The sequence below is a fragment of the Canis lupus genome, chromosome 35, assembly GCF_003254725.2.
Source record: "Canis lupus dingo isolate Sandy chromosome 35, ASM325472v2, whole genome shotgun sequence".
NCBI classification, from domain to species: Eukaryota; Metazoa; Chordata; class Mammalia; order Carnivora; family Canidae; genus Canis; species Canis lupus.
The window spans coordinates 25333581-25405669 of NC_064277.1; the positions used below are offsets into that span (position 1 = coordinate 25333581).

General features: G+C 38.6%; 2 protein-coding genes and 3 pseudogenes across 2 annotated transcripts; 4 read left to right on the forward strand and 1 right to left on the reverse strand.

The window, feature by feature from the left end:
• Positions 1-23800: 23800 nt before the first annotated feature.
• Positions 23801-24710, forward strand: LOC112656139 (olfactory receptor 2W3-like; annotated as a pseudogene).
• Positions 24711-36794: 12084 nt separating this feature from the next.
• On the forward strand, positions 36795-37772 carry LOC112656135 (putative olfactory receptor 2B8). Its single transcript, XM_025441341.2, has one exon. It carries the CDS (start codon positions 36795-36797, stop codon positions 37770-37772), a length of 978 nt encoding a protein of 325 aa, XP_025297126.1.
• Positions 37773-41146: 3374 nt separating this feature from the next.
• LOC112674490 (small nucleolar RNA U3) lies at positions 41147-41264 on the forward strand (annotated as a pseudogene).
• A 9402-nt stretch (positions 41265-50666) lies between these two features.
• On the forward strand, positions 50667-57200 carry LOC112674433 (4-hydroxybenzoate polyprenyltransferase, mitochondrial-like; annotated as a pseudogene).
• Positions 57201-57838: 638 nt separating this feature from the next.
• Positions 57839-58814, reverse strand: LOC112674434 (putative olfactory receptor 2B8). The gene is given in 2 exon segments (XM_025470898.3): positions 57839-58375; positions 58377-58814. Coding segments are annotated over 2 exon segments (975 nt in total).
• Between the last annotated feature and the right edge of the window lie 13275 nt (positions 58815-72089).

The following is a 72089-nucleotide window of genomic DNA, read 5'->3' on the forward strand; positions in this document are numbered from 1 at the left end:
AATAACTGGAAATTGAATAAAAGAGGAAAGACTAGAAAAAAGAAGACTGATGGAGAAATTGGTGAAATAAGGTGAAAATGAAAAATAGTCCATATAACTAATATTTTCTGTTCAAAGGATGCATGAAATAGATAATTGGTTAGTATGATCTTGAAAAAGGATTAACAAAGTAACACGAATGAAAATCAGAAGCATGAAAAAAGGTTCACAAAGGTTATAAAACAAGTATTAGAGAATGTTGTTCAACTCCCTATCAATCAGAGAGGTACTAGAATTATCTAGTATATGAGCAATATGAGCAATATTCTATGAAATATATTTACCAAAATTGACTCCCAATGTGAAAACATTAATACTCAGTACATAATTCCATAAAAGTAATTGGAAATGTAATACATATCTATTTCTCAAAGACACACAGGTGATTTTATGAATGACTTTATCAAACTTTCAAAGAACAGATAATTTCCACAATCATTTCAAACCATCAAAAACTGACAAAGTTGCCCAAGTCATTTATAAGGCTGGAATCATCCTGTTATTATTATCAGACCAAGATAGTAAAAGAAAAAAAAAATAGGTTCAGCTATGAGCATAGATGGAATTTAATTATTTTATTTATATTCCAAATAAAATTTTAATAAATGGAATCTGTATAAAGAAAAATAAATTTACAAAATGAATAAATAGAGTTTATTCCAACAAAGCAAAGAAGTCTTACTTTTATGAAATCTAGGAACACCTGGATGGCTCAGGGGTTGAGCAGCTGCCTTTGGTTCAGGTCATGACCTTGGGGTCTTTGGATCAAGTCCCGCATCAGGATCCCCCCAGGGAGCCTGCTTCTCCCTCTGCCTATGTCTCTGCCTCTCTCTGTATCTCTCATAAATAAATAAATAAATAAACAAACAAATAAATAAATAAATAAAATTTACCACATCTACAACTTAAAGTGAAAAAAAAAAGTCTTGGAATAGATACATCTCACCAACAGAATACTTTCCACATAAATATGAAAAGATTTACCTTCCCGACCCCTCTCTCCTCCGTCTATATATTTCGCATTTGGTATATAATTCAAAAGACTTGGGCAGCACGGATGGCTCAGCGGTTTAACGCTGCCTTCAGCCCAGGGTGTGATACTGAAGACCCGGGATCAAGTCTCATGTCGGGCTTCCTGCATGGAGCCTGCTTCTCCCTCTGCCTGTGTCTCTGCCTCTCTCTCTCTGTTTCTCTCATGAATAAATAAATAAAATCTTTAAAAAAGCAATTCAAAAGGCTTAAAAGGATATAAAGTAAAAGTGTTGATACCAAAAAATATTCTGTTAAATTTATTATTCAGTAATGATCGGCACCTTGAGCCGCCCAAGCTGCCCTGTCTTTCAATTTTAAATAGATTGCCACTTCAATTTTTATTTTCAATAGACATTTCCCCAAAAGTGTACTTTCAATTCCTTTAGGTACATAGTTCGCTCAATGCTGGTGAGAGGGAACCCTTACTGGGCCCAAGCATGGTGCATTATTTATTGCCTCCTCTATAGTTGAAGATTTCTTGGCTGATCCATCACCATGTAATACAGAGATGCATACACTGTGTGGCCATTCTTACAGATCCACTCAGATATTTATTTACTTCTCAGACCTTCTTGTCCTCAAATTTCCAATTTTATTTCTTCCGGGTCCCTGAGAAACCAGCCAAACCCACTCACCTCTGCCCAGGAATAGAGCAGATCCGTACCTCAGACATATGTTTTCTTAATATGAAGTGGATGACTAGGTGGTTGGCCTGAAGCTCTGCCCATTGGGAGGATTTTCTCTCACCAGTGCCTTCCTGAGACACCCTGGGAGGGGGTTGGTTATAAATCAGCAGCACTCTATTTTTGACTCTCACTGGCATACCAGACTGACTCATCTGTTAACCAGGTCTGTGCTTTCCTTTCTGTTTCAGACGGTCCTAGTGAACCCCACATTAATGTATTGGTCTAAGTTGAGAGAGAGGCATTGGTAAAGCTAAAGAAAATGGCATAGGAATCTGGACTATCTATTTTCCCCCAATCACTTAAAAATGTTATTGATGAATTCTAAATCTTGTAGGATTTATCTCCCACTCTCTGCAGTACATGTATCCTAAAAAGCATTTAGAGTACTTGTCACTTCCTGATTACCTGACCAGTTATAATAATGTCATCAGTATGGTGAAGATTACGATGTTCTTCAAAATGTCCAGAAAATCAAGCTCCCTTCAGGCTCTACTATCAATGAGGACATAATAGGTTACATATCTCTGAAACATATTGTAAGTGTATGGTGTTGTCCACACCAAATGAAACCAAACTGCCTCTACTTGTCTGTATTGTTGGATGTTGATAAGAATGCATTCTTATCAAGATCAATGAGTGTGTAAAAATGACCAATGTGTGTGCCAATCTGTTTCATTTTTTACACCACAGCTGCAATGGTGCTGCCATTTGGTGAACCTGCAGTAGGTCACTGTCACCCACCACAGTCCATGTGATGTTTGCAGGAGGCAGACTGGTGAATGGAATAGGAATATGATGGAAACCTGGGATCCCTGGGTGGCGCAGCGGTTTGGCGCCTGCCTTTGGCCCAGGGCGCGATCCCGGAGATCCGGGATCGAATCCCACGTCAGGCTCCCGGTGCATGGAGCCTGCTTCTCCTTCTGCCTATGTCTCTGCCTCTCTCTCTCTCACTGTGTGCCTATCATGAATAAAAAAAAATAAAAAAAAAAATAAAAAAAAAAAGGAATATGATGGAAACCACTATCTCTATACCTTTAAGTCCTTGATGGTGGCATTAATCTTCCACTTCAGTTGTAATGTGGTATTGATTCTGATATACTATTGTGACTGGGGGTTGGGGAAGTTTTATGGGCCTCCTTTTAGCCTTTTATACCACAATGGACCCCAGGAAACAAGTTAAGGACCAATGGGTTAATGAATATGTGGAGATTTGAGGACAGGGGTGCCCTTGGAGAGGATGTGGAAACTCCACATCCTTTTCTCATACTCTGTCCTATGCATCTCTCCCATCTGACCTTTCCTAAGTTATGTCCTTTTTTAATCAACTGATAATCTAGTAAGAAAAAAAAAAAGAACCAGTGTGAACCAGTTCATCCCAGTTATGCTCTGGAGCATGGGAAATGACCACCATTTGTCCCATGGATCCATTGAACTCTGGCAGGCACAGTAATAGCTCCCCAAAGATATCACTAGAATCTGTGAATGCTGCCATATGTGACAAAAGGGATTTTGCAGACATGATTAGGGATATGGAGTTTGAAACGGAGAGATTATCCTGATTTATCTAGATTGGACCCAATCTAACCACATGACTTCTTAAAAGCAGACTCTTTCCCAGCTGTGATCAGAAAGAGTGCAATGAGAAAACTTAGACAGACAAAATGAGAAAAACTCAATCAAATGGTGGCTTTGAAGATGGAGCAACAGAACACAAGCCAAAGAGCATAGGCGGTCTCTAGAAGCTGGAAACAGTAGGTTCTCCCCTGGAGCCCCCAGAAAGGAATGCAGTCCCCCTGACACCTTGATTTTAGCCCAGTGACTCCCACGCTGGACTTCTGACCTATAAAACTCTCAGTTAATTAACCTGTGGTGTTTTGGGCCACTGAGTTTGTGATGATTTGTTAAAGCCACAATATAAAACTAATACAGACCCATTTTGAGATGGACTTGGGCCACAACTCCATTCATCAATTGGTTAACATGTGTCTCCACTCTAACAGGGGGCCCACGATGGCATTTTATGTCTCCTGGTGTCAATGTTATATCGGCTCCCATAACCAAAAATCCTTGAAAACTCTGAGCATTTCCCTTTCCCCATATGTAGTCAACCTGGTAAGCTGCCACAGTACCATTCAAGGAAGAACTGGGGAGATAGCTGCTAAAGACCAGCCAAAGCCTCAATTCATATAAACGCTGTGACAGTGTACATCCTTCTTCAATGGGAACCAATCTCTTTCTAGTTCTGTGATCTCTAATTCTGTGTGCTAGTCATATCTGGAAACTGGCAAAAGATTGATTTCACAAAGTGGAGACAAATTGCCACCAATCCTTGTGGGTTAGGACCCTTAATAGAAATGGCTGAGTCCAGAGTTGGGACAAGAGAAGAATAAGAAAGGGGCACCTCGGTGGCTCAGTCGGTAAAGTATCTGCCTTTGGCTCAGGCCATGACCACAGGGTCCTGGGATCTAGTCTCACATCTGGCTCCTTTCTCAATGAGGAGTCTGCTTCTCCCTCTGCCCCTGCCCCCTGCTCATGCACTCTCTCTGTCTCATAAACAAATAAATAAATAAGAGAAGGATAAGATGATTTTGGAATAGCTTGCATTAAGAAGCAAGAAAGTGGGGGATCCCTGGGTGGCTCAATGGTTTAGCGCCTGCCTTCAACCCACCATGTGATCCTGGAGACCCAGGATCAAGTCCCGAGTCAGGTTCCCTGCATGGAGCCTGCTTCTCCCTCTGCCTGTGTCTCTGCCTCTGTGTGTGTGTGTGTCTCTCTCTCATGAATAAATAAATAAAATCTTTTTTAAAAAGGAAGAAGCAAAAAAAAAAAAAAGGAAGAAGCAAGAAATTTTTCAAAGAATGATGGGGACAGGCCAAAAGGATAGAAACCCATGGTTACATAAAGTTTTAACCATAGTAGAAGACAGGGGAAGAGCATACAAGCTCTATACTGTGCTGCAGCCCTTCTGTAAATCTAAAATTACTTCAAAGTAAATGTTTCTTTAAAATGGACGTAGACTTTATCCAAAGGATACAAACAGTGTGATTTGTAGGGGACATGCACCCCAATGTTTATAGCAGCAATGGCCATAATAGCCAAAATATGGAAAGAACCCAGATGTCCATCAACAGATGAATGGATAAAGAAGATGTATGTATATATATATATATATATATATAGATATAAAGATATTACATCTTTATATATATAAATATTACTCAGCCACCAAAAAGAATTAAATCTTGCCATTTGCAATGACATGGGTGGAACTAGAGGGTATTAGGCTAAGTGAAATAAGCCAGTCAGAAAAAGACAAATGTCATATGATTTCACTCATCTGTGGAATTTAAGAAATAAAACAGAATCATAGGGGAAGGGAAGGAAAAATAAGAAGAAAACAGAGTGAGACAAATCATAAGAGACTCTTAACTCTAGGAAAAAAAATGAGGTTTGCTGGAGGGGGTGGAGAGATGGGGTAACTGGATGATGGGCATTAAGGAGGGCACTGGATGGAATGAGCACTGATGCAACTGATGAATCACTGAATTCTACCTCTGAAACTAATAATATACTATATGTTAGTTAAATTGAATTTAAATTAAAAAGATTTTTAAATAAATAAAATATGCATAGAAGCCAAGCTGGAGGAGTTCATACAGTACAAATCTGGTATAACTTCAGCATATAAATAAATAATGATATTAATATATTGTAACCAATTGAATCCATACTGAATATAAGAGAGAAAGAGGGAAGGAGGGCAAGGGAGGGTGGAAAGGAAAGAAGAAAGAGAGAAAGGAAGAAAGAGTGTTTTTTTTTTCCTTAAGTAAAATGCCAACTAATAACTGTAGAAAGAAAAGTGGAATTAGAAAATCATTACTGGGCAGCCCCGGTGGCTTAGCGGTTTAGCCGGGGTGTGATCCTGGAGACCTGGGATCGAGTCCCACGTCGGGCTCCCTACATGGAGCCTGCTTCTCTCTCTCTCTCTGTCTCTAATAAATAAATAAAAAAATCTTTAAAAAAAGAAAACCAGGGATCCCTGGGTGGCGCAGTGGTTTAGCGCCTGCCTTTGGCCCAGGGCGCGATCCTGGAGACCCGGGATCGAATCCCACGTTGAGCTCCCGGTGCATGGAGCCTGCCTCTCCCTCTGCCTGTGTCTCTGCCTCTCTCTCTCTCTGTGTGTGACTATCATAAATAAAAAAAAAAAAAAATTTTTAAAAAGAAAACCAGTTACAATTAATTTAGCAAGAAACATTAATAAGTACTAGAGCAAGTACAGAAAGTAATAAGGAATGGGATATTTACATTTACTGCCTCTGTAAAATACTTCTTAATTACAATAGGAAAGAAGAGGAACTTTAAGTGGAGAAACCGAGAACATGCTACCTTAATCAAGTGATCAAAGTACATTACCACCTGTAATGAGCCAAACTGACATCTTGTGCCTTCCTGATAAGGTGCAATGAGGACACAGCACCATCTCTCTATTTCTGCCGAAGATGTGTTACCTACCTAATCATAAGGAAAGATCAGATAAGCCCATGTTAAGGAATTTGGGTTATTTTATAAAATATTCTGTATTCCTCAAAGGTATCAAAGTCATAGAAGTCAAGTAAAGACTGAGGAACTTTTCTGGATTGAGGAGACTAAAAAGATACAAGAAATCAATGCCATACATGATCCCAGATTGGCTCCTTTTGCTGTAAGCAAGATCACTGGGACAACAATTACAACTTGAATGGAAAGTGTGAATTAGGTCATAGTACAGTGTAAATGCAAGCTTCATAATATTGACAGTTGTATTATGGTCATATAGGAGAATGACCTTGTTTGTAGGAAGTACACTAAGGTACTTGGGTATGATGGCACAAACTGCTCTCAAATAATGCAGGATATAAAGTTATTTGTACAAAACTACAATTCTTCTGGAAGTTTGAAATCATGACAAAAGTAAAAACAAACTTCTGGCACCTAAAAGAACACTAATCCTTTGGGATGGTCTCAGGCTTGGCTAAGTCTCCTTAGCCTCAGAAGTAAGCTAAAGGAAATAGGGATCTTACTCAAAGTGAACACAAGGGCTCCCCACGCCCCACCCCATGCTCAGACTCTGAAGGAAGTACACATGTGACCTTTCTTACAAGCATCCTACTGGTCTTTCTTTCTGTACAACAGCAAACTTACCTAATTGCTTCAATGGAATGTACATTCCCAAAGGCTTCAGTGAACAGAAGAAAGCATTTTTAGTTCTCCAATCTGAGACATTCAGTAAGAATTTAAAGGGTAAATGGTTTGTATTACCTCAGAGTAGTCCTTTAGGAGCCTGAAGATCTGATCTCAGACTCCTGGTGTGGGATGTGCTGAAGCTACAACACGGCTTCACAAATGGAATTGTTTCGGCTCAACCTAATTTGAGGGTCAAAGTGACTGAGGTCAGGGCTGTAGATAGGAATTGTACACTTATCTAGTGAACAATTGTTCTCCACACAGATGTCCTTATAGAGTTTATTTGCAAGCTCAGAATCCAGTTACAAGGGCAGTTACTAAAGTGGAAATATCTTCAAGAACAGAGACCACTAACCAACTTCCTAGAACTAAAGCTGATTTTCAGAGGAGAGAAAAGAATAAGAAAACAAGAATGAGAACAGAGGTAAATCCTGACAATATTTCCTCATGGATACTTTAAAAGGAGGCAGGTAATATTGAAATTATTTAATTATTTATTTTCTAACAATAAATTACTATTTTTTTACCCTGATCTACTTTTCCGTTAACCATAAAAATATGGCAGTCACACTTAATGATATTAATGGTTGTATTTTCCTTTAAACAGATCTAGGAAAAAAAGAGGACCATAGGGATAATTACACAAGGACGAAAATGCTGGAATGAAACATGACTTTTCATATAATTGATAATGGCAAAAAGCTAATCATAAAAGTAAAATTCATGTAGACAGACTAACTACTAAAAATTCATGCTTATACAGTTCCAGAAAAAGTTCAGATTCCTGGATTCTGACACAAAACTTCTAGCCAAACTTCAGGAATCTACGTATTCATCAGTTGTGCTTTATGATGTCACAGATGTATAGGTATACTACATTCATTTTTTTGGCCATGTTTAGATATTCTAATAATTTGTAAAGTTGTATCATTTTTATATAACTTGTGTAGATAAAATACTCTTCAAAATGTTTGCTTTAGCTTGGAATGAAAAAACTTCCTATAAAAAGATAAAATCTAAAAAAAATCTATCAGACATTTGAAAAATCCATCAATAATAACTGACATATCACATTGGATTAAGTTTCTCTCAGTCTAAGATTTCACTAATTCAAGCTAAAATGGAATCAGTTTTCTCTTTCGCTGTTGGGAAATTCTATTAATTTTATTAGATGTCATTATTCTTACCTCTAAACATGAACTGTAGGGATCCCTGGGTGGCGCAGCGGTTTGGCGCCTGCCTTTGGCCCAGGGCGTGATCCTGGAGACCTGGGATCGAGTCCCACGTCGGGCTCCCGGTGCATGGAGCCTGCTTCTCCCTCTGCCTGTGTCTCTGCCTCTCTCTCTCTGTGTCTCTCATGAATAAATAAGTAAAATCTTTAAAAAAATAAATAAAAAATAAATAAATAAACATGAACTGTAAAAATATCTTCAGACCAGTCTCAGTTTTGAGAACAAGCTATCTTAAACTTCTTAAATAGATTGATAATTCATGTACCTCATGTGAACAGTGACTCTAATTATAAATGAATGAATGCAAAACAAAATGAATTGTTTCCCAAATCCTTACAACATTCTAGGTATCATATAGCCTTAATTTGTGCCTAGATGGATTAGTCACTGTAATTTTTTTTTAAAAAACTGAAAATTTCCTGAAAGTTCTTTTTGTTTTCCAGATTTAAAAAATTGCATACATTTGTATTTGGCAGCAATTGACTATGAGTGATTCAATAAGGTGTGAAGTTTGCAGAAGTCCATCTGCCTAACAGACCTGTATACTATGAGGTCCTGTAGAAACTTCTCACTTGGTCCCCAAATTAAATGGTGGACTGTCTCCACCAACCCAGAAGTGCTTCCTTCTGTATTTCCATTTTGTGAAGTGTCTGTGCAAACAGGGAGACACAAACTTGAAGACTCTGCTTCACCCTCCCATCACTCATCTGGTAGATCACCCAGGGCTATGGATTATCTCTCTGAGGCCTGGACACTGTACACTCTTGTTACCGCAGCTCTCAGTCCAGAGCAGTTCAGTTGCAGCATCTTTGACAGAATCCCTCTCTTCCAATCCACTGCAGTCAGAGTAAGGCTGAAATCCCCAATTCCATAATACTTCTACTTTGAATCACTCAGTGATTCTCAATTATTGTTTTGTTTTATTTTTGTTTTTTAACATAAAGACCAACTCCTGAGCATGAGCTACAAGACCACTCCTACTAGTCTAGCCTTTATTGCCTCTCCAGTCTGAGTGAATGCTGCTCCCTCATCACATTCACAATACGGAGGTTTTTCAACTTCCCCCATATACACTTTTTCTCCTACTTCTAGTCCTCTTCTGTTAAAGCTCTTATTTGAGGTACCACTTTTTCTAAGAACACATCCCTCTTCTCCTGGGTTTCAAGAAAGCACCCCGTCGGTGTCTAGACACCTTCCAATCATATGATATATTGCCCTTCATTATAGTTGACTTATTATTCTCCAAATCCCACACTAGACTATAATCGGTGTGAGGCAAGAATCGTCTACACATTATCTGGCATCTTACCCCCAGAATGTACCACAGCATCAATTTTAAGGTAAACACTCATATTTTGTTTTTTCCCAAATATCCTCCACATTTTCATTCTGTGTGAGTAGGATGCCAGCAGTTGGTTAACTTATTAGGAGCTTCTGAATAAAGACTAGACTGGAAAAAGTGACTGAATTATAAAAATAAGGGTCAGGTTATTGATGAAAAATAAAATTTTAAATTTATTTTTAAAAAACAGGCAGTATTGTTTGTTGTGGTGGGATAGACAATAATAGGGAAAGGACTTTGAAATATTCTTTTATGTCTCTACTCCCAAAAACTACAGGCACAAACTCACTCACTCTGTGTATAGGACACTGTGGACTATACAACTCTCTTTCCTTCCAGAATGGCACCTTGATGAAAGAAATTAAACCCACAAGTGCCACACAAAGACACCACAAAGCAACCCACCTTTAAAGCTCAGCAGTTGGGAGGAAGGGGCAAGATGACGGAAGAGTAGGGTCCCCAAATCACCTGTCCCCACCAAATTACCTAGATAACCTTCAAATCATCCTGAAAATCTACGAATTCGGCCTGAGGTTTAAAGAGAGACCAGCTGGAATGCTACAGTGAGAAGAGTTCGCGCTTCTATCAAAGTAGGAAGACGGGGAAAAAGACATAAAGAAACAAAGGCCTCCACGGGGGAGGGGCCCCGCGAGGAGTCGGGCTGAGGCCGGGGCGAGTGTCCCCAGGACAGGAGAGCCCCGTCCCGGAGACGCAGGAGCTGCACCGACCTTCCCGGGGGAAAGGGGCTCGCAGGGAGTTAGAGCAGGACCCAGGAGGGCGGGGATGCCCTCGGGCTCCCCGGGACAGTAACAGACACCTGCGCCCCGGGAGAGTGCGCCGAGCTCCCTAAGGGCTGCAGCGTGCAGGGGGGACCCGGAGCAGCTCGGGGGGGCTCGGGGGCGGCTCCGCGGAGGGGGCTGCGGGGCGGGAGCAGCTCGGAGGGGCTCGGGGGCGGCTCCGCGGAGGGGGCTGCGGGGCGGGAGCAGCTCGGAGGGGCTCGGGGGCGGCTCCACGGAGGGGCTGGGGGGCGGGAGCAGCTCGGGGGCCTCGGGGGCGGCTCCGCGGAGGGGGCTGCGGGGCGGGAGCAGCTCGGGGGGGCTCGGGGGCGGATCCGCGGAGGGGGCTGGGGGGCGGGAGCGCGAATCCAACAGCACAGACCGGGAGCACTGGGCGCCGGGACACAGCCCAGGATCCGGCCTCCCCCGGGACAGGCAGAGGCCGGGAGGGCCCAGGACAGCGAGGACGCTCCTGCCCCGAGCTGAGCAGATCAGCGGCCTCGCCCCGGAGCCTCCAGGCCCTGCAGACGGAGAGCCCCGGAGTTACTGCGGGGGCTGAATCCAGGGCTCCAGAGCTGGCCCCGCCACTGCGGTTGTTCCTCCTGAGGCCTCACGGGGTAAACAACCCCCACTGAGCCCTGCACCAGGCTGGGGCAGAGCAGCTCCCCCAAGTGCTAACACCTGAAAATCAGCACAACAGGCCCCTCCCCCAGAAGACCAGCTAGACGGACCAGTTCCAGGGGAAGTCAAGGGACTTAAAGTACACAGAATCAGAAGATACTCCCCCGTGGTTTTTTCTTTTTCTTTTTTTTTTTTTTCTTTTTCATTTCTGTTTGCTTCCCCCACCTTTCTTCCCTTTCTTTCTTTTTCTTTCTCTTTTTCTTCTCTTTTTTCCTTTTTTTCTTCCTTTTTTCTTTTTTCTTTTTCTCTTTTCTTTCCTTCTCTCTCTCTCTTTTTCTCCTTTTCCCAACACAACTTGTTTTTGGCCACTCTGCACTGAGCAAAATGACTACAAGGAAAACCTCACCTCAAAAGAAAGAAACAGTCCTCTCTCCCACAGAGTTACAAAATCTGGATACAATTCAATGTCAGAGCCAATTCAGAAGCGCTATTATACAGCTACTGGTGGCTCTAGAAAAAAGCATAAAGGACTCAAGAGACTTCATGACTGCAGAATTTAGATCTAATCAAGCAGAAATTAAAAATCAATTGAAGGAGATGCAATCCAAACTAGAAGTCTTAACGACGAGGGTTAACGAGGTGGAAGAACAAGTGAGTGACATAGAAGACAAGTTGATGCCAAAGAGGGAAACTGAGGAAAAACAGACAAACGATTAAAAGACCCTGAGGATAGATTAAGGGAAATAAACGACAGCCTGAGGAAGAAAAACCTACGTTTAATTGGGGTTCCCGAGGGCGCCGAAAGGGACAGAGGGCCAGAATATGTATTTGAACAAATCATAGCTGAAAACTTTCCTAATCTGGGAAGGGAAACAGGCATTCAGATCCAGGAAATAGAGAGATTTCCCCCCCTAAAATCAATAAAAACCATTCAACACCTCGACATCTAATAGTTAAGCTTGCAAATTCCAAAGATAAAGAGAAGATCCTTAAAGCAGCAAGAGACAAGAAATCCCTGACCTTTATGGGGAGGAGTATTAGGGTAACAGCAGACCTCTCCACAGAGACCTGGCAGGCCAGAAAGGGCTGGCAGGATATATTCAGGGTCCTAAATGAGAAGAACATGCAACCAAGAATACTTTATCCAGCAAGGCTCTATTCAAAATGGAAGGAGAGATAAAGAGCTTCCAAGACAGGCAGGAACTGAAAGAATATGTGACCTCCAAACCAGCTCTGCAAGAAATTTTAAGGGGGACTCTTAAAATTCCCCCTTTAAGAAGTTCAGTGGAACAATCCACAAAAACAAGGACTGAATAGATGTCATGATGACACTAAACTCATATCTGTCGATAGTAACTCTGAACGTGAACGGGCTTAATGACCCCATCAAAAGGCGCAGGGTTTCAGACTGGATAAAAAAGCAGGACCCATCTATTTGCTGTGTACAAGAGACTCATTTTAGACAGAAGGACACCTACAGCCTGAAAATAAAAGGTTGGAGAACCATTTACCATTCAAATGGTCCTCAAAAGAAAGCAGGGGTAGCCATCCTTATATCAGATAAACTAAAATTTACCCCGAAGACTGTAGTGAGAGATGAAGAGGGACACTATATCATTCTTGAAGGATCTATCCAACAAGAGGACTTGGCAATCCTTAATATATATGCCCCAAATGTGGGAGCTCCCAAATATTTAAATCAATTAATAACCAAAGTGAAGAAATACTTAGATAATAATACACTTATACTTGGTGACTTCAATCTAGCTCTTTCTATGCTAGATAGGTCTTCTAAGCACAACATCTCAAAGAAATGAGAGCTTTAAATGATACACTGGACCAGATGGATTTCACAGATATCTACAGAACTTTACATCCAAACTCAACTGAATACACATTCTTCTCAAGTGCACATGGAACTTTCTCCAGAACAGACCACATACTGGGTCACAAATCGGGTCTGAACCGATACCAAAAGATTGGGATCGTCCCCTGCATATTCTCAGACCATAATGCCTTGAAATTAGAACTAAATCACAACAAGAAGTTTGGAAGGACCTCAAACACGTGGAGGTTAAGGACTATCCCGGTAAAAGATGAAAGGGTCAACCAGGAAATTAAGGAGGAATTAAAAACATTCATGGAAACTAATGGGAATGAATATACAACTGTTCAAAATCTTTGGGATGCAGCAAAAGCAGTCCTAAGGGGGAAATACATCGCAATACAAGCATCCATTCAAAAACTGGAAAGAACTCAAATACAAAAGCTGACCTTACACATAAAGGAGCTAGAGAAAAAACAGCAGATGGATCCTACACCCAGCAGAAGAGAGTTAATTAAGATTCGAGCAGAACTCAATGAAATCGAGACCAGAAGAACAGTGGAACAGATCAACAGAACCAGGAGTTGGTTCTTTGAAAGAATTAATAAGATAGATAAACCATTAGCCAGCCTTATTAAAAAGAGGAGAGAGAAGACTCAAATTAATAAAATCATGAATGAGAAAGGAGAGATCACTACCAACACCAAGGACAAACGATTTAAAAACATATTATGAAGAGCTATATGCCAATAAATTAGGCAATCTAGAAGAAATGGACGCATTCCTGGAAAGCCACAAACTACCAAAACTGGAACAGGAAGAAATAGAAAACCTGAACAGGCCAATAACCAGGGAGGAAATTGAAGCAGTCATCAAAAACCTCCCAAGACACAAGAGTCCAGGGCCAGATGGCTTCCCAGGGGAATTCTATCAAACATTTAAAGAAGAAACCATACCTATCCTACTAAAGCTGTTTGGAAAGATAGAAAGAGATGGAGTACTTCCAAATTCGTTCTATGAGGCCAGCATCACCTTAATTCCAAAACCAGACAAAGACCCCACCAAAAAGGAGAATTACAGACCAATATCCCTGATGAACATGGATGCAAAAATTCTCAACAAGATACTGGCCAATAGGATCCAACAGTACATTAAGAAAATTATTCACCATGACCAAGTAGGATTTATCCCTGGGACACAAGGCTGGTTCAACACTCGTAAAACAATCAATGTGATTCATCATATCAGCAAGAGAAAAACCAAGAACCATATGATCCTCTCATTAGATGCAGAGAAAGCATTTGACAAAATACAGCATCCATTCCTGATCAAAACTCTTCAGAGTGTAGGGATCGAGGAAACATTCTTCGACATCTTAAAAGCCATCTACCAAAAGCCCACACCAAATATCATTCTCAATGGGGAAGCACTGGGAGCCTTTCCCCTAAGATCAGGAACAAGACAGGGATGTCCACTCTCACCACTGCTATTCAACATAGTACTGGAAGTCCTAGCCTCAGCAATCAGACAACAAAAAGACATTAAAGGCATTCAAATTGGCAAAGAAGAAGTGAAACTCTCCCTCTTCGCCGATGACATGATACTCTACCTAGAAAACCCAAAAGCCTCCACCCCAAGATTGCTAGAACTCATACAGCAATTTGGTAGTGTGGCAGAATACAAAATCAATGCCCAGAAATCAGTGGCTTTTCTATACACTAACAATGAGACTGAAGAAGGAGAAATTAAGGAGTCAATCCCATTTACAATTGCACCCAAAAGCATAAGATACCTAGGAATAAACCTCACCAAAGAGGTAAAGGATCTATACCCTAAAAACTATAGAACACTTCTGAAAGAAATTGAGGAAGGCACAAAGAGATGGAAAAATATTCCATGCTCATGGATTGGCAGAATTAATATTGTGAAAATGTCAATGTTACCCGGGGCAATGTACACATTGAATGCAATCCCTATCAAAATACCATGGACTTTCTTCAGAGTTGGAACAAATAATCTTAAGATTTGTGTGGAATCAGAAAAGACCCCGAATAGCCAGGGGAATTTTAAAAAAGAAAACCATATCTGGGGGCATCACAATGCCAGATTTCAGGTTGTACTACAAAGCTGTGGTCATCAAGACAGTGTGGTACTGGCACAAAACAGACACATAGATCAATGGAACAGAAGAGAGAACCCAGAAGTGGACCCTGAACTTTATGGTCAACTAATATTCGATAAAGGAGGAAAAACTATCCACTGGAAGAAAGACAGTCTTTTCAATAGATGGTGCTGTGAAAATTGGACATCCACATGCAGAAGAATGAAACTAGACCACTCTCTTTCACCATACACAAAGATAAACTCAAAATGGATGAAAGATTTAAATGTGAGACAAGAGTCCATCAAAATCCTAGAGGAGAACACAGGCAACACCCTTTTTGAACTCAGCCACAGTAACTTCTTGCAAGATTCATCCACGAATGCAAAAGAAACAAAAGCAAAAATGAACTATTGGGACTTCATCAAGCTAAGAAGCTTTTGCACAGCAAAGGATACAGTCAACAAAACTATAAGACAACCTACAGAATGGGAGAAGATATTTGCAAATGACGTGTCAGATAAAGGGCTAGTTTCCAAGATCTATAAAGAACTTATTAAACTCAACACCCAAGAAACAAACAATCCAATCATGAAATGGGCAAAAGACATGAACAGAAATCTCACAGAGGAAGACATAGACATGGCCAACAAGCACATGAGAAAATGCTCTGCATCACTTGCCATCAGGGAAATACAAATCAAAACCACAATGAGATCCCACCTCACACCAGTGCGAATGGGGAAAATTAACAAGGCAGGAAACCAAAAATGTTGGAGAGGATGTGGAGAAAAGGGAACCCTCTTACACTGTTGGTGGGAATGTGAACTGGTGCAGCCACTCTGGAAAACTGTGTGGAGGTTCCGCAAAGAGTTAAAAATAGACCTGCCCTATGACCCAGCAATTGCACTGTTGGGGATTTACCCCAAAGATTCAGATGCAATGAAACGCCGGGACACCTGCACCCCGATGTTTCTAGCAGCAATGTCCACAATAGCCAAACTGTGGAAGGAGCCTCGGTGTCCATCGAAAGATGAATGGATAAAGAAGATGTGGTTTATGTATACAATGGAATATTACTCAGCCATTAGAAATGACAAATACCCACCATTTGCTTCAATGTGGATGGAACTGGAGGGTATTATGCTGAGTGAAGTAAGCCAGTCGGAGAAGGACAAACAGTGTATGTTCTCATTCATTTGGGGAATATAAATAATAGTGAAAGGGAATATAAGGGAAGGGAGAAGAAATGTGTGGGAAATATCAGAAAGGGAGACAGAACATAAAGACTCCTAACTCTGGGAAGTGAACTAGGGGTGGTGGAAGGGGAGGAGGGCGGGGGGTGGGGGTGAATGGGTGACGGGCACTGAGGGGGGCTCTTGACGGGATGAGCACTGGTTGTTATTCTGTATGTTGGTAAATTGAACACCAATAAAAAATAAATTTATTATTAAAAAAATAATAATAAAAAAATAAAGGGTTAAAAAAATAAATAAATAAAGCTCAGCAGTTCCTGAACCACATATGACCAGAGCACTTACAGGGAATATGACTACTGTGATACGGGCAGCCCAGGTGGCTCAGTGGTTTAGTGCTGCCATCAGCCCAAGGCCTGATCCTGGAGACCCAGGATTGAGTCCCATGTTAGGCTCCCTGCATGGAGCCTGCTTCTCCCTCTGCCTGTGTCTCTGCCTCTGTGTGTGTGTGTGTGTGTCTCATGAATAGGTAAATAAAATCTTAAAAAAAAATAACTATTATGATAATAATAAGCCTTTGGGTGAATGATGTTATTAGTCACCATTATAAACATTTCATAAGTTAGCTTCTTTATCTTTACACCAGTATAAGGGATGTTGTTGCTATTGTTATCATCCCACTGGACAGATAAGGATACTCACTTATGTGAATGGAACTTGCCTGAGGCCATACACACCAAGCTGAGCCTTCAAACTAGCATTGCTCTGACCAAAGTGGACTCACCCATAGCTCTTTGCTACCTTCCCAAGAACTGAGAACATGGAGACACATTAATGGTAGGATAGCATCATTCAGACAGCATAATCCATCCTACACTCCCAAATTTCAGAACATATTTCACCTCCAGATTTTCATAGCAATCCTTTGAAATTTGTCACATGTTCTGAGCCTGACAATTTCCCATAGCCTTGTCATTCTGCATGAGAATTGAAGCTGTATTGGACCTGTAATTGTGATATATCTGCGCATGTTTAGAGTCAGTGTGCCTGATAGACTAAAAAAGTCCTAGTAAATAACTAAACAAATGAATTAAAAGTATACGTTTATATCATTTGGTGTCTGTATTCTTAACCAAATATAAACATGTTACTCATTTTATCCTTCAAACAACTCTCCGAAGTAGGAACTATTATTATGCCCATTTTACAGATGATAAAGCTGAGGCACAGCATGTTTAAATAACTTACCCAAGGTTTCTTTTCTTTTAAGGACTCTATTTATTTATTCATGAGAGACACACACACAGAGAGAGTGAGAGGCAGAGACACAGGCAGAGGAAGAAGCAGGCTCCATGCAGAGAGCCTGATGTGGCACTGATCCCGGGTCTCCAGGATCACGCCCTGGGCCAAAGGCGGGCACTAAACCACTGAGCCACCCAGGGATTCCCTTGTCCAAGTTTTCTTATACTCAATAGCATTACTAGAATATGAAACCATGCTCAAGTCTGGGCTCTTTACCACTATGTTGACTCTCAACTATCTGTTGGTTACTCAAGTCAAGATATCAGAAGTTGAATGTATAGATTTATATTTAAAACAAAATATTTAACAAAAATTTAAGAGCTATGGGTTTAGTAAACATCAGCATATGAATGATATTTGAGTCAAATATAAAGAAGATATAACTCAGAACAAATGTTCAAAGCGAATTGAGTCCAAATTAAAAGAAGAACTAAAACCTAAAATTTTGCTGAGCAATATGAACTATTATTGATGCTGCTATTTCCTTCGTGTGACATATTGACAATGTTTGATACTTTTGTCCATATCATTCTTGAAATCTTTGGATTCTATTTCACAGTGGAATAGGCAATACTTAATGGAATAAAAAAAGGGAAAGATAATAATTTAATGAAAATAATACTAATAATCAGAACAAAACAATACGTTTTTATTGCATGATTACAATAGAATTCAATAAACTGCAATATAATTACATATATGACTTCATTCTTACAATATTCCTATTAAAGGGCATGCATTTTTCTTTCTTTTTTTAATTTAATTAAATTAATTTTTTTGAGAGTGAGAGCATGAATCGGTGGGCCTGGGGTAGGATGCTGAGGGAGAGGGAGAGAGAGCATCTTAAGCAGACTCCAAGCCCAGCACAGAGCCCAATGTGGGGCTTGATTTCACAACCCTGAGATCATAACCTGAACCAAAATCAAGAGTCAGCCTCTTAACCAACTGAGCCACTCAGGAGCCCCTGGCATGTACTTTTTTAGTCCTATTTCACAAATAAGAAAACTGAGAAAATAACTTAAAAAGAGTTAGAAGTCTTGACTAAGGGGTGCCTGGGTGGCTCAGTTGATTAAGCATCTGCCTTTGGTTCAGGTCACAATCCTGGGGTCTTTGGATCTAGTCCTATGTTGTGGTAGGGGAGGTTTCTGCTCAGCAGGTAGCCTACTTCTCCTTCTCCTTCACATTCCTCCCTCGTTCTCTCTCTCTCAAATAAATAAATAAAATCCGTAAAAGATAAATAAGTAAAAAATAAAAATCTTGACTAGTGTTATGTGACTGTAAGGGTAGAACTAGGACTTGAACAATTGTCATAATATACTGCTTTGAGCTATATAGTTTTATTTATATTTTTCTAAGTAATTGTATGTTTCATTTTAAAAATATGTGTTTTTATTAAAATAATATGTAAAAGCTGAAGCAACAGGAAGTACAAAAAGGTCTATCATGAAAAACAAAAATAGTTTCATATACCATTCTCCAACACCAAATGGCATACTCCAAAGAAGTTTGTTTGTTTGTCTGTTTGTTTGTTTGTTAGAATTCATTTATTTATTCATGAGAGACATAGAGAGCCAGAGGCAGAGACATAGGCACAGGGAGAAGCAGGCTCCGTGCAGGGAGACTGATGTGGGACTCTATCCCTGGACCAGGATCACACCCTGAGTGGAAGGCAAGATGCTCAACTGCTAAGCCACTCAGGCATCCCAAGAGGAGGTTTTAACTCTTACTATCTTAGTTCATTCTAATAATTATGAACGTATATTTATATATTGGTTCCTTGATCATCAATTTTTGTATCTGTTGATGATGCTTTAACTGATATTACTGCTATCTTTTTTTAAAAATGTATTTATTTTAAAGAGAGAGAGAGAGCACACAGGCAGGGGAAAGAGAGAGTGCTAAGCCGACTCCACAGAGTCCAACCCAGGACTTGATCCCATGACCATGAGATCATGACCTGAGCCCAAATCAAGAGTTAACCGACTCAACCAACTGAGCCACCCAGATGACCCTACTGGCTATCTATCATCATTATTCTTCTATTGACTGTCTAACTTTTATGATAAACTCAGACTTATATGCCTTTTTCACTACATTTGCAAATCTCTTCTCTCCCTAGCCTTCATTCCACTGATCCTCTATCCTCCACCTCCCAGCTCTTTCCAGCAGCTAACTCTTGTTTGTCAAATTTAACTTACAGCTTCTAACACCTGTAAGCCCCTAACAGGTGAAGGAGAATCAGATTAGCAATATTGACTTATAGACGTAAGACAGAAAATCATAGTTCTTCCCATTTGTCCAAGCACAATTCCATCAACCTAACCCTAAAGAAAATTAATGTTCAATAAGAAAAAAATAAACATATAAAATAACATATACTTTATGACATAAAATAATTTAAAAACAAAATAAAATAAAATAAAATAATTTAGAAATAAGAGTATCTGCCAATATGAATAAATATATATATGAAGTATTATATATAATATATATGAAAATTACAATCAATAATATCTGCTAATATAGAGAGATAAAATAATATATATTCTTGCTATAATTATTGATTTAAAATGTTTCCAAAATGAATCTAAATTATTGTGTTTAACTATTGTAATTAATGTTTAACTATTGTCACTCTGTGATCATGGGAAAATAAATATTATGTTGTTCTTCTAATAATTTCAAATAATCCTTTTCAATAATTGTTTTAAGTTATATTTGTAATATCCAGTTTTCCAAAAAAGGTTATTTTTAGCAATTTATACTGGTCAATAATATTGTTATGTTTGAATTTATCACTTATTTTTTTTAAAGATGTTATTTATTTATTCACGAGAGACACAGAGAGAGAGGCAGAGACATAGGCAGTGGGAGAAGAAGGCTCCACACAGGGAGCCTGATGTGGGACTTGATCCCGGGACTCCAGGATCATCCCTTGGGCTGAAGGCAGGCGCTAAACCGCTGAGCCACCCAGGTGTCCCTTTTCACTTATTTTTAAATTTAAAATCCAGGAACTTGTGAACTGATCAGTAATTATTTATTTTTTATTCATTTAAGAAAACTGAGTTTTGGTGACATTTTCTTGGCTTGATTTGTCTTACATTGACTTCTTTGACTTTCTTCTTCAATTGGGACCAAACCAGGGATTAAAAGACTCAAATCATTGGATTTGCATCAGATGGAAGATTACTGAGGTCATGAGTTAATGCATTATCTGTTTCAGTCTCATTTGTGTTTAGAAATGTGGCTTGACAGCCAAACAGGCCTGGACCCAAATCCCACACCTACAACTTCCTAACTGTGCACTCTTGGTAAGTTATTTAGTATCTATATCCTTCAAATTCAGGTATGAGGATTAAATAAAAAAGAGCTCCATAAATATTTATTGAATACAGAATTGCTTTTAATATAAATGTTTTTAGTAATTTTTATTTCACAGATGATAACCTCAACTTCTGACCAAAGTTGTATCAACATACAGATCAGCAGCGCTCTCTTCAAAGCACTCAGAGTATAACACCCAGAAGCAAAAGTTTGCTTCTCAAGTCATCTATATAGTTATAATTAATTTAAACCAGCTATTGTTTAGTCTTTGCTGGTAACACTGCTAATATTTATACTTCAAATAGCATGGGAAAAGTTCTTGTCTTGATCATATATAATATAGACCTGGCCTTCCTGCTTGTAATAGTAATAACTAATACCTATAGCATGGTTTATTATGTGCGAGGCCCTTCACAAACATAAAAAATGGTGCTAAGGCATCAGTATGTATGAACTATTTGTGCAGAGATGGAAACAGAGATGTGGCTCCTTCACTCTCTCCAGCCTCTCCTGGATTTCTCTAGACCACTAACTATAGTAGGAACTAGTTACATAACTAAAGTAGTTACTGGCAGATTCACAAAGTTCTTTATGCACCTGAGCAAGAGGTAGCTCACAGGACTATTCATATAGCACCAAGTCAAGGTCTTCTGACTCAAAACACCATATTCTATACGGGGTACTTGGGTGGCTCAATTTGTTAAGCATCTCTCTCTCTCTCTCTCTCTTTTTTTTTTTAATTTATGATAGTCACAGAGAGAGAGAGAGAGAGAGAGAGAGAGAGAGGCAGAGGGAGGAGCAGGCTCCATGCACCGGGAGCCCGATGTGGGATTCGATCCCGGGTCTCCAGGATCGCGCCCTGGGCCAAAGGCAGGCGCCAAACCGTTGCGCCACCCAGGGATCCCCGCATCTCTCTTTTTTTTAAGATTTTATTTATTCATAGAGACAGAGACAGAGAGAGGCAGAGACACAGGCAGAGGGAAAAGCAGGCTCCATACAGGGAGCCCAACGCGACTCGATCCCGGGTCTCCGGGATCACAACGCAGGCTGCAGGCAGCGCTAAACCGCTGCGCCACGGGGGCTGCCCAAGCATCTGACTCTAAATCTCATTTCAGGTCTTGATCTTAGGGTCTTGAGTTCAAGCCCTGCATTGGACATGGAGCCTACTTAAAAAAAAAACAAAAGAAAAAAGCCCATCATGTTCTGTAGATAGAGCATAGGAGGCCTCTTTAATATTTTGGGGTCCTGAGAAATGTCCTTTACATGGTTGGTCATAAGATAATCTTTGTATGTTTAAAAGTATGTAATTTTGGCAATACCTTTGACACATTAAAATGAACCTAAAACTTTTACTTCTTTAAGTACATAATGCAATCAAGGGAATCTGGTTCCAGGAAGTATTGAAAGGATTTTGATATTTTTCTTATGCATAGAAATATTTTTATAAAGAACACATTTATGACTTTTGAATTGATCAATCAGTTTGAAATATAAAAAATTAATTTACCTAGATTTCTTTCTTATTTGGCATTTATTCTTTCTTAGGTATAAAAAAACATACTTTTTATTTATTTTCTTTTTTAATTTGTTTTTATTGCAGTTCGATTTGCCAATATATAGTATAACACCCAGTGCTCATCCCATCAAGTGCCCTCCTCAGAGCCTGTCACCCAGTTACCCCACCCCATGCCAACTACCCCTTCCACAGCTCTTTGTTCCTTTCCCAGAGTTAGGAGTTTCTCGTGGTTTGTCTCCCTCTCTAATTTTTCCCACTCGGTTCCCCTCCTTTCCCTTTTACTATTTCTTATATTCCCCGTATGAGTGAAACCATATTATGATTGTCCTTCTCTGATCGACTTACTTCACTCAGCATAATGCCCTCCAGTTCCATCCATGTCAAAGCAAATGGTGAATATTCGTCCTTTCTGATGGCTGAGTAATATTCCACTGTGTACATACACCACATCTTCTTTATCCATTTATCTCTTGAAGGACTTCATGTCTTCTTCCACAGTTTCGCTATTGGGAACATTGCTGCTATGATCATTGGGGTGCAGTTGTCCCAGCATTTCACTACATCTGTATCTTTGGGGTAAATCCCCAGCAGTGCAATTGCTGGGTCGTAGGGCAGGTCTATTTTTAACTCTTTGAGGAACCTCCACACTGTTTTCCAGAGTGGCTGCACTAGTTTGCATTCCCACCAACAGTGCAAGAGGGTTCCCCCTTCTCCACATCCTCTCCAACATTTGTGGTTTCCTGTCTTGTTAATTTTCCCCATTCTCACTGGTGTGAGGTGGTATCTCATTGTCGTTTTAATTTGTATTTCCCTGATGGCAAATGATGCAGAGCATTTTCTCCTGTGCTTGTTGGCCATGTCTATGTCTTCCTTGGTGAAATTTATGTTCATTTCTTCTGCCCATTTCATGATTGGATTTTTGGTTTCTTGGGTGTTGAGTTTAATAAGTCCTTTATAGATCTTAGATACTAGCCCTTTATCTGATATGTCATTTGCATATATCTTCTCCCATTCTATAGGTAGGTTGTCTTTTAGTTTTGTTGACTGTTTCTTTTTCTGTGCAGAAGCTTTTTTTTTTTTGAAGATTTTATTTATTTATTCATGAAAGACACATAGAGAGAGAGGCAGAGACACAGGCAGAGGGAGAAGCAGGCTTCATGCAGGGAGCCTGATGTGGGACTCGATCCCGGAACTCCAGGATCACGCCCTGGGCCAAAGGCAGGCGCTAAACCACTGAGCCACCCAGGGATTCCCTGTGCAGAAGCTTTTTATCTGGATTAAGTCCTAAGAGTTCATTTTTGCTTTTGTGTCCTTTGCCTTCATAGGTGTAACTTGGACGATGTAACTGTGCCCAAGTTCAAAAAGGGTGTTGCCTGGGTTCTCCTCTAGGATTTTTATGTATTCAAATGAAGTCAATAAAAGATTGTTCTTAAAATATACAATCCCTATCTGTACAGAATATTGAAATTTTATGTAATTATTTGTACTTGTTATTTCTCTGGTCTCAGTCCCTTAGCCTACTTCACTAAGGGTGAATTGTGCTCCTATCTGCTTCCTTGTAGGCCTGTACTAATGGTCCACTGTCATGACCAACCAGAGCTGCCAGAAACAGTTCATTTTCTGGGTTTCTCAGACAGACCCCAGCTAGAGTAGACCCTTTTTGTGTTTGTGCTGCTTTTCTACCTTCTGACTTTGGTGGGCAACATAGTCATAATCTTGGTGTCCCACCTGGACCCCTGCCTCCACACACCCATGTACTTATTCCTTACCAAATTGTCCTTCCTAGACCTCTGCTTTACCACCATTTCCATCCCCCAGCTGCTCTTCAACTTGGGTGGCCCAGACAAGACCATCAGTTACACTGGTTGTGCCATCCAGTTATTCATGTTCCTGGGGCTGGGTGGCACAGAATGTGTCCTCCTGGCAGTCATGGCTTATGATCGCTTCACTGCAATCTGTAAGCCCCTTCACTACTCCATCATTGTGCATCCTCAGCTCTGTTGGAAGCTGGTGTCTGTGGCCTGGGGTGTCAGGCTCCTCAACTCCCTGGTGGTGTCTCCAGTGACCGTGAGGCTGCCACGAAGTGGGAGATAGTAAGGTGAAACATTTCCTATGTGAAATTGCCTGTGTGGACACCGTGGCTGTGGAAAGCACTGTTTTCATCTTATCAGTAATGATTGTCCTGCAGCCCCTGGCACTCATCCTGGTCTCCTATGGCTACATTGTCCTGGTGGTGCTGAGCATGAAGTCAGCTATGGGAAGAAGGAAAACTTTCAACACATGTGGGTCCCACTTCACTGTGATCTTGTTTTATGGGAATATTATCTATAAGTATATGCAGCCAGAAAATAATTCTTCTCAGAACCAAAGAAATTTCTCAGAAATTCCTTACCCTCTTCTACAACTTGGTCACCCCCATGTTGAACCCTGTCATCTACACACTGAGAAACAAGGATGTAAAGGGTACCCTGAGGAGGTTCATGTCCAGAAAGTGAGCTGACCATGACTTTTTCTAAGTCTCCTTCTTTTACTTAGTTACCAAAAATAAATAATGCTTGAAATGTAATTCTAGAGTTCGTTTAAACCTTCCAACCTCATTGAGTGTTATATGCAAATGATAAGTTACTGAACACTACATCTGAAACTAAGTATAGTAATACATTAGTTAATTGAATTTAAATAAAATTAAATAAAAAACAAACCCTCCAACCTACTCAATAAAAATTTCCAGGGATGGAGTTTGGGAATATATATTATAAAGCCCCAATATGATGCTGATGATAAACTAGGTTGGACATAAATTTTAATTTGCATAATACCTTATGTCCCCTTCAAATCATTTTTCCTCCTCCTTTCCAAGTGGTCACATCTAATTAAAATCCAACAAAACTATGAATCAATGCTTTAGTACTGTGGGCTGAGAGTGGACTGGCTTAAGTTATACCCAAATAAAATTGTATAAGGATCTTTCCTCTCATTGGTACTTTGTGTAATTATCATTTTTATCACAGAATTAGGCCAATGTAGTGCCAAAATACAATACTTTTTGTATTCTAATAGCTTTAAATTTCACTGTCTGGAGAAGATAGCACCATTACCCTAAACACAGCCCCTGATATTTAAATTATTTGAACTCAGCTTTGTTTCACTGATCAGCTATATTACAATGATCTGGACAGATATTTTGTTTGATTTAAATACAGATTCTCAAGGCTCAGTCACTGAAGCTCTCATTTTAGTAAGTCTAGAAATATTTGTGTTGAAAACTGTCTTGTTTTAACATGGATTTAAGTTTGAAAACAAATAATCCATTCCAGATCCTTCCATTTGACAGATTAGGAAACTGAGGCATGGTGAAACATATTTATAATCAAACAGACACATGAATAATGGAGCCAAAATTTTTTATTGTTATGTGACATATTTTTATTATATTATGAAGTATAGTTGACAATTAATTAATTAATTAATACAATGTTGTATTAATTTCAGGTGTAAAACATTAGGATTCAACAATTCTATACATTACTCAATGCTCTCACCATAAGTATAGTCACCATACAACATTATTATAATATTGCTAATTATATTCCCTATGCTGTACTTCCCATTTTTGTGACTTATTTATTTTATGACTGGAAGTTTGTATCTCTTAATCCCCTTCACCTATTTGGCCCATGCTCCCACCCTCTTCCCCTGTGGTAACCACTAGTTGTCTGTATTTATAAGTCTGTTTCTAGTTTGTTTGTTCATTCATTTGCTTTGTCTTTTAGATTCCACATTTATGTGAAATCATATGGTATTTGTCTCTCTATGTCTGATTTATTTTACTTAGCATGATACCCTCTAGGTCCATCCATGTTGCTGTAAATGGCAAGTTCTCATTCTTTTTTAAGTCACAAGGATGAAAGGTACAGCATAGGGAATATAGTCAATGATATTGTAATAACGTTGTATGGTGACAGATGGTAGCTACACTTGTGGTGAGCATAGCATAATGTGCAGATAAATTGAATCACTATGTTGTACATCTGAAACTAATATAACATCATGTGTCAACTATACTTACATTTAAAAATATTTTTTAAAAATTTCTCATTCTTTTTTATAGCTGAGAAATATAGTAGAGCTAAAATTTTAACATAAGAATCTGAATTATCAGAATGAGTGTAAATGTCCACACTTTTTAAATCCAAATTTTATTGAAAGGCTTATAAAAAGTCGCAATGATAAAAACAAATATGGAAACCATGTATGTGCCACCACATGTTTAGATCTTTATACACACACAAGGCTTAGGAAAGTTTTACAAAGTTATAAGTGACTAATTTTTCCTTAGAAATAAATTCAAGGGGCACCTGGGTGGCACTGTTGGTTGAGCATTCAACTCTCGGTTTCAGCTCACGTCATGACCTCAGGGCTCTGAGATCGAGCCCCTGGGCCAGGATCCATGCTCAGCCTGGTGTCTAGTTGAGATTCTCCCTCTCTCTCTGCTTCCACTCCTTCACCTCACTAGCACTCTAAATAAATAAATAAATAAATAAATAAATAAATAAATAAATAAATAAATATTTTTTTTAAAAAAAAGAAAGAAATTCAAAAGTGTCTTCTCACTCTGATTCAGCTTAAGAATAAGGGTCTTATCCTAGGGAGCTCTTTAAATAGGTACTTTGTGAATTAAAAATTTCAAGTAGTCAGTGCTAGACATAGCTTTGGAGCAAGCATAAAATAAAAGTTAACCAAATAATTGTATTGTTTTGTTTTCTTTTTACTGGAGATGTTTATTTATATCAATTTTCTTAAAAATTATATTAAGTAGGATTATGGGCTAGATACCACATTAAGTAGCATCCTTTTGTATCCATGCAGAAAAATAGTAAAGGTTATTTTAAAAAATGCCAAAGGAGACATTTCCTGGAGTAAAACCAGATAAAGACAACTTTACTTTTCAATTAAGAAGGGGTTTCTGTAACTGGAGACCCTTACTTTCCTGTCCACAGTCACTCCCACCAGACAGTTCACATTGCTTCATTTTTCCCTCTTAGGCCAACAACCCACAAATCCAAATTCCATGCTAAAAGTTGATTCCAGGGCAGCCCGGGTGGCTCAGCAGTTTAGGGCCGCCTTTAGCCCAGGGCTTGATCCTGGATACCCAGGATCGAGTCCCACGTCAGGCTCCCTGCATGGAGCCTGCTTCTCCCTCTGCCTGTGTCTCTGCCTCTCTCTCTCTCATTCTCTCTCTCTCTCTGTCTTTCATGAATAAATAAATAAAATATTTTTAAAAAATAAAAATAAAAGTTGATTCCAAACACCAGCCATTATATTTCCGATTATTTTCTGGCCTAAATCATACCTGTGTGAACAAATTTAACTTTTATAAATCAAACTCATCCTTCATAAAGCAAAATATTTCTTTGTCTCAATTCATCTCTTTCCTCCAACAGACAGAATGTTTACAAAGATTAAAAACATTAGCCACATTCTTGGCTTCTATCTCTGCCTTCATTTGAAATCCTCAGTGATCAAAATCACTCTGGTCTTAGCATGTAAAAGACATTATACAAATATTTGCTGGTTGAATGAATAAAAAAGTTTATTACCCTGTGTTTTTCTTATGAAAATGATCATGGGGCAGCCCAGGTGGCTCAGCGGTTTAGCGCTGCCTTCAGCCCAGGGCCTCATCCTGGAGACCTGGGATCAAGTCCCACGTCGGGCTCCCTGCATGAAGCCTGCTTCTTTGCCTGTCTCTCTGCCTCTCTCTGTGTGTCTCTCATGATTAATTAAATAAAATCTTTAAAAAAAAAAAAAAGAAAATGATCATGTAATGTGTAAGTAATATGACATGTATCTCCTTCTAGAAATCCCTCTATACCTACTTGGCCCACAAAGGTAGGGGAATTCTGACAAGAGACCATCACACAGAGCTGGGGCCTCAAAAGCCTACCACCTTGGGGTAAGGGTGCATAAGAAATGCATCCATATTGCAGAAGACAGAAAAGAAACTTGCTCCTCTTGACTTTGAAGAATAATGGAGTGGCTGGTGGGTGAGGAAAAGGCTTTATCCTGAAAATTTATAACTTCAAGAGTGCCAATGTGTATATCTGCAACCAAAATCCATGCTGTGGTCTGAGAAAACTTGAGAATTGCTCTTTCTCTCAGAGTGCTTTTATAATTTTCTCTGTCTCTGATAGCCTTTTAAAAATAACTGTCTTGGTTTTTTTATTGAGATATAATTGGCATAACATTGTATTAGTTTTAGGTGTACAGAAATGATTTGATGTTTGTATATATTGTGAAATGATCATCACATTAAATCTAGTTAACATATATATATAGTTAAATTATTTTTGTGATGAGAAATTTTAACATTTATTCTCTTAGCAACTTCGAAATATCCAATAAAGTATTATAAACTATTGTCATCTTGCTGTACATTAGACACTCATGACATTTATTTTATAACTGGAAGTTTGTATCTTTTGATCCCTTTCACCCACCCCCTACCCTCCCCACCTGGCAACCACCAATCTGTTAAATCTGTTTTCCATATCTATGAGCTCATTTTTGTTTGTTTTTAAGTTCTTCATATAAGTGAGATCATACAGTATTTGCCTGTCTTTGCCTGTCTTTTTCCACTTAGCAAAATACCTTTAAAGTTTATCCATGTTGTTGTAGATGGCAAAATTTCCTTTCTTATGGCTAAATAATATCCCATTATATATACATACCACAGCTTCTTTATCTATTCATGCATCAATGGACATACCTGTTAGAATGGCTATTCTCAAAAAGACAAGAGACAGTAACTAGTGACCAGGATGTGGAGAAAGGAAACCCTTGTGCCCTGTTGGTGGGAACATAAATTGGTACAGACACTATGGGAAATAGTATGGAAGTTCCTCAAAAAATTAAAAATATAACTACCTTATGATCTAGAAATCCCACTTCTGGGTATTTATCCAAAGGAAATGACTCATTATCTCAAAGAGATATCTGTACTCCCATGTTCATAGTAGTATTATTCACAGTCCCAAGGTATGGAAACAATCTAAGTGTTCACCAATGGACGAATGCATAAAAAAATTGTGGTATAGGGCGCCTGGGTGGCTCGTGAGTTAAGCATCTGACTCTTGGTTTCAGCTCATGTCATGATCTCAAGACTGTGAGATTGAGCTCTGTGTTGGGCTCCCTACTTGGTGAGGAGTCTGTTTGATATTCCTTTCTCCCTCTTCTTCTGCCCCGCTCCCCTCAAAAATAAATAAATAAACCATTTTAAAAACAGAAATTGTGGTATATACATACCATGGAATATTATTCAGCCTTTAAAAAGGAGGAAATCCTTTTTATGACATTTATGACAACATGGGTATACCTGGAGGATGTTATGCTAAGAGAAATAAGCCAGACCAAGAAAGGCAAATACTGCATGGTATCCCTCACAGGTGGCCAGGGGGGAGTACAATTCATAAAAACAGAGTAAAAAAGTGTTTGCTAGGGATTGGAGAATTGCTAGTGGGGAGTGAGGTGGAAATGAAGAGAAGTTGGTAAAAGGGTACAAACTTTCTGTTATTATGTGAGTAAGTTCTGATATCTAACATATAGCACAGTGACTATCATTAATAACACTATTGTATAATTGAAATTTGTTAAGAGAACAGAACTTAAATGTTCACACACACACACACAAAGATAAATATGTGAGATGACAGATGTGTTAACTCCATGGGGAAATCCTTTCATAAGGTATATGTATAACATCATGTTGAAGACTTTAAAAATCTTAGTCTTAAAAAAAAATCTTAGTTTTATTTGTCAACTGTACCTCAATAAAGTTGAGGGAGCAGAAAGGATTGCATTGGGACACCTGAAAATGAAGTTTTTATTAACAAAGAGTGAATGTAGTCCCCATGTTTAAGAACTATTATAACAAAAATTTATATACTGGGTATGTGAAATTTTTTGCATAATAAAAACCACTAATTCAAAAATAAAATTTAAAAAAGGACTATAATCTTTGAGCAAAATCTTGAATTAGTAATGGAATATGGTGTATGGGAAAATAGAATAAGATAATACCTTTAAAATGAAGCAAAATAGTAGAATAATAAATGTGTAATGGAATGTTTGCTCCAGTGTTGTTCTCACACATACAGGGTCCATGGAATAAACACAGCTTTATATATTGAAGGTGTGCTTTTTATTTAATCTTGTAGACAGTGGTTACCAAGACTATTTTTAGAAAGTAATGATGTGGTTGTGTCAGTTTTAGAAAAAATAATTCAGATAATGCTATAGAAGCTTAGGGTTGGTGTGGTTGGAGGATCTCTTAGGAGATTAATTTAATGGGTTAGACAAGGGTAAAAAGAGCTTAAGTAAACCTTGATAACAAATAGAAAATGTGCACTGCACAGTGAATCTATTCTAAAACTATGTCAGAAAGAATAAGCAAGGCATAGGTTCAGTGGTTGAACAAAAACAGAGGGAAGAATCAGGAATAATTCAGGGGAGTCTTACTGAGGTTGTTAAGGGTTTGGTATTGAGATTCTGAAAGTCTGACATGCAAAACAGCAGCTGCTTTTAGAATATGATACATCAGGTTGTAAAACCATGGAAATTTTAGAGTTCACAAATAATTTTCATACATAGCCAAGATTCCACTTGCTTTTAGTATGGAACTCAAGAAGGGTCTAAATTATGGATGTGGGGATCCCTGGGTGGCGCAGCGGTTTGGCGCCTGCCTTTGGCCCAGGGCGCGATCCTGGAGACCCGGGATCGAATCCCACGTCAGGCTCCCGGTGCATGGAGCCTGCTTCTCCCTCTGCCTGTCTCTCTCTCTCCTTCTCTCTCTCTGTGTCTCTATGAATAAATAAATAAAATCTTTTAAAAAAAATAAAATAAATTATGGATGTGGTTTAGAGATTTACCTGATAGATAGATGGCAATTCATACCAAGAAATGACAAAGTATCTCACTGGAGAGAGAAGAGCCAAGGATGGAATCTTGGGAAATTGGAACATTGAAATTTGTGCCCAGTGAGAAAGAAGAAAGAACTGAGAATCAATAACCCAGGAAATAATAGAAAACAGAGAAAAGCTGATCGATAGCATAATTTCGTGAAGGAGGGAAACGTCATCAATGCCATATTACACCAACTAAGATAATGATGAGCCCATCTACTTTGTGTAATGGAAGACTATTAAATGTTTTACAGAAAGCAGCCTCACCAGAGTGGTAGGGGAAGATGTCAAAAGAGCATTTGGAAGTGTTGATGGGAGAAGAAAGAACATGAATAGTCAAAAAGATGAAATTAACAACGAGGATATCTAGAAAACAGTAGGGCAGAAGGAGAGTCTCATTCTAACTTTATTTTTCTGATAAGAGAGAGGAGCGTATTTTTAGACTATGAACAAACAGATAATGGGCTATAAAAAGCTGAAGAAAGAACAGATTAAAGATAACTGAGTAATAAGTTCTCAAAAAAGTTGGAAGTTTCAATAGAGTTGATTTCCAGTGTATCGTGTTGTTCCCACACCTACAGGGTCCATAAAATAAACACAGCTTTATATATGAAAGGTGTGCTTTAACAAAGAAAGGATATGACTAACAGGAGAGGGGAAAGGCATAGAAATGTCCTTTTTCAAGTAGGAAAAGATGACAGTTCTGAAAATAAGGATGGAAAATCTAGAGACTGGCCCAGGGGATGTAACTTACAGCATGGAAACTATACTTAATAACACTATATTGTATGTTTGAAGATTGCTGAGACAATAGATCCTAAAAGTTCTCCTCACAAGAAAATAATGGGAAGAATGTGCAGCATAAATGGTAACTAGACTTACAGTGTTGATCACTTCACAATATATACAAGAATTGAATCCTTACATTGTATGATTAAAACTAACACAATGTTATATGATGACAATTGTATCTCAATATTAAAAAGGAATTTGAGACTAGCAAAAAATATTCTAATACTATTAAATAGGATTGGTAAATGGAAGTTAAGATAGTTTCACTCCAGTCAATTTGGCAGGAAGACATAGACTACCTGTTGATGTCACCTCTCCAGAGCCTTCCTCTTTGGCTGCCTCTGGGGAACCAAACTGACTATTTCAACTGAGGCTAATGAGTTGTATGGAGCAGGACACTCCTGGGGCTACTAAAAATAAACACATCCTCAGTCCCTAAAGCACGTACTTTGACTTTGATGACTTATAAAAATATCCTTCAGACATCATAGTAGCCCTTCTATTCAAGGGCAGATTCCATAGAATTCACAGATTCCAATTTCTGTTTTGCTGTGACTCATTTGTCCACTCTAATTTGTCTTTCCTCTTCTGTGCTGAAACACTTAAATGAGTGGACAGTCTTCCTGGGTAAACCCTGAGGATGAGACAATTTATGCTAACATTAGTTGTAAAGAGATTTGGTACTACCATTAACAGAATTTGAGGGAGAAGTAATTTTTACTTCCCTTGACTTTTAGATTCACCATTTTCAAAGATTATCCTCTCCAAGGATGGCATACTTTAAATACATGAATCTGTATTTATTCTAAGAATTCTGTTCTCCTTCATCCCCTAACACATTTCTACAACTCCATGACCATAAACATCTTGGCAATCACTGTATGCATTAGCAATCCTGGGGGACGAGCAGTCATGCACTTTCATCTGCAGACATTCACTTTGCCATCAATATGCTAATCTCCTCATTTCATTCAACTGTACTGATCCTTCAAAGATCATCTTTCTTCTTCCGAGAGGCAGTTGGATATCCGTAATCTTTGTTATTCTTCCTAGGAAGAAGATGTTATATTCTTATCCTCACATCCATTCAAATGCTCCTACAATGAGATGAAGTTGTTCCTTTTGCTCCTAAGAACTTAGACCCAAAAAGGTGGTGATGTTATCTGCAGAAGTAGTGTCTATGGGTGAGTTTGCTGTTTCCTTAGAGTCACTTGCAGACAGAAATCTGAACTCTAGATTAGCTGAATACCACTTCACTAGTGAAATTATAGAATGTAGTTTCTCTTCCAGCTCAAACCAAATGCTAGGTGGTAGGACTTACAAGCATGCAATCTGTGTTTTTGTTTCAGATCTGTAAAGTGTAACAAATGTATAGGAGAAAAGTCTTCATTGATTATTCACACCACGCAAGGCAGATCTGTTTTTCCTATTACTGTAGGCTTCTGCAATATGAATAAGAGAATAAGAGAACTTGGCATAGGATAGAACTAATACCTGCATCTTGGTCTTAGCATTGCATGCAGGCATTTATTTATAATAAAGATTTGTTGTCATTTGAAGGGCATAATTGCATTATACTATTGCTATAGGGTTGAATTGCGTCTGCCCACAACCTCCCTGCCCCCCTAAAAAAAGTATGTTGAGATACTAACCCCAGTTTAGGTTAACTGGATTTTATGTGAAAACAGAATTTTTACAGATGTATTCAAATTAGGATGATGGTACACTCAATAGGGTGTGCTCTAATCCAATACAACTGGTATTTCTTATAAGAACAAGAGATGACAGGCAGTAGAGACTGTCATATGCCTATGGAGGCAGTAGATGAAGTGCTATAGCTGCTAGCCAACGAACCCCCAAAACTGCCAGTAAACAAACCTCCAGAAGCTACAAAGGCCCAAGGATGTATTCTCCATATGGCCTAAGAGGCCCTGCTAATGTCTTCATTTAGGATTTCTATTCTCCTGAGCTATGAGACAGTAAGGCTTGTTCTCTCAAACCACCTACTTTGCGGGACTCTGTTATGGAAGTCTAGGAAAATAATACTACATATTGAAATTTATACTAAAATTTCCATGGCCATTTAATTCTCCTTTTCTAGTTACAATGAATTTTAGATGTTCCTTATCAGAATATATGCTTTCTTGGTTCCAATCAGTTTCTGTGCATCACTGACAAGAACAAAATCTTTTAAAATCGTATTCTCGACTGAGTTATGAGATATGTCAGTGATTCCTGAGAAAAAACAACTGACTTGAAAGCCCTGTAAGAGACTTCCACTGGAGACCATGATGGACTGGAGACACCCTTCTCTGACTCTTAAAGCACAAAGAGAGAGGGAAGTACCAGAGCTAAGCCTCAATAACATCTGGTAAGACAAATTCCACTGACTAATGCCTGTTGTTTGATTCTGGATATTTCGGATCAAGGCCTGATAATGTGGAAGATACAGAAATTTAAAACCCATGTTTTCACTTAAGAGCATGCAAGGAGTGACAGGTGCTTCTTTGAAACAGACAACGGATCTATTGAACCATAAATCTACCAGGTTTCAGTAAAGAGCTAAAAACATTATATCTTACATTTCTTACTAAAAGCTAGTAATATCACCTCATTTATTTGGAAGGAGGAAAGGAGTTGAGGAGCAGCCTTCAATATGTCAAAGCTTATTAATAGCGGTAGATTTGTACTTCAAATCCAAGTATCCTGATTCCCATTAATTGCATTTTGAAACATATTATTCCAAATTAATTCTACACTTTGGCAACACCGTAACAACAGCCAACAAAATAATCACCAAAAGGATTTAGGAATAAAAGGAGAAGGGGACTGACAATCCAACAGAAAAGGCAGAAGAGAGAGGTGGTCGAATATCCTCTTGCTGGGTCATGGATTTTGCTGATAGAAAAGTGACATTTACAGAAGATAGACCAAGTCCTGCAAAGTTCTAGACAACACAGGTTTAAAAAAAACACACACACAGTTTGAATATTCAAGGCTATTTATTATCTATTGTTCAAGATTTCCTTTGCTTTGGTATTCTCTCTGAATTTCTGATACCCCTTAGGCTCACTTTCAATAAATTGTTACAGGTCTTAATCTTCCATATTTTCATTTATTCCACAAACATTTTTTGTGATTCTACTACATGCCAGACTCTTTTCGAGGCTATGGTGATACTATGAGATATTACTCTTAAGTTGTATTCACTATCAGACTTATATCATAGGTTGTGGGGATGAGAAGGAGGTTATTTCTAAGAACAAGCCTGATGTTTTATAGAAAACAAAATGATTTCTGTGAGGCTGGTATTTATAGAAATAGAGATTGGGATTTTGAAAAAATATTTTGCTCCAAGCAATGGCCACGATAGCCAAACTGTGGAAGGAGCCTCGGTGTCCAACGAAAGAAGAATGGATAAAGAAGATGTGGTTTATGTATACAATGGAATATTACTCAGCTATTAGAAATGACAAATACCCACCATTTGCTTCAACGTGGATGGAACTGGAGGGTATTATGCTGAGTGAAGTAAGTCAGTCGGAGAAGGACAAACATTATATGTTCTCATTCATTTGGGGAATATAAATAATAGTGAAAGGGAAAATAAGGGAAGGGAGAAGAAATGTGTGGGAAATATCAGAAAGGGAGACAGAACGTAAAGACTGCTAACTCTGGGAAACGAACTAGGGGTGGTAGAAGGGGAGGAGGGCGGGGGGTGGGAGTGAATGGGTGACGGGCACTGGGTGTTATTCTGTATGTTAGTAAATTGAACACCAATAAAAAAAAATATTTTGCTCCATTACATCTAATACAAAAATTTTATTTTTTTGTTTTGTATTAGATTTATTTATTTATTTATTTATTTATTTATTTATTTTACAGAGAGAGTGAGAGAGCAAGCAGGGGAAGGCCCAGGGAGAGGGAGAGAGATAATGCTGAAGAAGACTCCATGCTGATTGTGGAGCCATGACAATCCCAGAACCTGAGATCATGAACTGAGCCACTTAACCTACTAAGCCATCCAGGCACCCTACATTGAAAAAATTTTAAATGGAATTGTAATGTGAGAGAGAAGGAAAGACTAAACATTGGATTGGTGATTTTCTCAGATTTTACTGAAATTAGTGTCAGTAATGATTACTCCGCATTAGTCCTCCTGTAACACAAAGTTTGGACACAATGAATTCTTCAATCATTTCCAATAGGCACTTCCCAGTCAATAATTATAATTTCAGGCTCCATTCCCAAATGTTTCATTAGATTATACATAAAAATACATTGTTCTCTTTGAATAAAATTAGTAATGGAAAATTTTGCTACCTATGCATTTATAGAAAAAATGTATTTTTCTCTACACAAAGCAGAAGTAGGGGAGCCAGTCTGATGTATTTCAATTCTTGATGGAAAATAGAGAAAGGAATAGAGGCAGTACAAATGGGCAACTGATTCAGAACAAATTGATTTAATTTTTGGAGAAACTACAGTGAGCCTCAGAATTCATACAATGATGAAAATACAATATCCCTAGTGGTTAAGAGCTCATGGATTGGGGAGTGCTGTCTGAACCCTGGTGAGTCTCCCTTGGAAAATGATTGAATCTCCTTCATCCTCCATTCCCTCATCTATTCAACGGAGATCATGTACATGCCAACCTCACCGACTCGCTGAGAGAAGAGCCTGAAACACGGAAGAGGATTCTGTCCAGTGGCTATTTATCACCCCCTTCCTCACCCACAAGGAAGGCACTGTGCAAACTTAGGCTCACAACCAGACTCCAGCCACCTGCTGTAGGAAAACAGAGGTGGATGGAACACACAAGATAAAACAATGGAGTCCTCCTTCTTGCACAGGCAGAGTGCAAGAGAAAGAGCTAATGACAGCACCTTCTCAGGATTCCTTCTTCTAGGATTCTCCAACAGGCCTCAGTTGGAGACGCCTCTCTTTGTGCTCATCCTGATCGTTTACTTCTTGAGCTTTCTTGGCAATGGCACCATCATCCTTCTGTCTTGGATGGACCCTCGCCTGCACACCCCCATGTATTTCTTCCTGTCCAACCTCTCTTTCATGGATCTTTGTTTGACCACCTGCACGGTGCCTCAGACGCTGGCCAACCTCCAGGGGCGGGTCAAGACCATCACGTATGGTGGCTGTGTGACCCAGCTCTTCATCGCCCTGGGGCTTGGGGGCGTGGAGTGTGTGCTCCTGGCCGTCATGGCCTATGACCGCTATGCCGCCGTGTGCCGCCCACTGCACTACCTGGCCATCGTGCACCCGCAGCTTTGCCTGTGGCTGGTGCTAACTGCTTGGTTCACAGGATTCGGCAACTCTGTGCTACAAACGGCTCTGACCATGATTCTTCCCCTGTGTGGGAGAAACCAGCTGGACCATTTCTTCTGTGAAGTTCCGGTGATGCTGAAGCTCTCCTGTGCCGACACCTCCTTCAACCAGGCTGAACTCTTCACGGTCAGCGTCTTCTTCCTCGTTGTGCCCCTGTCTCTCATCTTACTGTCCTATGGCCACATCACCCGGGCAGTCCTGAAGATAAAGTCAGCCCAGGGGAGGCAGAAGGCCTTTGGAACCTGTGGTTCCCACCTCATGGTGGTGGTCATCTTCTTTGGCACACTCATCTCAATGTACCTCCAGCCTCCCTCCAGTTATTCACAGGATGTGAACAAGAGCATTGCACTCTTCTACACACTGGTCACTCCCCTGCTGAATCCCCTCATTTATACTCTGAGAAACAAAGAGGTCAAAGGGGCACTGAGGAGACTGCTGAGGGTGACCATGGACTCCAGAAGGAGCTAATGCAGGCTCGCAGGCTTGACAGTTGGTGCTCGAGGGGACTTCTGGGTGACTCCAAGTGGGTTCTCTCATAATTCAGCAGATCTTCATACAGCATCTGTTCTGGATGAGGTGGTAAACTAGGACTTGAGATGTGTCAGCAACCACAGCAAACACCACTGTCCCCATGGAGCTAAATCTTCCAGTGGAAAGAATATGGGTTTTAAGATTATGTAGAAAAAGAAAGGAAGAAAGGAAGAAAAGAAAAGAAGAAAAGAAAAGAAAGAAAAGAAAAGAAAAGAAGAAAAGAAAAAAAAGGAAAGAAAAGAAAAGAAAAGAAAAGAAAGAAAAGAAAAGAAAAGAAAAAAAGAAAGAGAAAGAAGACAAAACCATGAGAATATCATGTCTTGGAAAACTTTACAAAAATGAGAATACACAAATTATAAGTACAAACAACAACATGAATGATTCTCAAAAACACAATGTTGAAAGAAATAAGATATAAAATGGTCTCCCTCTCTGATTTCATCTTCCTTTATTTTTCCCTCTGTTCCCCTAGGATCCTCTGTTTCTTGCATTTCACATATGAGTGAAGTCATATGAAAACTGTCTTTTCTGATTGACTTATTTAACTTAGTATAATTCCCTTGGAGTTCCTTCCAAGTTGTTGCAAATAGCAAGATTTCATTTTTATGGTAATATTCCATTGTGTGTGTGTGCGAGCACGTGCATCACATCTTCTTTATTCATTCATCTTTTGGTAAACACTTGGGCTCTTTCTATAGTTTGGCCATTGTGGACATTGCTGCTATAAACATTGGGGTGCAGGTGCCCCTTTGGATCACTACATTTGTATCTTTGGGGTAAATAGTAATGCAATTGCTGGGTTGTAGGGTAGCTCTAGTTTCAACTTTTTTGGGGAATTCCCATACTGTCTTCCAGAGTGGCTGCACCACCTTACATTCCCATCAACAATGTAAGAGGGTTCCCCTTTCTCTACATCCTTGCAAACATCTTTCATTTCCTGACTTTTTCATTGTAGCCATTCTGACCAGTTTGAGGTGGTATCTTATTGTGGTTTTGATTGTATTTCCCTGATGCCAAGAGATGCTGAGCATTTTTTCTCATCTGTTGGCCATCTGTATGTCTTCTTTGGAGAAATATCTGTTCATGTCTTCTTCCCATTTATTGACTGGATTATTTGTTCTCTGGGTGTGAGTTTGACCAGTTCTTTATAGATCTTGGATACTAGCCCTTTATCTGATCTGTCATTTGCAAATATCTTCTCTCATCCAGTCAGGTGTCTATTGGTTTTGTCAATTGTTTCTTTGGCTATGCAAAAGTTTTGCATCATGATGAAGTTCCCATAGTTCATTTTAACCTTTGTTTCCCGGGCCTTTGGAGACTTGTCTAGCAAGAAGTTGCTGTGGCCAAGGTCACTAAGGTGGCTGCCTGTGTTCTTCTCTAAAATTTTTATGGATTCTTGCCTCCCATTTAGGTCTCAAATCCATTTGAGTTTATTTTTGTGTGTGGTGTGAGGAAATGGTCTAGTTTCATTCTTCTGCATGTGACTGTCAAATTTTCTCAACATCATTTATTGTCTTTTTTCTCATTGGATTGTCTTTCCTGCTTTGTCTTTTTTTCCATTGGATATTCGTCCCTGCTTTGCCAAAGATAGTTGACTATAGAGTTGAGGGTCTATTTCTGGGTTCTTTTGTTCCATTGATCTATGTGTCTTTTTTTGTGCCAGAACCATACTGTCTTTATGATCACAGCTTTGCAATACAGCTTGAAAGTCAGGCATTATGATACTCCCATCTTTAGTTTTCTTTTTCAACATTCCTCTGGCTATTTGGGGTCTTTTCTGGCTCCAAACAAATCTTAGGATTATTTGTTCCAACCTTGTGAAGAAAGGGCATGGTATTTTGATAGGGGTTGCATTGAATGTGTAAATAGCTCTGGGTAGCATAGACATTTTCACAATATTTGTTCTTCCAATCCATGTGCATGGAATATTTTTCCATTTCTTGTGTCTTCCTCAATTTCTTTCATAAGTGTTCTGTATTTTTTAGAGCACAGATCTTTTGCATCTTTGGTTAGGTGTATTCCTAGGTATCTTATGGATTTTGATGCAATTGTAAATGGGATTGACTCCTTAATTTCTCTTTCTCCAGCCTCATTGTTAGCGTATAGAAATACAATTAATTTCTGTGCATTGACTTTGCATCTTGCCATATTGCTGAATTTCTGGATGAGTTCTAGCATTTTGGGGTGGAGTCTCTGGATTCTTTAGAGGCTAAGACTTTTAGTACTATGTTGAACAACAATGATGGAAGAGGACATCCCTGCTTGCTCCTGACCTTAGGGGAAAAGCTCTCAGTTTTTCCCCATTGAGAATGATATTTACTGTAGGCTTTTCATAGATACCTTTTATAATATTGAAGTATGTTCCCTCTATCCCTACGCTATGCAGAGTTTTAGGCAAGAAAGGATGCTCTATTTTGTTAAATGCTTTTTCTTCATCAATTGAGAGGATCATATGGTTCTTATCCTTTGTTTTATTAATGTGATCTATCATGTTGATTGTTTTATGGATGTTGAACCATCCTTGCATCCCAGGAATAAATTCCACTTGGTCATGGTGAATAATCCTTTTGGATTCCATTAACTAGTATCTTGGTCAGTATTTTGACATCCATGTTTATCAGGGATGTTGGCCTATAATTCTCTTTTCATGGGGTTTTGTTCAGGTTTGGGGTCAAGGTAATGCTGACCTCATAGAAATAATTTGAAAGTTTTATTTCCCTTTCTATTTTTTTTTAAACCACTTCAGTAGAATAAGTATTCTTTCTTCTTTTAATGTTTGGTACAATTCCCCTGGAAAGCCATCTAGCCCGGGACTCTTGTTTCTTGGGAAGTTTTTGATGACAGCTTCAATTTCCTTCTTGGTTTTGATCTGTTCACATTTTCTATTTCTTCCTGTTTTAGTTTTGGTAATTTCCAGGAATGTGTCCATTCTTCCAGCTTACCTAATTTGTTGGTATATAATACGTTCTTAGAATCATTCTCATTTCCTTAGTATTGGTATGATCTCTTCTCCTTAATTCTTGATTTTATTAATTTGAGTCGTTTTTCTTTTAATAAGTCTGACTAGGGGTTTATCTATTGTATTAATTCTTTCAAAGAACCAGGTCCTCATTTTGTTTATCTGTCCTACTATTCTTCTGGTCTCTATTTCATTGATTTCTGCTGTAATCTTTTTTATTTCTTTTCTCCTGATTGGTGTAGGTTTTATTTGCTGTTCTTTCTCAGCTCCTTTAGGTGTAAGGTTAGCTTGTGTATTTGAGATTTTTCTAGTTTTTTGTGGGAGGCTTGTATTGCAATGTACTTCCCTCCTAAAGACTATACTTTCAGGAATCATTTCTATAGTTAGTACTTCCCTCCTAGGACAACCTTTTCTGTAATCCAAAGGTTTTGAACAGTTGTGCTTTCATTTTTATAGTTTGCATGAGCCTTTTTAATTCTTCTCTAATTTCCTGTTTGATGTATTCATCTTTTAGTAGGATGTTTTTTCATCTCCAAGTGTTTGAGTTCCTTCCAAATTTCTTCTTGTGATTAAGGTCTTTCAAAGTATTGTGGTCTGAAAATATGCAGGGAATAATCCCAATCTTTTGGTATCAGTTGAGACCTGATTTGTGACCCAGTATGTGGTCTAATCCAGAAAAAGTTCCATGGAAGTTGAGAAGAACATATTCCCTTGCATTAGGATGGAATGTTCTTAATATATCTATGAAGTCCATCTGGTCCAGTGTGTCATTCAAGCCCTTGTTTCTTTGTTGATCTTCTGCTTAGAAGATCTGTCTTTTACTGAGAGTGGATTATTTTTTTTAAGATTTTATGTATTTATTCATGAGAGACACAGAGAGAGAAGAGGCAGAGACACAGGCAGAGGGAGAAGCAGGCTCCATGCAGGGAGCCCGACGATCCTGGGTCTCCAGGATCAGGCCCTGGACTGAAGGCGGCACTAAACCACTGAGCCACCCGGGTTGCCCTGAGAGTGGAGTATTGAAGTCTCCTCCTATTAATGTATTATTATCTATATGTTTCTTTACCTTGGTTATTAATTGATTGATATAATTGGCTGCTCCAACATTAAGGGCAAATAATATTCATAATTGTTAGATCTTCTTGTTGGATAGATCCTCTAAGTATGATATAGTGTTCCTCTTCTCTCAGTGTTTGGTTCAAAACCTAATTTATCTGATATGAGGATCACTACCCCAGCTTTCTTTTGAGGTCGATTTGCATAGTAAATTGTTCTCCACCACCTCACTTTCAGTATGAAGGTGTCTTAGTTCCAAATGAGTCTCTTGCAGACAACATATGGTTGGGTCTTGCTTTTTTATCCAGTCTGATACCCTGTGTCTTTTGATTGGAGCATTTAGCCCATTCACTTTCAGAGTAACTATTGAAAAATATGAATTTAGTGTTACTGTATTACTTGTATGGTCCCTGTTTCTGCATATTGTCTCTGTTTCTTTGGGCTCTCTCTTTACTTACAGGATCCTCCTTAATATTTCTTGCAGAACTGGTTTGGTAGTCACATATTCTTTTAGTTTGTGTCTATCCTGGAAGTTCTTTATCTCTCCCTCCATTCTAAATGACAGTCTTGCTGGATAAAGTATTACTGGCTGCATGTTTTTCTCATTTAGTACCCTGAATATATCATGCCAACCCTTTCTATCCTGACAAGTCTCTGTGGATAGGTCTGCTGTTAGTCTGATATTTCTTCCATTGTATGCCAGGAATCTTTTGTCTCTCACTGCTTTCAGGATTTTCTCTTTATCTCTGATATTTGAAAACTTCACTATTATATGTTTGAGTTTAACTGTTTTTGTTGACTATGGGAGGGGTCCTCTCTATTTCTTGGATATGAATGCCTGTTTTCTTCCCCAGATTAGGGAGGTTCTCAGCTATGATTTGCTCAAATATACCTCCTGGTTCTCTCTCTCTTTTTCTCTCTCTCTCTCTCCACCCTCAGGAGTTCTAATACTATATAGCTTACTTTTTTTTTTCAAACTATCACTTAATTCTCAGAGACTCTCCTCATGGGCTCTTAGTTGTTTTTCTTTTCTTCAGCTTCTTTCCTTTCCATCAACTTGTCTTCTGTCTCACTTATTCTCTCTTCTGCCTCATTTACCCTACTTATTAGAGCATTCAGTTTAGACTGCATCTCAGAGTATTTTTAATTTTGGCCTGATTAGATCTCATTTCTGCAGGAAGAGATTCTCTAGAGTCTTTTATGTTTTTTTCAAGCCGAACTAGTAACTTTTTAATTGTAGCCCTGAATTCCAACATTTTACTTAAATCCATTTCCATTAGATCTGTGGTAGTGTTACCTCTGTTTCTTCTTTTGTGTTGAATTTGTCCTTCTAGTCATTTTGTTGAGTGCAAAATGGCTGTATGAGTGAGCAGAGTCAAAAATATCAAACATGACCCATGCAAAATACACACTAGAAAAATTCCAGAGATGTCAGAAACCAGAAAATAAAAGAAAAAAAAGGAAAACAAATTTAAAAAATAGAAACAAAAAAAGGGGGGCAATGGGATAGGAGAGAGAATATAATCTCAAAGACTGGACAAAACAGGGTGATCCATTTGGTTCTGAGTGTATTTTGGACTGTGTGTTAGAAGATACCAAATTCCAAAATTATAAAATAGCAAAACTTACATATATACAAAAATAAAATTCAATACAGTGAAAGAAAGCCATAACTGAAGAATGTATCTAATACATGTAATTGTAAAAAAATAAAAGTTAAGAAAAAATTTAAAAATGAGGAGTTGATAAAATAAACTAGTTGGTATGGGAATAAAGAACTCTGCTAGTTGATATGATATTGGAATTTTTTTAAGATTTTATTTATTTATTCATGAGAGGCACAGAGAGAGAGAGAGAGAGGGAGAGAGAGAGGCAGAGACACAGGCAGAGGGAGAAGCAGGCTCCATGCAGGGAACCTGAGTGGGACTCGATCCCAGGACTCCATCCTGGGACTCCATCCCAGGACTCCAGTATCACGCCCTGAGCCAAAGACAGATGCCCAACCACTGAGCCATCCAGTGATCCCCGATATTGGAATATTTTAACCTGAAAGATAAATCGTAAGAGAGAAAACTTGGGTTCTATATACTATTTACTCTCAGTCCTGGAGTTATGCAGTCCTGTTTGGTAAGTAAACTTGCAGTCCCCCTGTTATTCCAGCTGATCTGGGGGAGGGGACTGCTGTGCTGATTCTTGTAAGTCTCTACCTGGGGGAACTGTACTGCCCCTCGCCAGGGGGCAGGGTTCAATGTAAGCTGTTTGCTGTGTGAGGTCTTTGTTCCCTGAAGGCTTTCTGCACCTCTTTTGAGGGTGAGTGGGTGGGGGGGGGGGCAGGAATGGCTGTGATGGCTGTGCCCAGATCTCAATCCCCAGAGCTGAGAGATGGTGGTATTTGCCAAACTCTGCAGACTCCTATGGTACATGCTCACTCAGAACCCTCCAGGGGCAGGCGAGGAGGACACTGATTTGTGTAATTTGTAGGATTTTGACAGGAAGAGCCTTTGCCTGCTGGTCCACCCACTTCACCCTTCCTGGAGGAGGCAGAGCATTGCCCCATTTCTGTCCCTTACAGAACCCTGGCGCAGAGAGTGGTCGCCTGGTGGAGTGTCCACCTGCTCATCTTTCCCAGAGAAAGGTGGAAGTTTACTGCATTCTAGTCCTTTGTAGGGACCCACCACAGAGAGTGATCACCAGATCCTGCTGAGGTTTGTGGTTTATAGCATGACAAACTGAGCCTCCTTCCAGGCTCACTGACCTAAACCTGTTTCCCTTGCTCCAATGCTTGGGAACTTTGGAGGCTCAGGCGCCCCTCTTCTTTCTATGCCTCTAGGAATATTGAGACCACACCACCACGCCACCCTCTTGGGATTTTGCCCTGCTTCATCATTGAGCACCTTTCAGGCAGGGAGGTCTGTCATAGGAGCAGATTTCTAAAGGTCCCAATTTTGAGTTCAGGGCTGTATCATTTTCCTGCACCCAGCTTACAAATGCTCCCTCTCCCTGCTGTTTCTCTTCTCCACACTCCTACCTTGCAAAAAGTGGTCATTTTTCTATTTGCAGAGTTCCAGCCTTTTTTCTTTAAATCTCAGGTTGAATTCATATGTGTTCAGGATGGCTTGATAGTTATTGAGCCAAATTTAGGGGGCCAGATGAAACCAGAACCTCTACTCTTCTGCCATCTTGCCTCTCTTCCCCTTCATGAATTTTTAAAATTCTTAATTTCCTGATTGACCCATTCATTCTTTAGTAGGATGCTCTTTAGCTCCCATGTATTTGAGTTCTTTCCAAATTTCCTCCTGTGACTGAGTTCAAGTTTCAATACATTGTAGTCTCAAAATAGGCAGGGAATGATCCCAATCTTTGATGCTGGTTGAGACCTGACTTGTGACCCAGTATATGATCTATTTTGGAGACTGTTCCATGTGCACTTGAGAAAAATGTGTATTCTGTTGCTTTAGGATGGAATATCTGAATATATCTATGAAGTCCATCTGGTCCAATGTGTCATGCAAAGCCCTTGCTTCCTTGTTGATCTGCTGCTTAGATAACCTGTCCATTGCAGTGAGTGGGATGTTAAAGTCCCCTACCATTATTGTATTATTATCGATGCATTTCTTTAATTTGGTTATTGGTTGGTTTATAGAATTGGCTGTTCCCAAGTTAGGAGCATAAATATTTACAGTTGTTAGATCTTCCCATTGGACAGACCCTTTAATTATGATATAGTGTCCTTCCTCATATCTTATTACAGTCTTGGTTTAAAATCTAATTTATCTGACATGAGGATTGTTACTCCAGCTTTCTTTTGAGGTCAATTTGCATGGTAAATTGTTCTCCACCCCCTCATTTTCAGTCTCCAGGTGTCTTAGGTCTAAAATAAGTCTCTTATAGACAGCATATGGTTGGGTCTTGCTTTTATATTCAGTCTCATACTCTCTGTCTTTTGATCGGGCATTTAGCCCACTTGCATTCAGAGTAACTATTGAAAAATATGAACTTAGTGCCATTGTATTACCTGTAAAGTCACTCTTTCTGTAAATTGTCTCCATTCCTTTTTGGTCTATGTTAGTTTTGGGGTCTTTTTTCTTTTAAAGTTCCACTTCAAAAAATAAATAAATAAAGTTCCACTTCAATATATCTTGCAGGGCTGCTTTAGTGATCACAAATTCTTTTCATTTCTGTTTCTCCTGGAAGCTTTTCATCTCTCCATTTTGAATGACATCCTAGCTGGATAAAGTGTTTTTAACTGCGTATTTTTTCTCATTTAACACCCTGAATATATCACACCAGTCTTTTCTGGCCTGCCAGATCTCTGCAGATAGGTCTGCTGCTAGTCTACTGTTTCTACCTTTGTAGGTTATGGGCCTCTTCCCACCCCTCCACCTCCCCCACCCCCTAGCTGCTTTCACAATTTTCTCTTTGAGATTCGCAAGTTTCACTATTATATGTCAAGGTATTGACCTATTTTTATTGATTTTGAGGGAGGTTTTCTGTGCCTCCTAGACTTGGATGCCTGATTCCTTCCCTACATTAGAGAAGTTCTCTGCTATAATTTGCTCTGATATACTTTCTGCCCCCTTCTTTACTTTTCTTCTGGAATTCTAATTACTTTAATATTGTTTCACTTTATGAGATCACTTATCTCTCAAATTCTCCCCTTCATGATTCAGTAGTTATCTCTCTTCTTCTCAGCTTCTTTATTCTCCATAATTTTGTCTTCTATATCACTAATTCCCTCTTCTGTATCATTTATCCTAGCAGTTAGAGCCTCCATTTTTTATTGCATCTCATTAATAGCCTTTTTTATGTTTACTTGACTAGATTTTAGTTCTTTTATTTCTCCAGAAAGGGATTCCCTAGTGTCTTCTATGCTTTTTTCAAGCCCAGTTAGTATCTTTATAATTATTATTCTGAATTCTAGTTCTGACATCTTACTTATATCCATACAAATTAGATCCCTTGTAGTCAGATCGACTCTTGTTCATTTTTTAAGGTTTTTTCATCTTGTCATTATTGCAGAAGGTGGTTACTTTTCTATTTGTAGAGTTGCAGCTATTTTCTTAGATCTCCAGTTGAGTTCACAAGTGTTCAGAATAATTTAATAGCTATCTATCTGAATTCCTGGCACCAGACAAAACTAAGTCTCCTACTCCTCCACCATCTTGGGCTATCAATACTGTTCACATTTAATTGTATAAAATTTACCCCTTATTTGTGTAAAACTCAAAACCAGGCACAAAGAACCTGTGGTATTGGGAGTCAGAATAGTGGAATCACAAGGGATTTTTTTTATTAGAAGGAGAAATGAGGGAGGGGAACTCTGGGGTTCTGCTTATATTCGATTCTGGGTCTGGTCACTGTTTATGGAAGGTATACAATACTGGAAAATTCATCAAACTTGACGCTGACTCTAGTTCCACCCTCTGTATGTTGTATGTCAAACCATTTACTTTTAAAACATTTGAAATAAACTAGATATTAATATATATTATGATACTAAACACTCACAGTAAGATTTGTGTTCCTTTCAAACTCGATCTGGCTTTCTATTCCAAATGATCCATCTGATTTCTTTCCAATGTGCTGAACTAATAGAATCGAAACTGTTTGATATCCATAATATTTAACCAATGAGAATGAACTTTACCTGGCTTTCCTTTGAAGACCTCAAAGATCATTTGTTCAGTGAGTTATGGTCTCTTCTTCCTTCCAGGTTGATTCGCTATTGTTTTTCTGATCTCATTTATTTCCATTCTGATCATTGTTCTTTCCTTCCTCCTGATAACTTGGAGCTTTTTTTTTTTTTTTTTTTTACTACCCTACAGGAGTGAAGGTAGGTTATTTATTTGAGAATTTTTTCCTAATTTGGGTTTTATTGCGGTATACTTTCCCCTGAGATTGCAGTATCCCATAAATTTTAGTACTTGGTGTTGTATACACAATCTTTAAAGATATTTTGATTTCTCTCTGATGTTCTTTGATCCATTGGTTTTGGGGTGGAGGATTTTATTTAATTTTTATGTATTTTGAAGTTTTTCAGCTTTTGTTTTGTTATGCTTCTTCATCTTGTATCACTGTGATCACAAAAAGATGAGTTCAATCTTCTTAAATTTGCTAAGACTTGGGACGCCTGGTGAAGCCGAGGTGGCTCAGGGGTTTAGCGCCTCCTTCAGTTCAGGGCCTGATCCTGGAGACCCAGGATCGAGTCCCACATCAGGCTCCTTGCATGGAGCCTGCTTCTCCGTGTCTCTGCCTCTCTCTCTCTCTCTCTCTCTCTCTCTCTCTGTCTCTCATGAATAAATAAATAAAATATATATATATAAAAAAAAGACTTGAGACGCCTGAGTGGCTCAGTGGTTGAGCATCTGCCTTCTGCTCAGGGTGTGACCCCGGGTCGGGGGATCAAGTTCCACATTAGGCCCCCTGCGAGGAGCCTGCTTCTCTCTCTGCCTGTGTCTCTGCCTCTCTCTCTCTCTAATGAATAAATAAATAAATCTTTAAAAAACATTTGCTAAGACTTGTTTTGTAAATTATCTTGTGATCTATCCCAGATAATGTGCTTGGCAAGAATGTGTATCCTGCTGTTGTTGGATGAAATGATCTATATATCTTTATTAAATTTTTTAGTCTAAAGTCTGACTCAAATCCAATATTTTCCTATTGATTTTGTCAGAATGATTTATCCACTGTTAATATTAGAATATTGAAGTCGCTATGATTATTATATTGTTGTCTGTTTCCCCCTTCATATCTGTTAGCATTTGCTTAATAAGTTTATGTGATTGAATCTTGAGTTCTAAATATTTACCAGTTATATCTTCTTGATTAATTGACCCCTTCATATAATGATGTATTTTTTTCTCTTGTTACCACTTTTGTTTTAAGATCTATTTTGTCTAATTTATGTTTAGCTACCCCTCCACTCTCAAACATTTACCAAAAAAAATCAGCACCAATTCTTCTTAAATCCTTCAAAAAATTAGGAAGGACATTCCAAACTCATTTTACAAGATTATCATTATCCTGACACTAAACACTGATAAATACTACAAAGAAAAAAAGAATAAATGAAATCTATAGACCTATATCCCTGGTGAATATAGATGCAAAATTTCTCAGCAAAGTATCAGCAAACCAAATTCAAAAGCACATTAAAAGGTTCACACACCATGATCAAAAGGAATATATAGCAGGGATACAGGAAGAGACAAGTACACAGATCAGCATATATGATACACCACACAGTAGAATGAAAGATAAAAATCATACAATTATCTCAATAGATGCAGAAAGGCAGTTAACAAAATATGACATATTTTTATGGTAAACATACTCAACAACATAGATGTAGAAGGAATGTACCTCAACATAATAGAGGCCATATCTGAGAAACCCATGGCTAACATTCAATGACAAAATGTTGAAAGCTTTTCTTCTAAGATTAGAAACAAGACAATGATGCGTGCCTTCACTACTCATACAGAACACAGAACTGTAAGTCCCAGCCTGAGTAATGAGGTAAGAAAAAAAATAAATGGTATCCAAACATTAAAAAAAGAAGTATAATTGTCTTTGCTTAGAAATTATATATATGATTATTTAGAGAAGATCCTAGGTCTTAACTATTAGAAAACTATTAGAAGCCATCAACAAAGTAAAGTTGCAAAACAGAAAATCAACATAAAGAAATTAGTTACCTTTCTATACCATAAGAAAAAACATGTGAAAAGACTTTTTAAATCCCATCCACAATAGCATCAAAACCAAAACACTTAAGAATAAATTGAACAAAGGAGCCAAATGTTCACTATACTTTAAACTATAATGTATTTATGAAAGAATTTGAAGAATTAAGATATCTTATTTTCATGAGTCAAAAGAGTCAATTCTGCTAAGATGTCCACACCACTCAACCATTGATTCAATGCAATCACTATCAAATTTGAGTATTATTTTTTACAGATAGAAAAAAAAGCAATCCTATAATCTATATGTATAGACAAAAGTCTCCAATTATAAAAGTCAATCTGACAAAGAAGAACAAAGCCTGAGGCATCCTGCTTCCTGATTCAAACTATATTATAAAGAAGTAATCAAAACAATATAGTACTGGCTGAAGACACACACACCAAAGGAATTGAATGAAGAGCCCAAACATAAACCCACCCATATATAGACAACTAATATTTGACAAGAGTTCAGAATATTCATGGGGAAACACAGTCTTTTTAATAAATAGTCCCAAGAAAACTGGGTAAGTACATGCAGGGAAATGAAATTGGAGTTATTACACATCTCACAAAACATAACTTGAAATGGATTGAGTTGTAAATATAAGACCCGAAACTTTACAACTCCTAGAAGGCAACAGAGAGGAAAAGATTCATGATATTGGACACGTTGACAGCTACCTACCAAATGAGGGTGGTCTAAGCATTATCCTATCTACTAATACAGCCTAGTCTTTATAATCCAAATTTTAATCCAAAGCCAGAATATGTCACCAAACGCACCAGCAACAAAAGCAAAAAATCAAGAAGTGGGACTACATTGAACAAAAAGCTTCTGTACAGCAAAAGCAGCAATCAACAAAATGAAAGATCAACCTATAGAATGTAAGAAAATACACATTTTATACCTGATAAGAGGCTAATACCCAAAATATATAAGGAATTCATGCAATGCAGGAGCAGAAAAACCAGTAATTCCATTGTTTTCAAAAGGACAGAGGAACTGAATAGATATTTTCACAGAGAAGACATACAAAGGGCCAATAGATATATGAAAGGTATCTGACATCACTAGTCATCAGGAAAATGCAAACCAAAACCACAATCAGATATCACCTCCCACCTGTTAGCCTGGCTATCATCAAAATGACAAAAGATAACAAGAGTCGGTGAGGGGACACTGACTGTGGGAATGTAAACTGGTATAGCCTCTATGGAAAGCAGTATGGAGGTTTCTCAAAAAATTAATGATAGAACTACTACTTGGATACCCAGCAACCAACTTCTAGGCACACATCCAAAGGAAATGAAGTCAGGATATTGAAGAGATATATACCCTCCCATATTCACTGCAGCATTGTTCACAATAGCCAAGATATGGAAATAACCTAAGTATCCAAACAGATGAATGGATAAAGAGGATGTGGCATACATATCTAAAGGAATATTATTCAGCCAGGAGAAGAAAGGAAATCCTGCCTTTTAGGACAACATGAATGGACCTTGAGGACATTATGCTAGGTGAAATAAGTCAGAAGAGAAAGACAAATACTATGTGATCTCATGTAACTGTGGAGTCCAGAAAACCTGAACCTGTAGATACAGACAGTAGAATGGTGATTACCAGGGACTAAGGAGTAGGAGAAGTGGGAGATGTAGGGCAAAAGGCACCAACTACCAGTCATAAAATGAATAAGTCCTGAAGACCTAATGTATAGCATGGTAGTTATAGTTCATATTATAATATTACAGACTTGAAAGTTGCTAAGGAAGCAGATCTTAAATGTTCTCACCACAAAGAAGAAATGGTAATTATGTCACATGATTGAGGTGTTGGCTGACACTACAATGGCAATTGTTTCATTATGCATATATTCATATTTGTACTCCTACAACTTGCTCAATGTTATATGTCAATTACATCTCAGTATATCTGGCAAAAATAAATAAATACTAAAGATAACATTCATTTCTTTCATCCCACTATTCTTCCTCTCCTGAGACCATATTTTTACTTCTGTTTAATACAAAATTCTCTTTACCAAGTTACTAAATGAGAATGTTGTAGAAATGCCCTATATATAAACACAGCCCACTCTTTCCGATCCAAATTTCAATCCAGAGAATGAAAGAATAGCATTTCCAAACTTTGAAGAAATAGCATTTCTTCAACATATGTGTATCTACTATGACAGCAAAAGGGTTATAGTTTGTTTTATTCAACTCTTTAGTGATGTAAGATTCTACCAAGAGCAGATACCTCCACCACCTCCTGGTTAAGAGTTTGTTTTTTTCTATTCAATGTGACCTGCAGAAATAAACTGTTACCATACACACTTGGGTATACTTGTACACATTTCAAAAATTTTGAAATCATTTATCATTTATAATCACATCATTTATAATTCTGTCACTTCAAAGTAGGATAAGCTAAAGGAAACATATTCTCTTCTACTATTCATCTTCATAAATGGGATAAGAAGTCTGAAGAACTACAAGAGATTGCAGGAGGAGTACATTATTTGTGCATGTGCATATCTTATATATGTGTAATATTATACTACTATATATGTTACTTCAATCTAAATGCAAGCCAAAATGACATGTTCTGTAGAATTTGAGAAACATTTTTCAGTATAAAACGGTCTTTCCCAAAAAAAGCAGTGAATCAAGAGAGAGTTTGAATTCATGCTAAAATGACACATTATACCATGATATTTCCTTTAAATACATTAAAACAAAAAAATAATAATAAATAAATAAATTTTAAAAATAAATAAATACATTAAAACAGAGTTCTCATTTCCATAGATAAATTAATAAAGAAGTTTTCCAAAAAGAATCTTGCAAAACTGTTTCGCTGTTTATAAATACTTGAAAAAGGAATTAATTTTTTTATAGATTTTATTTATTTATTCATAAGAGACACAGAGAGAAAGGCACAGAGACACAGGCAGAGGGAGAAGCAGGTTCCATGCAAGGAGCCAGATGTGGGACTCAATCCTCGGTCTCCAGGATCACACCCCGGGCTGCAGGCGGCGCTAAACCGCTGCGCCACCGGGGCTGCCCAAAAAAGGAATTTAAAAATACATATAAAGCGCTATTTGCAATCTGCCACCACAAAATCAGGGGAGCTCCTGAGCAAGGTTTTGACAACTGAACATGGCATCCTATTGATCACGAGGATCCAAAATAACTCAATCATTAGAAATGTCCAGGATGCTCCACTGAGACTAAAGAAATAGATACAATATTGAACAATTTCACTCTCAAAAAGAGATTAAAACTGTCCTCAGAAATGGTTGACTAATCACAAGAATCTTTATACTTCTTAAAGATCAGAGATTTCATTCAGTTCAAATGGTTAAAATAAATCCATACAACAATGGAAATCAATACAATTAAATTTTTTAAACAGAGCAAGTATAGGTGCCCAGGGCAAATCCCAAAATGTTCAGCACGATGCAGAGGGTCTGGAGAGAACGCAGGAAACCTACATTATACACACTGCAGATATGCTAATAAATGACAGTCCTAGAGCCAGAACAGGGCTATGAAGGCAGGGACACATAAATCGAGAATCCCCCAAGCCTATTTGTGCTGACTTGTACCACACAAGTTAGTGCCCACATTCCATTGCAGTGAAGGGGACTCCAAAGCTGTGTTTGAAGGGTCAGAGGCCTCCTGCTCTTGCTATTTGGTATCCTTTGCTAATTGGTAATAAGTCTTCTGCTGGTTAAGAATTGTGTTTCAGGGGCATCTGGGTGGCTCAGTCAGTTAAATGTCTGCCTTTGGCTCAGGTCATGATCCCACAGTCCTGGGATTAAGTCTCACATTGGGCTTCCTGCTCAGGGGGGCGTCTGCTTCTCCCTCTCCCTCTGCTCCTTCCTGTGCTTTCTCTCTCTCACGCTGCTCTCTCTCTCTCTCTCTCTCAAATAAATAAAAATCTTTAAAACAAACAAACAAAAAAAGAACTGTGTTTCACATGAATGACTGACATTTTGGGGTCTACATCACTCACTATCCGAGCTGATGATGTATCCCCTATGTTCCTCAGAAAGCAAAAAAGCTGGAAGAATCCATGAATTGCTCTAGAGCATAATGGTCGTCATGACCTGCAGGTGCTAAAGATGGAATAAAATAATTTAGCCAAGTCTTGGGTACAACTCCTACAGCCATGCAGAGTTATTGGTGAAAATATAAAAGGAAATGATCCAAATAATATTGGTGACAATTTACACAACTATGGAGTCTGTTACAAAGCATTGAGAACATGGGAAACAGATTCTTTTTTTTTTTTTTTTTTTTTTTTTTTAAATGGGAAACAGATTCTTAACATTAGAAAAATGTTACAGAACAATTCTGAACTTGCGTTTGGTGATTTCTTTTAGCATGGATTTCACAGATTTTTAGTAGTCATAATTTATTGCCATATAACACAAACATGCAAATGCCATTCAAACATTCACTTAAAGGAAATAAATCTGTTTCACCCCAGGGCTCTGTATATCTGTAAAAGTAGAGAAGTAGTTGCTCACCCAGAACAATAGGTTGTAACTTCATGAGACCTCGAGGGTTTTTTGCATCAAAGACAGTTCATTTGAGGGATTTTGGAGTAACCATTTGGATATAACTGTTAGGATGTGGTTGAAACATAATGGACAGCCCTGGTGGCGCAGCGGTTTGGCACCGCCTGGGGTGTGATCCTGGAGACCTGGGATCGAGTCCCACATCGGGCTCCCTGCTCGGAGCCTGCTTCTCCCTCTCCCTCTGCCTGTGTCTCTGCCTCTCTCTCTGTGTCTATGAATAAATGAATAAATAAATAAATAAATCTTTAAAAAAAAAGAAACATAATGGACAGTGGAGGGGCACCTGCATGGCTCAGTAAGTTAAATATTCAACTCTTGATTTCAATCAGATCATAGCTCATGATCTTGATTTCATAAGATCGAGCCCTACATCGGGCTTCATGCTCAGTGCAGAGTCTCCCTATCCTGCCTGGTCTCTCTCTCTCTCTCTTAATTAATTAACTAATTAATTAATTAAATCTTTAAAACAAAAAAAGAGAAATACAATGGAGAATGTAAATTTGTCACCATTGGATATAAACAGTATTACAAAACTGTTTTCCTACTGGTTTACATGAAACATCACTATGGTATCAAGATATATCCCAGTTGTTGATCTCAAGTGAGAATACTGTGATGTTGTCAGTGACACAGGTAGAACCTGACCATGTGCATGATCTCTCCTGGTTGTCATTTCCAGCCTCCAAATGCTGTCTCTGTAGCAAGATCATTTGTCATGAGCATGACCATCTCAGGGGTTCAAGGCACTAGAGGATGCTGGTTAGTTGTCCGAATAGGGAAGAGTACAGTTGTTATGGGTATATGTGTGTAGTCCAAGACACAAATACATTTACCTACACTGGGCTATGTGTTGGGAAAACCTACCAAAATCATAAACATTTCTATGATGATAGCATCGCCAAAGGTCCAACCTCTACGGGAAAATACACTGTCTGTGGCAATACATAAATACAAAAACCCAGATCCATAACCCAAAACATATTTATGTGCAAACTGAGCTTCAGGTAATATCTAAGGGCTCAAATGTCAGATTTAATTGTTTTGAGATGTTTATATTTGTTTATATTAATTCAGAATTCAGTAACAGTTCATACTAAGATATTTGTAAAGTTTAGACATATTTAGATGCTTAGTAATTAATATACATTTGATTTTTTTCCTTAAATTTTCACTGGTGCATCTGGTAAGCTCCACAGAACATGGGATTTCCTGGGAATAAGAGGTTATTTCCCATATTTTTATAATATGTTCCTGAATTCAAATTGTATGGGGCCCTTGGCAGTTGTGAGACACAAAAGCATTGATCAGATGATACTCGGATCAAAGAATTTATAAAAGGACATGAAAACAGTATCTAAATGTATCTTATGCTTGAAACTTTTGCTGTATTACTGTAGGTAGAATGGGTAGAATATTAAATAGGATCTGAGTCATGTACTGTTCAGATATGATAGTCTTCAAATGTCATTTTTAACCAACATCATGGCTCACAAGCTAAATAAACAATTTGCATACCTCACGTTGGCACTTCTGTGACTATGCACAAAATTACAGGTAAGCACCTGTAGTTATCATCTCATGCTCCCATTATCACTGGCAGGTATGCACCATGCCCTCCACCTTCTATAATATGAATGCTACCTAAAACTACTGTCACACTGGTGACATCACACTAGGGCCTAATACCTGAATGGCTTTTCCAAGATTGATGTTAGCAGGTGTTTCCTTAAAGTAAAAGTAGGTTTTTCCAACCTGCTTCTGGGAAAAAGCTGCAGTACCCCAACCTATGGACCTTGTCATAGAGCCATGATCAAAATGCAAGAACATTTGATATGCCTCCAACAATTGCTTAAAAATGCTAAAATGTTACTATTTCTTATACTGTTTTGTGGTTCGTATTCTTACCTGACTTTATGGTATGTGCCTAAATGTCTCCTTGCAAGTAAAAATGGAAACAGTGTTCCCAAATGGGGGGGGGGGGCGCGATAAAGAAAACCTGTGGTCCTTTTAAAAATAATAATATGATGCAGGTGCTCTAGGAGTACTAAGGCAGCATCTCTGGAGCATGCATGCATCCATGGACTTAGATTTTCAGCACTCGCTTGCATAAAAGGATCGGTTCAGAAAATTCCCTTGAGAGCTCTCAAGAGCCACACTCTGTGGCCCGCAGGCCTCCAGGGGTCCTGCAGGTCAAGAAGCGGTCAAGAGGCTGAGCGACTACCCCCACTGGGCACTTGTGGCCTTCTTTTGGTCCAGGACCAGATGCATTGGCTTAGCCTATTGGTGGGGGTTGTGAACTTGCATCCTACCCTCTGCATAATCTACTTGCGCCTCATATGGTAGGACAAGTCCATCGGTTATATCAACAAATGGCCCAATAGCTGCTGGAGACAGTTCAATTTTTCAATCCTTTCTTTTCCTCCGGGAACAGCTGACTTTGGCACTGGGTGTTCTCTGTCTGAATTCCTACTCTATAGCTCTGGGAGCAGCATCCTACTTCCCTTCATCCCCTACCCACTAATGAAAAGAATTACATATTGACCTCAATTAGCCTTGAGGTTGACTTTTAATTGGCGGGCATTACTGGATGGTCAGCTACCAAGGGCTCCTGTGATCCATCTCTTTGCCTGCCTCTTTATTTTCTGGAATTATGTGGAGTCTGATATATGATACTATCTACGCCCACTCGGACAAAAGAGATGATGCTCTGATTGGTCCCTGGTCCAGGGTGCTGCAGTTCCAGGAAAATACCAAGCGGTGGCTCACTGGCTCTGATATGGTAATGCTGGGGGCACTGAGCCTGGTGGGAGTGAAAGGTGGTCAAACCACACCTACTCCACTGCTCAGGAGCCCATCTAGCACACTAGATTTACACTCTAGGCATTCACAGACGTAAGGATTTTTGGATAAATTTACCTCCAATCCAACACTAGGACTAACAGTTTTGTTAGGGATTGTCCTGGGGAATTTCTAGAAAGAAAAGAAGATGGATGAAGCAAAGAAAAGTGTAGACAGTAGAATAGGAAATTAGGGAATGAAGTTGATCTAGGAATCTTAACAACAAACTTTTACAAAACACTAGGGTCTCGTTACTACAAATTAGATTTGAATAAGCCATCTTGTAATATTTTAAATAATTAACCACCACAAAATGAGGACGTAGACCATATTTGCCTGGACTTAGTTCAAGAATTTACTAGCAAAAAAAAAAAAAAAGAATTTACTAGCAAAATCCTTCCCCTTTCTCAGCAAACAGGAGCACTAGGATTTGAGTGACCTTCACTTTTAAGTTGATGCATTCTTCAGCTCATTATAATTCGTATCTGCACTTATGAGAATGGTATGAGTTTGGGCACTATAAAAGACACCTGACGTGTAGAGGCACCTCATTGGTTCACTTGGTAGAGCATCTGAATCTTGATCCCAGTTTGTGAGTTTGAGCCCCACCTTGGGTGTGGAGACTACTTTAAAAAAATAAAAATAAATAAAAGACACCTGATTTGTATCTCAGCTAAAGGAGTGAATTTGGGAAAACAGAACATTTTAGGGAAAGATAAAAGCTGCTGTAGGGCAAAAAAAGGAAATTTCCTTGAGAATTTTCAGGAGAAATTTTCCATGACACATGCAGGACACAAACATATTTAAAACTTTGGCATTCAAAGTCTCCCATCAAAGGGTCTTTCCCACCCAGTCATCTGGAGTTAGGACTCGCCAAAGCACCTTCTTCATTGCTCCAGTCACATCCTTGTTCCTCAGTGTATATATGACAGGATTGACCATGGGGGTGATGATGGTGTAGAAGAGAGAAATGAACTTGCCCTGATCCTGGGAATAGTTGTTGTTGGGCTGGAGGTAAGCGTAGATGGCTGTACCATAGAACAGGGAGACCACTGTGAGGTGGGACCCACATGTCCCAAATGCTTTCCTTTGCCCTGCAGATGATTTTATTCTAAAGATTGCCCTGACAATCCAACCATAGGAGACGGTGATTAATGTCACAGGTATAAAGAGAATGATCACACTGACAAAGAAGATCTCAGACTCATATATAGTGGTGTCAACGCAGGCAAGATTGAGCAGTGGGGGGATCTCACAAAAGAAATGATCTATTTTATTTCTCCCACAAAGTGGTACAAGGAAGATGAGCACTGTCTGCAATGAGGAGTTGGCAAAACCAATGAACCATGATGCAGAAGCCATCCAGGACACAGAGACGGGAATGCATGATCACTGTGTAGTGCAGGGGCCTGCAGACAGCTGCAAAGCGATCAAGTGCCATGACCCCTAGGAGAATGCATTCTGTGGATCCCAACCCTAGGGATATGAAGAGCTGAACTACACAGCCACCAAAGGAGATAGACTTGTCTGCTCTCCTGAGATGAACCAGGAGCTGAGGGACAGTGCTGGTCGTGTAACACAAGTCCAGAAAGCTTAGGTTGGAGAGGAAAAAGTACATGGGAGTCTGAAGAAGTGGGTCCAGGTGGGACAAGGCAATGATGGTTGTGTTTCCCAGCAGAGTAAACATATAGAAGATCAGAAGAACCACAAAGAGGACTAGCTCCAGTTGAGGCCGCTCAGAGAAACCCAGCAGGATAAACCCAGTGAAAGAACTACCATTGTTCTGTTCCATCCTCTGGTAGCACATGTTTCCTGTCAGGACCAAGCATTTAGCAATTTTTAAAAGAAATCTTCAAAAAAAAAAAAAAAAGACAGTTGGCAGGGGATGGATCTATCATGTTATAAGACATGGCCATGGGATTTTATCGGTAACTATTTCAATAAATTATTGAAACTGACATAGCTTATACCAATACAGTTCCACATTATCACAAAAAGTATACCACTGATATTTAATGTAAGAAAAATGAAATATGGGCCTTGTGTTTGTATTAGTCATAAGTACAAAAGGTCTTTCAGTCTGAGCTTAATAAGACTTAAAGTAGTATAAGTATTTACATACATTTTAGAGAGAAATGGTGATGAGGGAAAAAGAGGGAGAGCAATAAGAATGAATCCGAAAGAGATGCAGACAAAGGGAGAGAAGTAATTGTAAATATGTATCTCATGATTCTACACAACTAAATTTGACACACCTCACACAGAATAGAACAGAATACAACATAAACTTGAAAATGCATTCAGAGATTGGAATTTATGACTTAGAATGTACTTATACAAAGAATTCAATTACATTCAAAATATCACTACTAGCTCTTCATATAAAAATCTAGCATAATTGACTCTAGCTAGTAAGTATATTTATGAAAGCTGCACTGTTAGGTTTTTGGTGGGGTTTTTTGGTATGGTAGCAAAACAATAAATAATCACAGAGAATCAAAAAACATCACCATCTAATTATAGTGCTTAACTTTTCCCTAAAGATGCTTAAAATTACCATACTAATTTAACAGAAACTCCAAAAATTCATTGGTCCTTCATATCTGCTGGATTCAGAACCTTAAAATCCAGGGGCCAAGACTTTCCTCTTCCTTCTGCAGATTTCTGTTTCACACATTACCACGTAGAGCTCATGAAATCCTGAAAGAGGAAGGATTATTCACTATCAACATTTCTAGTCAGAATAAACACTTAAAAAGTAATCCAGTTGTATAATCTATGTACAATGTGCAATGCCTTACATCAGTCTCTATCATAAAATAATTAAATAAATAAATACATAGAGAGTAAGACAGAAACATTCTTAAAGCAAAGACAAGTCAAAGCACTGTAATGGAAACCTTAAAGTACTACAAGGAAATGCATAAAGAAAAGGATATTTTCATATTATACAGAATCTCATCCATCAGCATTAGCCTATCACCTCCCTAGAGCTATCTTGCAGAGATAGTATGAACTAGTCACAACTAGTTCAAACACAGGCGAGTCTGATGACCATCATTATCCAGCTGCTTAGTACTAAAGAAGCATAGTTATACACCAACCAAAGAGGCATCAGAAAATGAGCATTTCAGTTCTCTCTTGTTCAAATGGTTAGGCATACAGTACATTTTTAATTCTTCTAAGACTTTTAAAATCTGAATATCGGGTTTGGATGTAAACCCATGGATGTATGAAAGAAACTGGTACAAACCTGGCATAAATAAATGTAATAAAATCTGAATAGAGAAATTATATATCCTATATTCTACAACCTTTCTATAAGGTTGTGATCAGTGATACCCACAAGAAAAAACATTTATACACAAGTATTTCCTTGATAGAATTAAATATAAAGGTGGGATGCCTGGATGGCTCAGCAATTGAGTGCCTGCCTTTGGCTCAGAGCATGATCCTGGAGTCCCAGGATGGAGTCCCACATCAGGCTCCTTGCATGGAGTCTGCCTCTCCCTTTGCCTATGTCTCTGCCTCTCTCTCTTTCTGTGTCTCTCATGAAAAAATAAAATCTTTAAAAAAAAAGAATTAATTACAAAAGTATTTGAGACAGTGTAAATGTGCAACAAAAAAGCATCCCCTGACTCACACCTGCTCATAGGAGCAAACAAAAACAAACCATGATTCAATCTCCTGCATACATGCACAAATACAGATAAATGATTTGAAATAAATTGCTGGCAACTTTTTAAATGTGCCTTATAAAGGATGTACTTACCAAAGTGAAGGAGGGCAAACATAAAATGCTAACTCATCCAAGGAAAACACCAATATAATAATGGACCATTAGAATAAAATAATGGTATTTTTAACATTAACAAATCAATAAGGACTAAGAAAGCAGATGAGATAAGATAAAACCCTGGACACGAACCTCTACAAATGATTTTGCTGCTTTACAGGATTATATGTGTGTGTGTGTGTGTGTACATATATATATATAAAAGACTGCTAAATGACTACCTATCTTACAGGTATAATAACGAATAAGATTTTAAGTTGAAAAATAAAATAACAGGCAAAGGAGATGCATGCCAAAAGAGAAAAAGGAATGTGATTGTCTCCAAATGTTACAATTGTTCCCAGTACCATCCTGCAGAGCACACTGGGAGGAAACTAGGATACTCATTTCATAGTCCACCATCTTACTTTTTTTTTTCTCATTCCATTCAGGAAAATTATTATCCTTTAGTAACACTGGATATGGGAAACAGTAGGCCATGCATTGTATTATCCCATTGATTCTCAAGAGCATGTTCTGCTGATCTGGGTCACTCTATTCTCTTCCTCATCCCCTACTCAGCATCCATCCCTCTCTAATCTGCGCGAACCACCACAGAACACAATCTTCCAAGAGAAAGAATATGTTTAGACTAAGGTTAATAAGAAATTTTGTTTCATTTTCTTATCAAATTTAAAGGATTATGTAATTAGACTAATAACCATCATCTATGTGTAGGTAAACATCAAACCACTGAATCCAGTAAGAGAGATTAATGCTTCTTAAACAAACTGTGGAAATGATTCTGGCTGGAAATATTGAACACATCCATCTTAGGTACAGGAACACAGCATGGTGTCCCTAGTAACTATCATGATATGATATGGTATAGAAAATCCAGTTAAAAATCCACACAGAAATTATTACTTTGCATACAAAAAAATAAATACTTGAAAAAACTACAAGTTATACATAGAAAGAGAAAATATGTTATTAGGTAAAATAACAATAAATAGATTCTACAAACTAAAGAAGATGGTATTCTACGTAATAATTACCATCAAAAAAGAATATAATGGGAAATGACATCTCTCAAAAATACATTTATACAATAATCAAGAGAAGGGGCATCATGGACACCTGAGTGGCTCGGTCCGTTAAGCATCTGCCTTCAGCTCAGTTCACAATCTAGGGGTCCTAGGATCAAGCCCCACATCGGGCTCACTGCTCAGAGAGCAGACTGCTTCTTGCTCTCCCTCTACTTCTCCCCCTCTCTCATGCTCTCTCACTTGCTCTCTCAAATAAATAAAATCTTAATAAATAAAAAAAGAAAGAAAAGAGACATCAAATGAAAGAGGTTATAATGCTTAGTAGCAGCATACATAAGGTGATAAAGCAATTAACTAAGTGCTCAATGCTCACATATAAGTCTAAAAATTTTAATGGAAGAATACGTATTTCAATAAAACCAGATGTTCAGTATGCAAACTACACATTTTAAAGACCAGAGATCTCAAGATAACATCTGTATTGAAGATATTTCAAATATATAACATTCACTCACATATTTGACATACAAACTCTGCCTTATCCAGTTCCTGAATGAATCCTGAAATAATGTTGTTGGTAGGAATGAATCCCTATTGCTTTAATAATGTTTCTGTCTCCTAGGTCTGAGCTGACCCCAGATATATCAGAACAGGTCCCCAGGGACAATGCAGGATGAGCTAATGAGGGGGAATACAGCTATCACAACACTGGAAATGGCAGATCTAATGGACTTGGACAGTCTCTTTATCCTGAGAGCAGGATAAAGGGGATGAGGGAAGCAAAACAGAGCAGAGAGTGTTGCTAAGCAAGGATGTGGTCTCAAGTGGACTATGGCCTGAGCCTGATCCCATAAGAAGCTGGAGCAGACTCTCCAATGCAAGTATCCATCTGTGCTGGTAGAAATACTCTGTCCTCACTGATATAATAGCCACTTTCCACATGTCTCTACCTGAATACTTAAGATATCTTAGGCGAGAAACAGAATTTTAAATTTGATTTAATTTTAATTAATTAAATTTAAGGGACTTCCTCTGGCTACTTATGCTTGTATGGACAGCACAAGAGGAGCATGAATTGCATCAGATTTAGTCCTGCCTTGGCATTGGCAGCCTTTTGTCTACCCCATCAGTCTGTCATTGGTGTGAGCTGCCTCCACCCTGCTCCTGAGACCCCCTGGCAAAGTGGCTCCCTTTCAGCTGAGGGCAAATCTCTGAAGAAAGGATTGGCTATGAACCTTGCAGCCCATATTCCTAACAAATACGGTGAGGATCAGAGCACCAGCCAGATAAAGAACATCTGTGCAGGGCACCAACAGCATTCATCCAAGACTTCTTCATGATCTTGTGCAAGGATAGAAGGATGGAACACAGTGTACTTTACACATCACTTCGGGGCAATCACACACACACACACACACACACACACACAACTTGTCAGTTGCCTAAATTATCATTAATTAAACATTCAGGTGGTAATCCCTGGGTGGCTCAGCCGTTTAGCATCTGCCTTTGGCCCAGGGCATGATCCTGGAGTCCCTGGATCGAGTCCCACGTTGGGCTCCCTGCATGGAGCCTGCCTCTCTCTCTGCCTGTGTCTCTGCCTCTCTCTCTCTCTCTGTCTCATGAATAAATAAATTTTTTAAAAAATCTTAAAAAAAAATTAAACATTCAGGTTTCTTCCTACCTTGTCTTCTTCAGATTGATATTTATACTCACACAAAATATCATTTCTTATTAACACTAATGTCAAAATAAAGATGCATTGACACAATATTTACAAAGTGGAACTACCCTCTTCTTTTTTTTAATTTTAACTTTTATTTATTTATGATAGACATAAAGAGAGAGAGGCAGAGACACAGCAGGCAGAGGGAGAAGCAGGCTCCATGCCAGGAGCCTGACATGGGACTCCATCCCGGGACTCCAGGACTGCGCCTTAGGCCAAAGGCAGGAGTGAAACCGCTGAGCCACCCAGGGATCCCCGAACTACCCTCTTCTATTTCTGACATAGCCTTTTTAAAATTCTGTACATTTTAGGTATTAAATTTCTGTACATTTTAGGTATTAAATTTAGGTATTAAAATTTATTTAAATTTAAATTAAATAAATTTAAATTAAATAAAAACATTTAGGTATTTGAACATTTAGGTATTTACATTACATTAAACATTTAGGTATTTAGGTATTTAATACCTAAATACATTTAGGTATTAAAATTCTGTACATTTAAGTATTTTGGTAACTTATAAGGAAGAAAATGATCATTTAGAAACTATGAATACTGACAATGAGTTTTAAGTATAGAGAATAAACATTGTCTAATTTCACAACAATAAGAACCAGTGGGAAAGCATGGAAGGATACTCATACTCTCTTATTCTATTACCGAAGGCCGTATTTTATTACCATTAAATATGCATAATTAAACTATTTTCCACATGTGCATACACAGGTATAATGAATATACTACAGTAGAATAAAATGTCTGAGAACGACTTGGTGGAGTCTATAATGTACAATTAAATTTAGTTCTTATATTTAATGAACTTCCATAGTCTGTTTCTCCAGAAAATGGACCATATATGCAAACCAACACAGCTTTTCAAGAATAATCCCAACTGATAAGAAACTAACTTCCAAATTGCATTTCACTCACCTTTATTCGCCTTCTCTGAAGATTCTTATGACTGATTTTTTTTTAATTTTTATTTATTTATGATAGTCACAGAGAGAGAGAGAGAGAGAGGCAGAGACATAGGCAGAGGGAGAAGCAGGCTCCATGCACCGGGAGCCTGATGTGGGATTCGATCCCGGGTCTCCAGGATCGCGCCCTGGGCCAAAGGCAGGCGCCAAACCGCTGCGCCACCCAGGGATCCCTCTCTGAAGATTCTAAGCAATTTCTCTACCTTCATTCCAAGTCACTATCTAAAGACAGTACTGAGGATTGGCACTTGGACATATAGGACCAGTTGTATGCAGTAAATGCAAAGGTTGACTATACCAGCACTGGGTTATCCATACATTATGTCTAAGCAAAAGGATGCTTTCTCATGATGACCTCACATGTCTTCATGTGATACCAGAGATCTGCATTTGCCTCTAGAAGGTAGGAAATGGAGCCAACTGCAAACCCTAAGGTGGTTTCCTAAATACAAGATCTGCCTGATGACAGTGCCTTATGAGCACAGGAGAGGGTGCTGTGACACTCAGCTGTGGCTGGGCTGGTGCAGAACCCAATGTGTTTCCCTGGCTGAGATCTCTGAGGAACAGATGCCCCACAGAGTTAATGAGCCCGTCACTGAGCTTGTCCAGAGATGGCAATCCTCAAGGAGGAAGATAATCAAGGACAATGCCATCTATCTCTTCTGTTATTTCATAAATTTGACAGAGGACAAATACCTCCCTCCAGCTAGAGGGAGACATCTCCAGCTACCTTAGCTCTCACCTGTGAATTACCTACATGTTTTTTAAAATACTGAAGACTTTTTGGTCACATTTGCCTAAAATATTTGCATATAAATATATAAGTAAGTATCCATTCAGTTACTTAATTTTTTAATTATATTTATTTATTCATGAGAGACCCAGAGAGAGAGAGTCAGAGACATAGGCAGAGGGAGAAGCAGTGTCCATGCGGGAAGCCTGATGTGGGACTCGATCCCGGGACTCCAGGATCACGCCCTGAGCCAAAAGCAAACACTCAACTGCTGAGCCACCCAGGCATCCCAAGTTACTTAATTTTTAATGTAAATATGAAAATAAATTCTTAACTTCAGTCATAACCAATTTATATGGGATCACGGAGCTAATAGGCACATTCTAATCTTTCATTCTATCTTTATGAATATAAAGGAGGACAACCAAATTCTACCAAACTTCTAATGCAGCAAAGGAAAAACAATCTCAAATCCTTTAAAACACTCTTCAGTTTATATCCACAGGTTTTATTTTTATTTTTTTAAAAGATTTTATTTATTTATTCATGAGAGATACAGAGAGAGAGGCAGAGACACAGGCAGAGAGAAGCAGGCTCCATGCAGGGAGCCCGATGTGGGACTCTATCCCAGGTCTCCAGGATGACACCATTGGCCAAAGGCAGGTGCCAAACCGTTGAGCCACCCAGGCATCCCCTATCCACAGGTTTTAATGATGTACTCAAATAATTTTTTAAAATTATCCACGTTTTTATTAAATCATGCATGGTTTATTTAATTTCAACCTTCTTTGCATTAAGTTCCAAACCATTCTGACTTTACCAGGATGGTTAAAATAATTACTACAGAAAAATGGAAGGAAGTTGTTGAGTTGTTTGTGGCTGTTTCTCCTAGTTCTGTAAGTAACAGTTTCAGTTATCATGTTTAGCCAAAAGAGATAAACTACTTCCTGTTAAAAACATTCTGGGGAATAAATAAATAAAAAATAAATAAATAAATAAATAAATAAATAAATAATAAAAAAATAAAAAATAAAATAAAATAAATAAAAAAATAAAAATTCTGGGGGCACCTGGGTGGCTCAGTGGTTGAACATCTGCCTTTGGCTCAGATCATGACCCCAGGGTCCTGGGATCGAGTCCTACATCAGGATCCTTGCATGAAGGATCTGCTTCTTCCTCTGCCTATGTCTCTGCCTCTCTCTGTCTCTCATGAATAAGTAAATAAATTCTTTTAAAAAATAACATTCTTATATTTGAATTTTCTCAGTTATTCCCATACCAGGTAGGTCCCATCCTCATAATTACAGGGAGAACTGGCAAAGACAGTACACTCTGGGTGTCCTAAAGAGGGAGGAAATCACAGACCTGCTATTAATGCTTTGCATCCCAGGCCACGCTCACTGGCAGACTTACATGCTCAAATCATTTTGATAATAGTGAGGCATTATCTAGCGATGCTGACCCCCACTTAAATTCCTAGATGCAATATTATCTAGGATACTGCTCTACCACCTACACCAAGATACACATATAAGAATGCTCCACCATAGCACTGCTTGTATTTATGGAAACTAGAAACAATCTAAACGCTCATCATCAGTAAACTGGATAAACTGTGGCCTGTTCTTACAAAAGAACACTCTATAACAATATGAATAAAACTACAGCTAAACAGGGGCACCTGGGTGGCTCATTTTGTTTAGCATCTGACTCTTAAACTCAGCTCAGTTCTTTTTTTTTTTTCCTCAGCTCAGTTCTTGATCTCAGGGTCATGAGTTCAAGCCCTGTGTTGGGCTCCACCCTGGGGTGTGGTGCCTACTTAAAAACAACAACAATTTCAGCTAAGGGGTAGAAACAATGCTTTTCACACAAAGTACTGAGCAAATGATGCCAAGTTACAAAGTAATCCTTCCCTTTACATAAAACTCAAAAACAGGTAAGACAAACTATTTTTTATGAATTCAAATATGGGAGTTAAGACTACAGTTACAGTAAAAAAGTTATATTAAAAACTAAAAATGGTATCAAAAGGCTGATTATAACAAAGTCAAGATCAAAATAGAGAGAAAGATATGCAGCTGAGTAGAGTCTGAGGTTCTATCCAGGTTGTAGTTGACAAGGGTATTAATATCAGGACCATTCACTTTTCCATTTTTTATCAAACTGAACATATTTTTATATGATAGCGTTGTACCCAGTGTTATACATATAACAATAGGAAAGCAGAAAATAAAGAGACTATATAAAAATAATATTAATTATGAGGAGTATTTTTTGAAAGAATGAAAGCTGATAAAATCATTTTTGGGGACAGCAGAGTGGCTCAGTTGGTGAAGCATCTGCCTTCAGCTCAGGTCATGATCTCAGCGTCCTGGGAACAAGCCTCACATGGGGTTCCCTGCTTAGCAGGGAGTCTGCTTCTCCCTCTCTCCACTCATGCTCTCTCTCTCTCTGTCAAATAAATAAATAAATAAATAAATAAATAAATAAATAAACAAACAAATAAACAAACAAACATATCTGGAAAAGCTAAGTTTAGGCAAAAAAAGAAATATTACTAGGGATTTGTAAGGAATCAGACAGGTGGACTAAAAGGAATACCAGTTGAAATAAGATATTATAGAAAAGTAACATAATTGGAAAAAGTAGGAGCAGTAATGCTTCTCCAGCAGGAGCCTGGACACCATCCTCTCTGCAAAGCTAGAATTGTGAGGAAAGTCTTTCATCTGAAAGATCCAACTTGCCACCTTGCCAACTTGCTCAGCATATCCTCCAAGGGACTATTTCTGGTCTCTGAATTGCTCCCAACAGTCTGATCCTCTTCCTGACTACTTGTCCTCCATCTGAGGGAAACAGTGGGAACAGCCCAGCCTTCCTACTAAGAGACAGTACCGCCCCTACACTGGCCCTGGGTCGGGATCTGTGGTTACCACTAGATAAATGGATAAACAAACTAAGTGGGAAAAGACAGAGAAGACAAATCTAGAAGGACAAATAAGAGAAGCTGAAGGAGACAGGACATACATACAAAGATGCCAGTGACACAGAGAACAGAGAATACTCCCTAAAAGTGAAAACAGAAGGAAAATGAGAAAATACAATAAAATGATGAGCAATACAAACCTCAAAGTTCAAAAAGCTCAGAATGGGTTGAAGTCATTACATATGAGGTAAAACATAGTGCCAGACTACAGAGCAAGCATCTTGTGTAATTATTCCATATTGAGAGTTCACATCTAGAAAGGACTTTCACACACATGCTCATCTTACACAAAAGGTAGGACATCTTGCATATGTTCATCTCCATTTCCACCCAGAGTCAGTGGTAACAAACCAGCTCATTCCTTTTTCAACACCACACAGCCCTTCACCCTCTTCTGCACAAGGTGTAACTCTGAGGCTTTCATGGAAACATTCTCCAAGCCTAAAGCTGGACAATCCACTGCACCTGTAGGGTTCCTGAAGGATCCTCCCAAACTATTTCATCTTTGTGGGAATTTTATGGAACCTAAGCCAACTAGGTATAGTGACTGTGATGAGGATATAACTGAGAGCACTATAAGTCCAAATGTGCGGAAAGAAGTCAAAGAACACTTGCTACATTTCCTTCATCCATGCCCTCCCACTCCCAAACACATAATCATGTTCATGCACACAAAATACGTGCATTAGGAAGCTTCCAAAATTTGGTTTACAATGTCTTCTTTGAACATTTTTGACATGAACAAATTCCTGTTCAGGCTGCTGAATGTTGACAAGAAAAAATACTTTGAACCAATTTCTATTTTCATATATTAAAATTCTTTTACCTTTGGTCATTTGGGGACCAACCCTATAATTCTTGTGTAATTAAATTCTCAATATTATTAACACCTTAATCTTATAAATTATAAACATTACGCTTCTTAATCACAATGAGGAGATCTTTAAACACTCAGCAAGCTAAGACAGTAAGAGCAGTTGGTCACTGCCTTTTGGTGACTTTAGTCTCTACCTGATAAGACTAGGGCTTATTAAAGCAATTAAAAATATTCCAAAGTGGGCAGCCCCAGTGGTGCAGTGGTTTAGTGCTGCCTGCAGCCCGGGGTGTGATCCTGGAGACCTGGGATCAAGTCCCTTGTCGGGCTTCCTGCATGGAGCCTGCTTTTCCCTCTGCCTGTGTCTCTGCCTCTCTCTTGCTCTCTCTGAATAAATAAATAAATAAATCTTTAAAAAAATATATTCCAAAGTCCCATAGAAAGAACATAATTTTGGAGTCCGTATGTCTAAGTCCACATTTTGGCACTATCATTTAAAACTGTGCATTTCGAGGCATCTGGGGGTCTCGGCCAGTTAAGCATCCACCTTAGACTCACATCATGATCTCCAGGTCCCGAGATCAAGACTGCATCAGATTTCAGGCTCAGCAGAGAGTCTGCTTCTCCCTCTGCCTTTGCCATTTCCCCCTACATATGCTGACTCTCACTATCTCTCTCTCTCTCTCTCTCTCTCAAATAAATAAAATCTTTAAAAGATAAAAATGAAAAAAATAAAACATAAAATGACTGTCAGAAGTCAAACAGAACAAAGTCTCATTAAAAGGAACAAATTTGAACCAGTCAGCCTGGTTCCATGTGGCATGTTGGACTGGAATTGCTAAACCACCATAAAGCCAACAAGGGTTAAAAAAAAAAAAAACTGGGGCACCTGGCTGGCTCTGCTGGTAAAGCATGCAACTCCTGATTTCAGGGTCATGAGTTCAAGCCCTACAGTGAACACAGAGATTACTTGAAACAAACAAAAACTGAATAATTACTGGTGACAATGGTACTGGCACAAAAACAGACACATAGATCAATGGAACAGAATACAGAACCCAGAAATGGGCCCTCAAATCTATGGTCAACTAATATTCGACAAAGCAGGAAAGAATAGCCACTGGAAAAAGGACAGTCTCTTCAATAAATGGTGCTGGGAAAATTGGACAGCCACATGAGGAAGAATAAAACTAGACCATTCTCTGACACCATACACAAGATAAGCTGAAAATGGTTGAGAGTCTATATATGAGACAAGAATCCATCAAAATCCTAGAGAAGAACACAGGCTAGAGCAACTTCTTGCAAGATACATCTATGAAGGCAAGTGAAACAAAAGCAAAAATGAACTATTGGGACTTAATCAAGATAAAAAGCTTCTGCACAGCAAAAGAAAGCAGTCAACAAAACTAAAAGACAACCTACAGAATGGGAGAAGATATTTGCAAATGACATATCAGATAAAGGGCTAGTACCCAAGACCTATAAAGAACTTATCAGGGATCCCTGGGTGGCACAGCGGTTTGGCGCCTGCCTTTGGCCCAGGGCACGATCCTGGAGACCCGGGATCGAATCCCACATCGGGCTCCCGGTGCATGGGGCCTGCTTCTCCCTCTGCCTGTGTCTCTGCCTGTGTCTCTGCCTCTCTCTCTCTCTCTCTCTGTGTGACTATCATAAATAAAAATTAAAAAAAAAAAAAAAAGAACTTATCAAACTCAACACCAAAGAAACAAAAAAATCTGATCATGAAATGGGCAGAAGATATGAACAGAAATTTCATCAAAGAAGATATACATGTCACCAACAAGCACATGAAAAAATGCTCCACATCACTTGCCACCAGGGAAATACCAATCAAAACCACAATGAGATACTACCTCACACCACTGAGAATGTTGAAAATTAACAAGATAGGAAACAACAAATGTTGGACAGGATGTGGAGAAGGGGGAATCTTCTTGCACTGTTGGGAATGCAAACTGGTACAGCCATTCTGGAAAAGTGTGGAGGTTCTATTTTTCCTCTAAAAATAGAGCTACCCTACAACTCAGCAATTACACTATTGGGTATTTACCCCAAAGATACTGATGTAGTGAAATGCCAGGACACCTGCACCCCAATGTTCATAGCAGCCATGTCCACAACAGCCAAACTGTGGAAGGAGCCATGATATCCTTCTACAGATGAATGGATAAAGATGTGGTATAGATAGATAGATAGATAGATAGATAGATAGATAGATAGATACATACATACATACATACAATGGAATATTACTCAGCTATCAGAAGAGACGAATACCCACCATTTGCTTCAATGTGGATGGTTGAACTGGAGGGTATTATGCTGAGTGAAATAAGTCAATCAGAGGACAATCATCATATGGTTTTACTCATACATGGACTATAAGAAATAGTGAAAGGGATTATAAGGAAGAGGAGGGGAAGTGAGTGGGAAAAATTAGAGGGAGACAAATAATGAGAGACTCCTAATTCTGGGAAACAAAGAGTTTCAGAACAGGTGGGTGGGGGGATGGGGTAATTGGGTGACAGGCACTGAGGAGGGCACATGATGGGATGAGCACTTGGTATTATACTATATGTAGGCAAATTGAATTTAAAAATGTTTAAATGTAAAATAATAATAATAATAATTACTGGTGACAAATTCAACCCAAAGAGAAGTTCTGGATTTTACTGGAAGGAGGAAAGAGAGGTAGGTTATCTTTATCTTCCTAGACCTTCCCTCAGTGCTCTGCACATAATGGATATCCAACACATATTTCTTTGAGTGATTAATTAATTAGATTAAAAAAATCAAAAATTGATAGCTATTTATTCCAGAAGAAGATAGAAGGTAATGTGAATACTAAAGAAGAAATGAAGGGTTTCATCAGGGACACAAATAAGTGTTTGTTTGTATATATGAAATAAAATTGTTAATTGGAATGGATTTTTTCAATATAAAAAGTGAAGTAACAATAAGGAGGCACATGCTAGGAAATATATATCAAAAGCTTGGCTGG

What these genes read in the sequence shown, in the direction of transcription:
- LOC112656135 (XM_025441341.2), top strand. Translation starts at nt 36,795, where the DNA reads ATGGAGTCCTCCTTCTTGCACAGGCAGAGTGCAAGAGAAAGAGCTAAT.